This window comes from Callospermophilus lateralis, chromosome 1 (assembly GCF_048772815.1).
Source record: "Callospermophilus lateralis isolate mCalLat2 chromosome 1, mCalLat2.hap1, whole genome shotgun sequence".
NCBI lineage: Eukaryota > Metazoa > Chordata > Mammalia > Rodentia > Sciuridae > Callospermophilus > Callospermophilus lateralis.
Window position 1 is genome coordinate 138,424,511 of NC_135305.1, and position 71,565 is coordinate 138,496,075.

The following is a 71,565-nucleotide window of genomic DNA, read 5'->3' on the forward strand; positions in this document are numbered from 1 at the left end:
AATCAAACACACCACTGCAAGGTAGTCACTGAGTTACTTTAAAAAAAAAATGTGTACATCAAAAATTCCCCAAATGACAATCTATCCCATACAGCCAGCTGTCCAATATGCAGGAATCCCTGAAACTCCTGGAAGAGGAGCCAGGATTGGCAACTGCCCTCTACAGGATTAACTTCTACTTACAGGTGAAGCGTGTGGGAAAACCTTGAGTTCCCTTTGTTCTCCAGTGTATCTTGTACAAAATAATACATTTTTAAACATTATTTACAGAATTTGCACAAATAGAAAATGGTTATAAATTACAACCAGTCTTGGCAAGATAACAGTTCCCCTTCCCAAAAACAAGGGCCAGAGGTGTGACAATTGCTCCATATTTACATCTGCATTAAAAAAGTCTGGGTTCCTACAGACCTAGAGGAAGTGTATAAAAACTGATCAAACACCACCAATTCATTTATGTTGAGCCATACAGGAAATTGACCAGTCAGTCAGTTCATGGCTGGCTCCCTGAAGAAACACTTTGAAGTAAAAGAAACCCTTAGCGGCAAGCCAAGCATGTCCTGTGGTCAGCCCACTAGAGTCTGTGGGGTTTTGGTGGAGAGGGTGGGAAGGAAGCAGATGGCAATGGAATGGAGGGGGAACAGGACAACCTGGTTGAAACTGCTTCCCTTCAATATTTCTTTTTAAACACTCAGGTTAACACTGTCCAATGTCTTTGAAAAGAACCTGCTGTCTCATCCTTTTTCCTCGGAGAAGAACATCTTCTCGATAGGACCTACAGAATGGGGAGAAAGAGGATGATGTTTATTACTCTGATGTTAACTCTTTGCCTTCAGTGCCAATCCCAATTTCAACAGTGCAAAAAAAGACTCAAGTGATGGCTCTGGGAGCCAGGGTCAAAGGCTTGAGTAGTAGCTGTCCACCCACTACGTGAGACCTCGCTCCACCAGTGACCGGTTTATCAGCACCACTCCATCTCCATCTACAGCTGAATCAAGGGAAGGCCAGTTGGACTGTAACTTGTTACCTGTGCCAGAAGCGCTGTGTTTCCTGTCATCTCACTCATAGCTGCATCTGCTTCAGGCAAAAAGTGGTCATCATCTGACAGAGGCATCACACTATCCAGAAGGACTTCTGCTCCCTGGAACGGCAAGTTCACAAAGTCAGACCAGATCTGCCGGAGCACATCTACTTTCACCCTCTTGTATCCACCGTAGTCCACATAGCGAATCTCCACCTCGTTGGTCTCCTCGCAGGAGGCAACCACTTGGGCACGCCACCAGGCCCCGTCTGCACCAGGGGCAGCACAGATAACGGTGATTTCCACAGAGGTGGGCAAGGTGGGGATTCCAGGCTGAGAGTAGCAGAGGTACATCTGCTGGTCCAGGCTGCGCAGTACATGGAAGGTGAGGTGCGTGTGCTGCTGCACAAACAGGTGCCCGGCATTGACCTGGTTGACCACAATTACCTCCATAGTGATGCCATCAGGCAGCATGAGCCAGGGCGTCATTGGTAGAGAAGGCAGTGCCAGTGAAGGCAGTGGAGGAGCATAAATATTGCTGAAGTTCAGTTCCTTGGACTTTTTTCCAATCAGGTTTGTCTACATGATGCTGAGAGCCTTCTATGTGGCAGATCTGGATGTTCTGGGTGTAAGGCAGCGTTGAGATATAGATCTTGGCACCAGATATTTGCTTCAGGAAACTCACATACCACCCCTGCTTGTCGATTAGCCCACCAACTAAGTGCTTTGGCACTTCAATCTCCCAGATGATGAGGTCAACCTTTTTAGGGTTGGAGCCTGCCTGGGCATTCTGGAAACTGTCGATCTTCTTGAGGCCACAACAGCTATCCACAGAATCCATGTTGTTCCCGTGGGAACCTCCCGAATGATCTGCTTCTGCATCCACAGTCCCTCCGTCCTCAGTCCCCAAGTCTGACAACTCCCCTTTCAGCACCCCATTACTGAAGGGCACAGTATTGTCCGGCAGCGGCAGGGTGATGGCCTTGTCCCTGGGGCTTGAGTTGGTCTCTGTGCAAGAGTCTTCAAGCCCTGAAGTGCTGACGGAATCCGAGCACTGCCCGGAGGAGGCCACGGAAGGAACACTCTGGCTGTCTGACACACAGGTAGCACAGGTGGCATCTTCCGCCAGGATGCTTGCCTTGTCCACTGACTCTGAGGGGACTCGCTGGAGGTGGGCAGGAAGCCAGGGAGATGTGATGTGTGGAGTTCTTTGGCTTACTGTCCTTGGTGGGCCTGGACAGTGGGCTGCTCAGGCAGCTCACATGGGTCTTTGGTGAAGGCAGGTTTTCTGCTGGTGGGCCTGGCCAAGGGAAGGGCAGAGTCCACTGCACCAGCGGCTGTCCCCACTGCGGCTGGAGCAGCCTGTGCAGTGTCTTGCCCCAGGACAGTTTTCTGGCTGGCTCGGGCACTGCTCTCCACCTGCCCTACAGTCGGACTGTCTGAGGCCTGATATAATTGATCTGCCATCTTGTCCCCCGTGCTGGCCAGCACCTCTTTGGTTGCTTCCAAGATCACCTGGGAGATTATCTGGAAGGCAGCCTGTTCAATCCTCTCATTCTTATCCAAGCTCTCCTTTTTGCCTTGTTCTGCCTCCATGTCTCTGTCCCAGGTACTGTCATCTTGGATCTCAGATGCCTGCATCTCCTCATCCTTTGCCAGCTCTGCGTGAGCCAACTTGCCAGAGCTACTTAACAATTTTCCAACTACGGACTCTTCTCTCAGAGGGGAGAAGGGGCCACTGCTTCCTTTCTCTCCTCCGCCTCCCGAGGGGGCCAGGCTGAGGGTCTTGCTCTTCTCCAATTCTGAGACACGCTCCTGGGACAACAAGCCTTCTTCAAGTACATTTTCCCCCAACATTGAGTCACCGGTCCCCTCGGTTCCACGCATCTCTCTTGCCTTCTCCCCAGGGCTATGCTTCTCTGCAGCACACACAGACTGGCTGGGCCAGCCCCTCCCTGGTGATTTACTGAACACCACCTCTTGCTTACACACCTCTATGGCTTCATGGGGGAACACCACATCCTTAGGAGATGGGAGGGGACACTCAAGAGGAACAGATCTGGCTTTGTCACCCATCAGGGCGAGTTCCACCTTTGTACTGTCATCTTTGCGTGTTCCTGGTTGAGATCTTGTGTCCGTGGGGTTAGGGAGGCAGCCTGAGGACTCTGATCTGTGACAGGTTGGGTGTGTGCGCAGCAAGGCTGGGGGCTCCACAGAAGGCTTGCTTGCAGTGGACTGTTCCTTTTCTAGTGTCTGTGTGACATTGCGGGGTGTGGACGCAACTTCAGGACAGGCTTCTTATATGGGGAGCGATTTCTTGATGTCAGGGCTGGCCCTCAGCACCACAGCACCAGTATCCACCTTTTTATCATTGCTGCTGACCTGCTCTTTTTTAGGAGAGAAAAACCACCACCAGCCGAGGAGCACCAACATTCCAGGCAATGCCAAGGGAAAGAGTGAACGGAAATGGATTGCCATCCTGGAGGCCTGAAGTAGTTATGCCAATTTCTCTGCAACTGTTGGGGCCTGGCCCCAGGGCCCAGCCCTGTAGCTTTGTGCTCGGGCTGCTCCCCCACATGCTCGCCCAGGCCAGTGAAACACAGAGACATTTATAAATTTTTTTAAAAAAGAAAATTCAGCTATCATAAAATCCTGATCAGATCTAATAGAATTTGGGTGATCTATGGACCAGACTTTGGGTAGCACTGCCCTGTAACCCCAGTCCTTTGCATCAGAGCAGCTTTCCTCTCGTTTCCTGCAAAAGCACTTTTGCCCTCTCTCCAGCATCTTTTCCACCCTCATATAAGCAGGGTGCTTGCTCTCCCTACAGTTGAAATCTTGTTGTACTTTCCTCTCCACCTCCCACTCCATGCCTCTTTTCCCCCCTTTAAGCCAGAACTCCTCTGATGAGTTTTCCATGTTTTCTTGCCTGATATCTGTCCTCCCATTCTCCAAGTAGACTTTGTCCCACAGCGGTGCCAAGGTTGTCCCTATCAAGTTCACAGCAACTTCCATGTTGCTCAACTTTTTTGGCAGCTTTTGCCGGTGGTGATGACTCTTCCTTCTTCACAAGCTCTCTCCCGACTTAAGGGCAGCACCCTCCTGGTTTTCCTCCTGTCTCACTAGGAGCTCCTGGATCTCCATTGCTGGTCCATCATCTCTCCTACACCTGAAGGCTGGAGGACCCAGGGTTCAGTCTTCTAGTGCTTTCCCTTTTCTCTATCAGTGTTCACTCCTTGGAAAATGTTTCTTGTGCTTTCACTGCCATCCAAGCTAATGACTCCCAACTTTCTTTCTCCTGCCAACATCTGTGCTTTGAACTCCAGGCTCCTGAATCCAGCTGTGCTTGACATCTCTCCACTTGGATATCCGAATCCATGATCTTATCATCAGTACAGTAAATTCCTGTTGTCTCCCCAAATTTTCTCCTCCTGAATTTTCTCATCCCAACAAATGATAATTCCTTTTTTTTTTTTTTTTTTTTACAGCTACTCAATCTAAAAATCTTGGAGTCATTCTTGACTTTTTCCTCATATTTGATTCATTCACAAATTCTGTTGTTTCCACCTTACCAGTATATCCACACTCTGTCCCTTCTTTACATCTCTTTTCTGACTGGCATGGGTTGTTGTCATAGCTCCTACCTAGTCCCTCTGGTTCTCCTTGCCCACCTTCAGTTTGTTTTGCACATAGCATCTGGATGATTCTATTAGAGTGAGACTGAAGTGGCACCCTCTTTCTCCACAGAAAACTCTTACTTGGGATTCTAAAGAAATCTTCACCATGGTTGATTTTAGGACTGTCAGCAAAAGAGTCTGCAAAAGAGTTCAATGTAGATAAACTTCCTATTTTCATGTCGCTCTGTTTTACTTGGCCACTGGCCGAGAAGATACCAACACTCCAGCTGCTGGACACCCCCTTACTAGTTTTTCACAAATATATCCAATACAGTAGTTTGTAGAAATGTGAAAAATAAGGCCTCTGGCCTTGAGCTGTAAATGTAAATGTCTACATTTTTAAGATATGTTACCAACTGGGCTCCATGGTAAATGTAAATGAGCTGTAAATATAGATGTCTATATTTTTAAGATATGTTACCAACTGGGCACCATGGTAACAGCTGGCAGGAAGAGGAAAGAGGGAAGAAGAAGCTCTCTCTCCTTAGGTGTTGTCCTTGAAGGGTTAACTTGCCCAAAACAGTGAAAAAAAAAAAGGCTGCTTTTATGTGAACTTCTGCAGACTGTGAACTTCTGAGCCTTTTCCCTAACATGCTGGATATGAAACTCTGAAACTACTTGAATTCGGGGTTCAGGGGATTGATTGATTACAGCAAAAGCTGTGCCCTCTGAATCTGTTGCAGCCAAATAAAACTGTTTCCTGCTATCTTCAGTGCCTTGCCTCATCTGTTCCTGCAACAAGACCATATCCTTTCCTTTGCTGTGAATCCACTATGGGCTCCCATTCCATTTCTTACCATAGAAATGAGGTTCTGTACCTCTGGTCCCCTGCAAGTTCCATCCTCATCCCTACTCTACTCACTCACTCTGCTGCAGTCATGATAGCCTCATAGTTGTATCTGGAACTCACCAGACACACATCTACATACCAGGAATGCTGTCCTCCTAAATATTCATGTGACTTGCTTCCCCCACCCCACCCTCCTTTTAAAAATCACTCTCCTACAGCTGTTTCTGGAAATGGTCTCTAAAATTTTAGTCTCTCTTGTGTGCTCTTTTTTTTTTTTTTTAAGAATTTAACTTTTATTTTATTTGTTTGTTTTTATGTGGTGTCAAAGATCAAACCCAGTGCCTCACACATGCTAGACAAGTGCTCTACACCAGCCCTCCTCTCCATACTATCAATCTCACATCCCTATTTTCCCTCGCCCCACCATTTCTCTTTTCGTTGTCTTCATTAATTATCTATTCCTGCATATGAAATCACTCCAAGATTTAGGAACTTCAAAGAGCAAACATTTATCATCTCATATCATTGTGGTAAGTTAGGAATTTCTGAGCAGCTTGGTCCTGTGCTTTTGGATTGGGCCTCTTATGGGTTGCAGTGACATTTTCAAACTGTCATCCAGGTCTGCATACATCTGGGACTGGGGCTAGAGGATCTGCTTTCAAGATCATTTCATTGGCTATTGGCAGGAGGTCTCAATTCCTCACCACAGGGGTTCTCTACAGATCTGCTTGAGTTTTCTTACAACATGGTGGCTGGCTTCCCTAGTGTGAGTGATTCAAGAAAAAGCAAGGTGAAAGCCACAACAGTTTCTATGATCTGACCTCAGTCACCGCTATTCCTGCAGCTGGTTACATCTGTTAGCCTTTTCACTGAGGAGGAGACAACAGGGGCACAAATAACAGAAAGCCAGAATCATTGGGATTGGCTAACACACTGTCTAATCCGTGTGTGTGTGTGTGTGTGTGTGTGTGTGTGTGTGTGTTACTAGGGACTGAACCCAGGATTTGCACATGCAAGGCAAATTTCTAACTTACCACAAAACTAAGCTATACTCCCAGCATCTTTTAAATTTCATTTTGAGACAGTCTCACAACGTTGCCCAAACTAACTGGAATTTATAAGTCTTCTGCTTTTACTTCCTTTGTGTCTGGTGTTACAGGCACTCCAACTCTAGTGCCCAATTCTAACCTACGCTTTTACTTATCTTTTGCATTGTCTGCCTCCTTGACTAGAATGATTCTTTGTAAGCCCTATGAAGGAGAGATCTCCTTTGGCTTATTTACTGCTGCATTTCCAGCTCCTAAAACAGTGCCAGACACAGAGTAGGGGCTCAATATATGTTTGTTAAATGAGTCTCAGAAAGTCAATCTGACATCATTGTAGAGATTGGTTGGGGACAGGAGGCCTGGGTTAGTGGCAGGTGAGCCAAGAAGAAAGTCAAAGTGGTGGTTCAGACAAAAAAAAAAAAGATTTGAACTTGAACTCTGGCAGTGGGGAGGGTGGGGAGGGTGGGGAGGGGACGAATAAGAGGGATAGGGTGATAAATCTGTAGCCCTCGGTATCAGGGCATGGAGTTGAAACAACAAGCGTGATCTTGGAATCTCCAATTTTTTGGTTTGGCAGTGTGACAGATGGAGGTACCATGGTAGAGATGGGGACACAGAGTGACTGAAAGGGGAAAATATATAGTCAGATGTTGGTGTAGGTGACATCAGAGGGAGAAATCCAGGGCACCTTTGGTTTGGAGGGTACCAGAGAGAGCTTGGAAATTGTCAGCATCTCAGGGCAGGGTAGTGGCCACAAGAAGCTGCAGTCATAACCTCTGGTGGGACACTTTCAGGGAAAGTAAAAGTGCGGAGTGGGAATTAGGTTTGAGGAGGAGGTACAGGAGACAGGCCTGCAGGTTGGAAGAGGACCAAGGATCTGGTTTGTAGAAGATAGGAGGAGCTAGGGTTTTTGTTTGATTTTTTTAAAACAACTTTATTGATGAATAGATACAATAAAATTCACATTTTGAGTGTACAGTTGGATATATTTTAGCAAATACATCTCTGTAACTATTATCACTACCAATCAAGACAGAGAATTCTTTTTTTTTTGGTGTGTGTGTGGGGATGTGGTGATGAGGGTTAAACCCAGAGCTTTACACATGCTAGGCAAGTGCTTTACCACTGAGCTACACCCCCAACCCTTTTAAAATTTTTATTTTGATACAGGTTCATATTAAATTGCCCAGGCTGCCCTGGAATTTGTGATTCTCTTGCCTCAGCTTCCCAAGTTTCTGGGATTAAAAGCATGCATCACCACTCCTAGCTTGAATTTGTCTATTCTTGATAGTTGATGTAAATATAATCTTATAATATTTGTTCTTTTGTGCCTGACTTATTTCATGTAGCATTTCAAGGATCTTTTTTGTTGTTGTTGTTGCAACCTATATGATATCTCTATTCTTTTTGATGACAATATTCCATTGTATGTATAAGTCACATTTTGTTAAATGCTTTTACTGTCAGGGATGCAAGGTTGGTTCAATATATGAAAATCAAAAAATGTAATATATCACATCAATAGACTTAAAGACAAGAATCATATGATTATCTCAATAGATGCCGAAAAAGCATTTGAAAAAATACAGCATCTCTTCATGGGTTCAATACACTTGAAAAACTAGGAATAGTAGAATCATATCTCAAGATTGTAAAAGCTATCTATTCTAAGCCCAAGGCCAACATCATTCTAAGCAGAGAAAAATTGAAAGCATTCCCTCTAAAAGCTGGAACAAGACAGGGATGCTCTCTTTCACCATTTCTATTCAACACAGTCCTTGAAACTCTAGTCAGAGCAATCAGACAGATGAGAGAAATTAAAGAGATTATGTATAGAAAAGAAGAATTCAAACTGCTGCGACAAGCGACTAAATCAGTCAGGATCACTCCAGGTGAATTGGGTTGGTGCTAAATAATCACACAGAAGCACAGAAAATACCTTTTTCTTGGGGCTCAGTGATGGTTCCTTGGCCCCAAGGAAGCAAGAGAGGCAGAGAAAAAGAGAGAGAGAGAGCACACCTGAAACCATCCTGTTGAGGGGAGCTGTTCGATAGAACATTCCAACCAAAAAAGGTAAGGGGTAGTATTACAAAAGAACAAGAAAGTAGCCCACTCCCATTGGGTAACGCTCACTCCCATTACTTCACTGCCCTGCTGAGTGGAAATGGGGATCCATCTGCTTCCACATGCAGCAGAAGCCAGTCTCCATGTTTCCATCACTCAAAGCCAGGGGGCGCTCAGCTCCAATGTGACAGCTCCAGGCATCACTCTATCCCTATTTTTTAATGATAAGATTGTATATTTAGAAGATCCAAAAAATTCATTAGAAAACTTCTACAACTAATAAATGAATTTAGCAAAATAGCAGGATATAAAATTAACACCCATAAATCAAATGCACACACACACACACACACACACAATGAATCTATTGAAAGAGAAATGAGGAAAACTACCCCATTCAAAATAGCCTCAAAAAAAGATATAACAAAAGAGGTGAAAGACCTGTACAATGAAAACTACAGAACACTAAAGAAAGAAATTGAAGAAGATCTTAGAAAATGGAAAGATCTACCATGCTCTTGGATTGGCAGAATTAATGTTGTCAAAATGGCCATACTACTACCAAAACTGTTATACAGATTTAATGCAATTCTTATTAAAATTCCAATGACATTCTTCATAGAATTAGAAAAAGAAATCGTGAAATTCATTTGAAAAAATAAGAGACCCAGAATAGCCAAAGTAATCCTTAGCAAGAAAAGTGAGGCAGGAAACAACACAGTATGGAACCTTAAACTATGGTACAGAGCAATAGTAACAAAAACAGCATGATATTGGCACCAAAATAAGCATGTAGATCAATGGTACAAAACAGAAGACACACCCAGCAGCTCAGGAGGCTGAGGTAGAGGATCACAAGTTCAATGCCAGCCTCAGCAAAAGTGAGACACTAAGCAACTCAGTGAGATCTTGTCTCTAAATAAATAAAAAATAGGGCTGGGGATGTGGCTCAGTGGTCAAGGTCCTCTGAGTTCAATCCCTGGTACCCCTCCACCCCAAAAAATTAGAAGACACAAAGACAAACCTACACAAATACAGTTATCTCAAATGAGACAAAGGTGCCAAAAACATACATTGGAGAAAGATAGCTTCTTCAAGAAATGGTGCTGGGAAAACTGGAAATCCATACGCAGCAAAATGAAATTAAACCCTACCTCTCACCATGCACAAAACTCAACTCAAAATGGATCAAGGACTTAGGAATTAGACCAGAGACCCTGCACCTAACAGAAAAAAAAGTAGGCCCAAATCTTCATCATGTATGATTATGCCCCGACTTCCTTAACAAGATTCCTAAAGCACAAGAAGTAAAATTAAGAATCATTAAGTGGGATGGATTTAAACTAAAATTTTCTTCTCAGCAAAAGAAACAATCAATAATGTGAAGAGAGAAGACAGACTGGGAGGAGACCTTTACCACATGCACATCAGATAGAGCAGTAATCTCTAGGACATGTAAAGAACTCAAAAAACTTAACATCAAAAAAAAAAAATCAGCTCAATCAATAAATGGGCTAAGGAACTGAATAGACTCTTCTCAGAAGATATATAAGCAATCAACAAATATATGAAAAAAATGTTCAACATCTCTAGCAATTAGAGAAATGCAAATCAAACTAAGATTTCATCTCACTCCAGTCAGAATGGCAGTTATCAGGAATACAAGCAAGAGGGGCTGGGGCTGGGGCTGGGGCTGGGGCTGGGGCTGGGGCTGGGGCTGGGGCTCAGCAGTAGCACACACTTGCTTGGGATGTGTGAAACACTAGGTTAGATTTTCAGCACTGCATGTAAATAAATAAAATAGAGGTATACCAACAATTAAAAAATATTTTTAAAAAGAATACAAGCAATAATATGAGTGGGTGAGGATGTGGGGAGAAAGGTGGGACTGCAAAGTGATGCAACCACTTTGCAAAACAGTATGGAGACTGCTTACAAAACTTAGAATGGAACAACCATTTGACCCAGCAATCCCACTCCTCAGTTTATACCCCAAATTAACATACTATAGTGACACAGCCATATCAATGTTTATAGCAGCTCACAATAGTTAAACTGTGGAAACAACCTTGATGCCCATCAATAATGAATGGATAAAGAAACTGAGGTATATATATACACAATGGAAGATTGTATGCACAGGGTTTCATTGCTCAGCATTAAAAGAGAATAAAATTATGGCATTTGCAGGTTAATGAATAAAGTTGGAAAATATCATGCTAAGAGAAGTAAGCTAATCCCCCAAAACCAAAGGCCGAATGTTTTCGTTGATTAGGGAATGCATGATGGGGTGGGGCGCGGGATGTGGAAAGAATGGAGGAACTTTGGATTGGACAAAGGGGAGGGTGGAGAGGGGTGCAGATATGTGGCAGGAAAGATGGTGGAATGAGATGAACAACATTACCCTAGGTACATATATGGTTGCATGAATGGTGCAACTCTACATAGTGTATATCAGAGAATTGGAATGTCGCGCTCTACTTGTGTACAATGATTTGAAATGCATTCTGCTGTCATGTATAACTAAGTAGAACAAATAAAATAAATAAATAAATAAATGCTTTTACTGCATTAGTTGTAATAATTGTGTGGTTTTCTTCCTTCATCATCTTAATATAGGGTATTATATATTATATAATATCTATTATATATTAATATATGTATTATATATTAATATAGGGTATTCCTTTCCTTTTGTATGTGGAACCATCCTTGGGAACCAAAAGATAAACGAATTTCACTATTCCTGTTAAATATATATATATATTTAAAGAGAGAGAGAGAGAGAGAATTTTTAATATTTATTTTTTAGTTTTCGGCGGACACCACATCTTTGTTTGTATGTGGTGCTGAGGATGGAACCCAGGTGGCACGCATGCCAGGCAAGCGCACTACCGCTTGAGCCACATCCCCAGCCCCTATATATAGTTGTTGATAGACCTTTCTTTTCTTTTCTATTTATATGCAATGCTGAGAATAGAGCACGGTGCCTAACACGTGCCCGGCCCCAGTCCCAGCCCTCTATTCCTGTTAATTTTAAGTGTCAGAATGGAATGCTCATGAATACTATATCAAAAGAGAGAACTTGGGCTGGGGCTGTAGCTCAGTGGCAAAGCACTTGCCTTGCACATGTGAGGCACTGGGTTCAATCCTCAGCACCACATAATAAACAAATAAAATAAAGGCATGCTGTCCATCTACAATTTTCAAAAAAAATTATAAAAGAAAAAGAGAGTGAGCTCTGTAACATTTCCCTTCTATATATAGCCAGTGTTCAATATTTAAATGTAATATAGCCTGGTTATTGAAATTTATAACCCCACTATTCTCATTATTTGAGAATAAAATCCAGGTACAGCTGTTCTATATCCATCATGGCTCAAGTTCCAGCAGAGAGGGTCTGCCTTGGCCACACCAAAACCAACCAGAAATAAGGGATAATGATCCATCCTTGTCAACACTTACTATTTTAATTTGTGTGTGTGTTGGGGAGGTACTGGGGATAGAACCCAGGGTCTCACATATGGAAGGCAAGTGCTCCACCACTGAGCTAGACTTCCAGCCCTTTTTATAAGTTGCTCAGGCTGGCCTCACACATGCAATACTCCTCAGTCTTCAGAATCGCTGGAATTACAGGCATGCATCACTGTGCCTTGCAATGCTTTAAATTTTTTCCACCTTCTTTAATTTTAATACAATATTTTAAAGCATAAATTTTACTTACGATGAAGCCCAATTTATCAATTTTTAAAAAAATATTTTGTTAGTTGTAGATGGACACAATACCTTTATTTTATTTATTTTTATGTGGTGCTGAGGATTGAGCCCAGTGTCTCACACATGGTAGGCAAATGCTCTATGAAGCACAGCATTGCTGAACATAAGTGGGACGAGGTGGCCTGGTTGAATCCAGTAACATTAAGGGTGACGGCCCAATTAAAGCCAGTGAAAGGGCAATCGCCTTGACCCATAAACTGAGAGCGGGTGGTGCCATCCTGTTGCCATGTTGCTTGGATGTAGAAGCGTCATCTGTGGGTTAAGATAGAAGCTTGAGAAAGATTAATGATTAGTAACAGGAGAGGGTTGGTGAGAAACTTTGAGTTTGGTGGGCCCCAGCGTGGTGGAAGTATGACTGTATGGGGTCCCTGTCCAGCCAGGTTCCAATAACTGAGGATGCAGCTGTCAAAGTAAGACTGCGTCACTCGGTTGAAGGGAGTCCAATTCAGTTCCTGGTTGTATTGGGACAGAGAATGGCATAGGAAGACACCGGTCTGCATGTTCCCCTAGGAGTTTGTATAGAAGTGTGAGATAGGGTAGGTAGGACACAAGGGGAGAAGTAACTGGAAAGCTTTGGTTGATTAAGAAAGGGCGCCCATGGAGCAGCTCAAAGGGGGCTAAGGCCTGAGGGGGCTCTAGGGGTTGCCCGAATTCAGGTGAGGGCCAATGGCAAAAGATTGGGCCAGGGAAGTCTGAGTTCAATAGCAAGTTTGGTGAGATGGTCCTTGAGAATGCCAAAGTCCTGTCAACCTTACCCGAGGATTGGGGTCTGTGGGGGATGTGGAACCTCCAAGTGTTGTTAAGGCCTTTGGATACTAGTTGAACAATCTGAGAAATGAAGGCTGGACCGTTGTCTGACTGGATGAAGGCAGGAAGTCCGAACCTGGGAATAATCTGCTCAATGAGGATGGAGGCGACGGTGTCAGCAGTTTCCCTAGAGGTAGGGAAGGCTTCTATCCAACTGTGAGAGAGTGCTATCCCCAAGTCACAAGTAGTTAAATCCTGTGTTAAGGCCTGACCAAAGAGGTAGGGACTGTCCCTGAAGCCTTGGGGTAGGACTGTCCATGTCAGCTGTTGAGACCTAGAGGAGGTAGGGTCTTCCCATGTGAAGGCAAAGAGGTTATAAGAGTCAGGATGCAGAGGCACTGCGAAGAAGGCAGCTTTAAGATCCAGGATAGTAAAGTGAGAAAGAAGAGTGTGAGGGTTGGGAACCACCTGTAGATGGGAATAACTGCCTCATTAATTAGGCGGAGGTCCTAGACTAAGTGATAGGCTCCTGAGGGTTTGCGTACCAGCAATATGGGAGTGTTGCGGGGGTAGGGGGGAGTCTTGGGGACGCGAAGGAAATTTAGTTTGGTGTTTCAGTTGGGTACGAACTGGCTTGTGGTGGGAGGATATGACCGGCGTGGAGATGTCCTAGATCTGGGGATCAATTAGATCAGGGGGCAATGGCACAGTAGGTTCTGTCAGGTCATTAGAGGGGTAAGAATTAGAGGAAGAAGGAGATGGGTGGTAGTAGTCTTGGGGTATATTTGGAGGGTGGCTCCTAGTAATTGGAGAACATCTCTGCCTAGGAGAGGAACTGGACAAGGTGGAATAATCAGAACAGTGGGTGAATGGGTGTCCCTCCAGGGCACAGGCCAGCTTAGCAGTTCAGTTTGGGGAGGAGGGTTTGTCATCAATCCCTATAACTGAGACCTGGGAATGAAACAGAGGCCTAGAGTGGACAGGCAAGACAGAATAGGAAGCCCCCGTGTCTACAAGGAAGTTTATGGACTTACCCACTACCTGGAGCGTTACCCTGGGCTCAGCGAGGGTGATGGAGGTCTTCGAGTCTTCTGCGAACCCCAATAGTTCAAGAGAAGGGATCACCTGATTGGTCATACCCCTGTGTAGAGGCACCGAGGAAAGGCCAGCCATGGGGCAATCAATCTTCCAATGTCCTGTCTGCTTACAGGTGGGGCATGACCTGGGAGGAGGCCATGGGTTTGGGCATTGGCAAGCTCAATGACCTTCACATCCACATTTGAGGCAAGCCTCTGGTGGAGAGAAATGCTGATTCACCTCTAAAACTTTTACTGGAGACATAGGCCTCAGGGTCGCTGCCAAGGCCTGGGTTTGGGGTGTTACCTTTTTCTGCAATGAAGCCTGCTTTAAAGGCCATTTTCACCAGATTTCATAGGGATCTGAGGGTCCTCCTCAGCTCATTTGAGCTTTTTCTAATATCATGAGCCAATTGAGTGATGAAATGGGTTGCTAACAACCCTGTAGCCCTGGTGGGAGACTTGAGATCCAGCTTAGTGTATTTGGTTAGGGCCTCTGTAAGGCGGTTGAGAAATAAGGCTGGATTTTCATCTGGATTCTGGGAAAGATCTTGAAGTGAAAATGGGATGTATATTCGAATGATCCCTTCAGCAGCAGCTATTTCTTTGAGAAGACAAAGGAGCTTTGGGTTAGCTGGTGGGAGGGCCTGGTGGGACTGGGTGTCTGGAACTGACAGGAGAAGAGAGGTGTGAGTGGGGGGAGGGGAAAGGGCTTATCAGTAGAAGAGGTGAGCAGAGCGGTGGGAGGAGGCTCAGAGGGATCCGGAGATCCCACCCACTGCAGTGAGGTGGACCTACTGCCCAACCGATTGGCAGAGGGAGGCATGCATGAGGCGCCAGCAAGGGAGGCAGGGAGGGTGCGCGTGTGTCTGGTGGCCAGGCAGACTGGAAGCACACAGACAGGGTTGCAGGCAGCGGCTGCAGAGGTGGCAGCAGGGAGGGGGAGGGAAGCAGCGGCAGGGAGGGAGAGGGGTACCGCTGGGAGGGAGAGCAGATGCGAAGAGCTGGGGGAAGGACGGGTGCAGAGAGCAGAGGGCAAGACAGGAGCGAATCTCAAAAAGCCTGAAAGTTTTTTCCCATTTCCCTGTCCGGTGAGCTTTAAATCACATTTGCTTCCAAAGATAATCTTTATGAACTTGTAATTTTAAATAAAGATCTTAATACACCCATCTCAGTTTCTTAATTTAGTCAATAAATACTTTAACTTGAATACTGTGTATGAGGGGAAAAAATGATCTGCCGTCAATGAACACATAATAGCAAGCCAAGAAAGACAAAGAAAAAACATTTTTGACAAAATACTTAAAAATGTTTTTTGGATACTTCCTCTCATCAGAAAGGAAGAGAAGAACCAGCAGAGATAGATATTATCCTATAACTTTTTCTTATAAGGGACTTAATGTGAAAAGCCACGCAAACTAAGCAGCATAAAAAAATATAGCGACTTTAAAAGAATATTAATGCAAACTTAGTTATTCATACTTGTTAACTTTTTAATTCTTTAAATATCCTACAATTGTTTTGAAAATATAACTATCCTGTCCTACCAGTCCTCTCCCCAGTCATGGAGAAATTTTTATCTACTTTATCACATCAGCTTCTTCTTCTTTTTTTTTTTTTTGATCTTGACATATCATACATTTGATTCAAATAGGGTATGAATTTTCATTTTTCCACTTGTACAGATTGCAGGATCACATTGATTATACAGCCATGTATATACATACAGCAATACTAGTGTCAGTTGTATTCTACTGCTCTCCCTATCCCCCCTCCCCTCCCCTCCCATCACCTCTCTCTACCCAATCTACTGTGACACATTGCTCTCTCTCTCTTTTTTCCCTTCCCCCTCACACCATCATATATGTATTTTGTGTAACAATGAGGGTCTCTTTCCATCTTCCGTGCAATTCCCCTTCTCCCTCCCATTCCCTCCCACCTCTCTTCCTTGTTTAGTGGTAATCTTCTTCTCATGCTCTTCCTCCCTACTCTGTTTTGAGTCACCTCCCTTATATCAGAGAAGACATTCGGCATTTGTTTTTTAGGGATTGTCTAACTTCGCTTAGCATAATCTGCTCTAATGTCATCCATTTCCCTGAAAATGCCATGATCTTGTTATTTTTTAGTGCTGCGTAATATTTCATTGTGTATAAATGCAACATTTTTTTAATCCATTCATCTATTGAAGGGCATCTAGGTGGTTCCACAGTCTAGCTATTGTGAATTGTGCTGCTATGAACATTGATGTAGCTATGTCCCTGTAGTATGCTCTTTTTAGGTCTTTTGGGTATAGTCTGAGAAGGGAAATAGCTGGGTCAAATGGTAGTTCCATTTCCAGCTTTCCAAGGTGTAGAGAATCAGATGTGACTGTGTTACTATTACTGTCCTTGATGGAGTCTGCCTGCAAACGGGATATTCTGTCAAGGTATAGATAGGTAACAGCGGACATGCTTGAAAACGAAGTGTCTGCTGTCCTTGGGAGGGCCTACTTGCAAACGAGAGGCTCCTTCAAGGTTTAGATAAGGTAACAGCGGACATGCTTGAAAACGAGGTGTCTGCTGTCCTTGGGAGGACTTGCCTGCAAACGGGATGTTCTGCCAAGTGGGCTAGGAGGGCGCTGAGAAAAATTTTATTATCTGTTCTTAACAAAGAGCACAGCTCAACATACTCCGGGCCGAGAATAGATTAGCCATGAGAAGCGGGTCACTTCTGATTAGAAAGTAAAACTTCTGTATGCTATGTTTAATTAGCTGAAAGACCTGATTTATTGATGTTGGAAGGCTGCCTTTTTTGTTCACAATACTATAAAAAGATTGCTTGTACACAATAAAGGACTTTCTTTCTTTTTTGCTGCTGCTTCGCTTGCTCTGCTTCTTCTTTCTTTTCCCATGCTGACCTGCATGTGAATTACTGCAACACAAGGAATCTCCATACTGCCCTCCAAATTGGCTGCACCAATTTACAGTCCCACCAGCAATGTACAAGTGTACCTTTTCCCCACATCCTTGCCAGCACTTGTTGTTGTTTGACTTCATAATGGCTGCCATTCTTACTGGAGTGAGATGGTATCTTAGAGTGGTTTTAATTTGCATTTCTCTGCTAGAGATGGTGAGCATTTTTAAATTAAAGGCATTCCCTCTAAAATCTGGAACAAGACAGGGATGCTCTCTTCACCACTTCTATTCAACATAGTTCTTGAAACACTGGCCAGAGCAATTAGACAGACTATAGAAATTAAAGGCCTAAAAATAGGAAAAGAAGAACTTAAATCCACTATTTGTGGATGACATGATCCTATACCTAGCAGACCCAAAAGTTTCTACCAAGAAACTTCTAGAACTAGTAAATGAATTCAGCAAAGTGGAAGGATATAAAATCAACACCCATAAATCAAAGGCATTCCTGTATATCAGTGACAAACCCTCTGAAATGGAAATGAGGACAACCACCTCATTCAAAATATCCTCAAAAAAAAAAAAAAAAACAAAACAAAACTTGGGAATCAACCTAACAAAAGAGGTGAAAGACCTTTACAACGAAAACTACAGAACCCTAAAAAGAGAAATAGAAGAAGACCTTAGAAGATGGAAAGATATACCTTGTTCATGGATAGGCAGAATTAATATCATTAAAATGGCCATATTACCAAAAGTTCTCTATAGGTTTAATGCAATGCCAATCAAAATCCTAATGGCATTCCTTGCAGAAATAGAAAAAGCAATCATGAAATTTATCTGGAGAAATAAAAGACCCAGAATAGCTAAAGCAATTCTAAGCAGGAAGAGTGAAACAGGTGGTATAACGATACCAGATTTTAAACTATACTACAGAGCAAAAGTAACAAAAATAGCATGGTACTGGTACCAAAACAGGCGGGTAGACCAATGGTACAGAATAGAGGGCACAGAGACCAATCCACAAAATCACAACTACCTTATATTAGACAAAGGTGCTAAAAGCATGCAATGGAGAAAGGATAGTATCTTCAACAAACAGTGCAGGGAAAACTGGAAATCCATATGCAACAAAATGAAATTGAATCCCTTTCTCTCACCATGCACAAAAGTTAACTCAAAATGGATCAAGGAGCTAGGAATCAAACCAGAAACTCTGCATCTAATAGAAGAAAAAGTGGCCCTAATCTCCATTTTGGGGTCAGGCTCCAAATTCCTTAATAGGACACCTATAGCACAAGAGTTAAAATCAAGAATCAACAATTGGGACGTATTCAAACTAAAAAGTTTTTTTTCTCAGCAAGAGAAATAATAAGTGAGGTAAATAGGGAGCCCACATCCTGGGAACAAAATTTTACCCCTCACACTTCAGATAGAGCGCTAATCTCCAGAGTATACAAGGAACTCAAAAAGTTAAACGACAAAAAAACAAATAACCCAATTAACAAATGGGCCAAGGATCTGAACAGACACTTCTCAGAGGAGGATATACAATCAATCAACAATTGACAGGCATTTCTGCCAGCACTTGATTGATGTTCCTTTCCAGCGCGGGCTGCTTTGTTCTAAGTCACCACTAAGTCACCACCAAGTCGCCACCACCGACCTAACATTTATGTTCTTAGATCTGTGTTCTATAATTTTCTTTCCTTGAAATGTCCTTTGCTGTATTGGCATCAGAGTTAGTCAAGCCTCAGGAAATGAGCTAGGCAGTGCTCCCTCATCTTTTATTTTTAAATTTAATTAACTTATAAAACAATCTCTGTTTTTTTACCTAGTTTGTCTAGTTCATTCACTTTAATGTAATTATTGAAATTATTGGCTCCAAGTCTACATTTTTCTTTTACTTTTATCTATTTGTTCTCTGTCCCATATCTTTTTTTTTTCCATTTTGCTTCACCTTTCATACTATATTTGGGATAAATCAGTGGTCTTTATTACTCACTTTTCCCCCACATTTGCTGGGTTTTTTATTCTAATTTGTTATACATGATGGCAGAATGAAATTTATTTCATATTATATAGAAAGAGTACAATTTTTCAAGACACTGATTGTACACAAAGTATTTTGTCTAACTCATTCCACCATCATTCCTACCCCTTTTCCCTCTCCTTTTCCCTCCCTCCCTTTTGCCCTATCTAAAGTTCCTCCAAAAAAATTTTTTTAAATAAATAAATAATAAAGTTCCTCCATTCCTCCCACTCTTCCCAGCCAATCGCCATTATGAGTCAAGATCCTCATATCAAAGAAAACATTCAGCTTTTGTTTTGGGGGGATTGGCTTACTTCACTTACCATTAAGTTCTCCAACTTCATCCATTTATCTGCAAATGCCATGATTTTATTCTCTTTTAATGCTAAGTAATTTTCCATTGTGTGTATATATCAAAGTTTCCCTGTCCATTCATCTACTGAAGGGCATCTAGGTTGGTTCCATAATTTGCCTATTGTGAATTGTGCTGCTACAAACATTGATATGGCTGTGTCCCTGTAGTACACTGTTTTTATGTCTTTTGGATATAAACCAAGGAGTGGGAGAGCTAGGTCAAATGATGGTTCCATTCCAAGTTTTCCAAGGAATATTTGAACTGATTTCCAGATTGGCTGCACCAATTTGCAGTCCCACCAGCAAAGTATGAGTGTGCCTTTTTCCCTACATCCTTGCCAAAACTTATTGTTGTTTGTATTCTTTTTTTTTTTTTTAAGAGAGAGTGAGAGAGGGAGAGAGAGGGAGAATTTTAATATTTTTTGTTCTTTAGTTTTCGGCGGACACAACATCTTTGTTTATATGTGGCGCTGAGGATCGAACCTGGGCCGCACACATTCCAGGCGAGCACGCTACCACTTGAGCCACATCCCCAGCCCAGTTGTTGTTTGTATTCTTGATAGCTGCCATTCTGACTGTAGTGAGATGAAATCTTAGAGTAGTTTTGGTTTGCATTTCTCTAATTGCTAGAGAAGCTGAACATTTTTTCATGTTTGTTGATTGATTGTATATCCCAAGTGTCTGTTCAGTTCCTTGGCCCATTTATTGATTAGGTTTTTTTTTTTTTTTGGTGTTAAGATTTTTGAATGTTTTATATATCCTAGAGATTAGTGCTCTATCTGATGTGCTTGTGGTAAAGATTTGCTCCCATTCTGTAGGCTCTCTATTCACCTCACTGATTGTTTCTTTTGCTGAGAAGAAGCTTTTTAGTTTGAATCCATCCCACTTATTGATTCTTGGTTTTAATTCTTGCACTACTGGAGTTTTATTAAGAAAGTTGGGGCCTAATCCAACATGATTGGGCCTACTTTTTCTTCCATTAGGTGTAAGGTCTCTGGTTTAATTCCTAGGTTCTTGATCCACTTTGAGTTGAGTTTTGTGCATGGGGAGAGATAGAGATTTAATTTCATTTTGTTACATATGAATTTCCAGTTTTCCCAGCACCATTTGAAGAGGCTATCTTTTCTCCAATGTACATTTTTGGCACCCTTGTCTAATATAAGATAACTGAACTTATATAGGTTAGATTCTGGGTCCCCTATTCTGTACCATTGGTCTACAGTCTATTTGGTGCCAATGCCATGCTGTTTTTGTTACTATTGCTCTGTAGTATAGTTTTAGGTCTGGAATAGCCATATCACCTGCTTCACTCTTCTTGCTAAAGATTGCTTTGACTATTCTGAGTCTCTTATTTTTCCAGATGAATTTCATGATTGCTTTTTCTATTTCTATAAGGAATGTCATTGGGATTTTGATTTGATTTCACTGTAATATGCATTTTTAATTTATCACAGTAAAACTTAAATTAGTAATACACTATTTTACATAAAGAGAAGTTACATTACAGTATAATTCCACTTATTTTAATTCCACCTATTATGAACTCTACTTTATATTTTTGCCCTAGGGGCTAGGGTGTGGCTCAGTGATAGAACACTTGCTAAGCATGTACAAAACTCTGGGTTCAGTGCCAGTACAGAAAAAAAGAATATATATATTTTTTAATATTTATTTTTTAGGTGTAGATGGACACAACACAATGCCTTTATTTTTTTATATGGTGCTGAGGATCAAACCCAGTGCCTCACGCATGCAAGGCAAGTGTTCAACCACTAAGCTACAACCCCAACCCCAAGAATATATTTTTGCCCTAAGCAGTTCATAAATCTTTAAAAGAAGTTTATAAAAGTAGTATTTTATGTGCACAGAAATTTACTCATCAATCATCATCTATATTGTTAATTGGGATCATTTACTTTAGCCTAAAGAATTCCCCACACACCTTCAAATAAATTTCTTTTTATTTTCTGAAAATGTGTGTGTTTGCCTTTTATGTATAAATAATTTCATTGGATATAAAATTCTCAGTTGACATCTTTCTCTTCACACTTTTAGATTATATTCTGTTATGTTCTTGTTGCCATTGTTTCTGATGAGAGGTTAGCCAAGATTTTTTCTATTGTTACCATGAATGAAATGTGTTTTTGTTGTTGATGCTTTTTATATTTTGTTTTCAAATAAGTATGACCCTGTTCTTTTTATCCTTTCTGGAGTTCACTGAGTTTCTTGGATCTCAGAGTTGATGTGTTTCTTCAATTTTGAAAACAAGATGTGGACAATCTCTCTTCAAATGATCATCCTGTTCCATTCTTTTCTGTTTCTAGAACTTCGATGACATATATGGTAGACCAGTGATGCTCAAAATATTCTTTTGGGAACTTCGGGATTTTTTAAGACATCTTTAGAATATCTATAGGATTTTTTTATAAGAATACTCTTGTAAGTGTCTGATGGAGTTTTCCAATATCTACATAATATATGATATTAGTGCAGAGTGAATGGTAAAACCAATATGAGAATCCAACTATCTTCTATTACATTAAAGAGATTTTGAAAACTTGAAAAATAGTATTTCTCACTAATTTTTAAAAATATAAGGATTTTGTGTAAAGGTGATATATATATTACCATGTTATGGGTTGTAGGCTCCCCTCAAATTTAATATGTTGAAGTCCAAACATCAGCCTGTTAGAGTGTGATCTTACTTGGTAATAGGATCTTTACAGAAGATGCTAGAGGTCTTAGTAGGTCAAAATAATGTTATTAGGGTAGACTCTAATCCAATTTGACTGATATCCTTATAAAAAGAAAAAATTTGGAGACAGACACACATGCACATGAAGAAAGTGGTGTGAAAATGTAGGCAGAGATTGATATGATGCTTCTAAAGCCAAGAGCCAGGAAAGATTGCTTAATCACCACATCTATGAGAGGGTCATGGAACAGACTCTTCCTCATAACCCTTGAAAGAAACCAACCCTGCTCTTACCTGCTGTGTTAAACTATGTGATATTGTTCCACAAATCTGCAATTTTTAAATTTCTTTCATTTTAAATTTCTTTCATTTTTCTCACTTCTACTGACCTGTTTACATCAACAATTTTTTTTCAAGTTGGTTCTTTATATGTATCAATTTTTCTTCTGAGATTCCCCTTGTACTCTCCTGTTTATCTTTTCTTATTCATAATAGTAGTGTCAAACACTTTGTTAATTTTATCATTTGAGTAATCTGTGAATTTGCTCAGTTTTTTAATCTTGTATGAGTCATAATTCTCTGCCTTTTGCATGTTCTATTGGTCACTATAAATGATGCTTTGAAAAGATTCTGAACTCTGTTATCTTCCTCTAAAGAGTCTTGAATAATATTCACGTAGATGGTTAAATTGCTCACCTCAATCCTGTGGAAGCATCATTATAGGCTTTTAAAAATAAGTCTATTTTAGTTTTTCCTTTAGTCCTGAGGTATGGCCCTCTGTCTTGGGCTATAATCTTTACCCCTTAGGAATGAACATTGATGGTTCCAATGGAAAGTGTATTTAAGAAGTCCATTGGTGAGATATGAATGTCAAGTTCTATTTAAATCTCTACTCTTCTTTTTTCAAGGTCCAATCAATGCTTTCCCTTGGGTTCCTTAGAGTCTTATACAATTAGGAGCCACACAGGATTTTAGTAGCTTCTGGATTTTCCCTCTCAATTTAGAACAACTCTGGAAGCTCTAAACTGATCTCTGCATCTTCAACCTATTCAGATTATTACTTTTTGCTTGAAATATATTCCCTGTGCAAATTTGTAATAATTCTTTCTCATCCTCTGCCCCCTCCCCTTCTTCCTTTCCAACCCCATCCTCCTTCTTTTTCACTGGGGATTGAACCCAAGTGGGGGGCTTTATTACTGAGCTACACCCAGTCCTTTTTATTGTTTTGAGACAGGGTCTCTCTACGTTTCAGATGGTCTACATAAGTTGCTAAGATTGCCCTCAAACCATGCCCAGCTCAAGCCTGGAAATTTACTGGCAAAAATTAATTTACTTGCTGACACAAGTTAATTTGCAATTATTGAAAGAAGTATTGAGAAGATTTTTATAGGTTGAGAATCCATATATTTAATGTAATAAGACAAGACTTCATTTGTGGGAGGCCATCCTTGCACGTGATTGAGTTACCTTCCAGGCCGGGAGAAAGGCGCCCTTTGTGTTAAGAGCTTCCCAGACCCTTCTTGGGTCGAGTGCTTGTCCGTATGAAGGCATGCCTGACCACAGCCCCTGAAGACCCAATCGTCTCACCTGACCTTGGGACACTGCCTCCTTAATCTTCTTTGAATGGGATTTTCCACAGAATTTTTTGTTCCCCAATAAAAGTCCACTCCCTGGCATGTTCTCTCTCTCTCACTAGCCTCCTCAGTAAACCTCGATACTTTAATGGGTAGCTAGAGGCTGGAGGTATGAGAAGCCGGAAGCCGTCCTGGAACTGGTTTAAAGGTAATTAGAGTCTGTCTCTTTAATTTAACTCCCTTAGGATATCCCACATATAAAGTTTGTACTGGCCATGGGCTAAAATCATTAATGTATTTTGGTCTTTAAAATCTTCCATTTATAGATCAGGCATATGCCTGTAATCCCAGCACAAGTTTGAGGCCAGACTTAGTGAGACCCTGTCTCAAAATAAAAAGTAGAAAGGAACCAGGCCGTAGTTCAGTGGTAGAGCACTTGTGGGTTCAATCCCTAGTACTAAAAAATAAAATAAAATAAAATAAGTACATAAATAAATAAAATAAAATCTTAAATCTAGAAAAATGTTTTAAGTTTAGAATGGCATAAGGCCCATATTTCTGTGGAGCTTCACATAGCTCTGCTAGTCAAGCCTCTAACTTTTACATGGATGGGGAACTCTTGAGTCAGAATGTGACTTGGGATCTCTCTTTATCTTTCTGAGAGTTTTAGGCTGAACTTAAATATCAAATCTTGATTTAAGTGCCTTGCCCATCCTCACCTATATTGGACATAAACGTTGTCACACAGAACAAATGCAGGCAATCAGTCATAGAAGATACTATGAACCATTCACAATCACATATAGATGAACATACGGAGAGGCATTTGCAGAAATATACACCTATACCTACCATACACATGAACAGATGTGGAAAGCAGTGACAGAAAATGGGAGAGCAGTGTCTAAAATTGGGGTCTCTGATTACTTCATGGCTGTAGCATGTTCAGTGCCTGGGAAAGTTTCTGTGCAAAGGCACATGATGTGACAATGCCCTCTATGAGGAGGCTCTGTGCTAAAGTCTTATCAGCCTCAACCTTAATCTCAGGCACACAGCTCCTGGGAATAGAGGAACTTTCTTGCTAGACAACCACAATGTTTCACCAGTTCCATTACTCCTGAAACTTCCAACCTAACAGTAACTTTAATCAATGGACTTTCTTGAGAGCTACACAAATATCCTAACACTGCACATTGCAACTGTAGAATAAAACTGCGGAATAAGCTGCATAATGTTGCTAACTCTGTAACTTTCATGAATACAAAGAATATTGTTTACACAGTCTTTAATCTGATAATGAGACATATATAAAGATTGCTGGTGTAATTCTTTAGACCTGCTTCTCCATCAGAGAGCAGCTCTCCATCTGACCTCAGCTGTTATCTTCAAAATCTGCATCCCTGAGTCTTCATTTTTCTTATCCTCTTTCGCCTCTTGATGGAATCTACTAGATTGGCTGTGCTAGTCTCGGGAAACACATATGTAAGAAGACTCTGGCTAAACCATTAAATCAACATCTATATGCCAATATATAGAGAAGAATCACATTAGACTCATAAGCAAGCACACAGGTGCACACATTACCCTCCCATGTGCAGAGGGTGCCACACACATCCCAGAATTGTGAAACAAGCCACAGGCAGCCTCACAGACTCACCTATGCATAAGCACATGTGTGTACTATTTCTCAGAAGCACACTTAGATGGTGAGACAGATAAAAAAAAATGTGAGGTAAAAGCAATATAGAGTCATAAATGAACTTAATGGTTATACATAAATATATAAACACATTGACCTGTAAGATCCAGAGACACAAACATACAATTTCACATTATGTGGCCAACAGCCATATGCCAACACACACAAATCAGACTTGTGAGACTCAGTCCCATACATATGTAGGTTCACATATATCAAAAACCCCACAGTACCAGCCAACACACAGAGTCACAATCAGACTTGTGATGAACAAATGCCCAGTTTTACTCTCCTGTCCTGGGGTTGAACACAGTGTTATTGGACACTGTTATGCACTCAACAGGAGAGGTCTGGGTACAATTATGCCAAAATGGGCACTGGACAGAGTGCTTAAGCTGGGGTCAAGGTGGGAGTCTGAAGGGTTTTGAGTTTGTACATCTCCAATCCCAACCCAGACCAATTCTCACTAGAAATATGGTAATAATCTGGAGTTATTCAGCCTCTCCCTGGCTGTGTGGCTCAGGACAAGTTACCCCACCCACTCTTCAACAGTTTCTTCTCGCTTAAAGTGGGTAATAACAGCTAACAAAGGTATTGAGCATTCTGCCAGAATTCAGTTCTTGGAAGTGTAACCAGGAAGGAAAGACTCTTCTGATTATGGAGCACCATTAAAACTCAGGAGAGAGGGCTGGGATTGTGGCTCAGTGGTAGAGCACTTGCCTAGTATGTGTGAGGCATTGGGTTCGATCATCAGCACCACATAAAAATAAATCAAGAAAATAAATGTCTATCAAGAACTAAAATAATAATAATAATAATAAAAGAACAACAGCAGCAAAAACAAACAAACAAACAAAAAAAACCCAGGAGAGAACCAGGGTCCATGGTGCATACCTCTAATCCCAGCAACTCCAGAGGCTGAGGCAAGAGGATTGCAAGTTCAAAGCCAGCCTCAGCAAATTAGCCAGGCCCTAAGCAACTTAGTGAGACTTTGTCTTTAAAAAATTAAAAAGGGCTGGGGATGTGGCTCAGCAATTAAGTGCCCCTGGGTTCAATCCCCATTACCAAAAACAAAAATCAAACAATAACAAAAACCCCAACAACTCAGAAGTCAGGCTGAGGAAGAAAAGTAAGATTAATTCAAAGCTGGCTCTGAAGAAGAGAAAGGAGACATTTTTCCTCAGATCTCTTTCTTTAGAAACTTAGGAGACAAAAAAGCTTTTGTGTAAGAGAGGCACAGTGGGACAAAAGGCAGGAAATATACATATGTAGATTTAGCTTGGCTGTGTTAATCAGAAACATGTCCCAGTCTCAAGTTTCCCAGTGCCCACCCTGTCCAGGGGGCAGCCTCTCAGCCTCCATTTGGAAGTTAAAACAATTCGGAGCTTTGAATTTAATTTCAAAGGCGGGGGTGGGAGTGGGGGGAGGTCTGCTTCAGAAATATGTCTTGCTTATGGCTGTTACTATTATTAACCTTATCCTTGGGTCCCCACCCAGATTCTCCTTCAACTGCACCAGAGGGTAGACTGTGCTTAGTGCCATCTGGCCTAATAACAGGTCTGAGAGGTCTCAGATTCTCCCAAATCTGAGGGCAGGCCTCAGGGGTCTGGCTGCAGGAGAAACACCGGGGACAGGGCCCTGGGAAATCCCTCGAGAGCTGACCCACCACCTTCAGTATCCGTAGGGTCAGAGACCTGGGCCTTTCTTACAGATGGATGTGGGCAGTAGTCCAATGGAGTCGTGAAAGAAATCACAATTCCCGTCTTCTCGGGCACCAACCACTATCTACTCCCGCAATTAGATATTTACGCATCCGCGCTCTACGGCCCCCCTTAGAGCTGTTCAGCGCCTTCCACTGCCAGCGCTCTACAAGTACTGAACGCTCGGGGGTCGCCCCATAAATTCATTTCCCATAAACCTGTGCTACAACACCCGTCCGGCTGGGTCTCCTAGGGAGCTCGGATACCCGGAGCCCTCTGGGAAATGGAGTCACCGCCTGTGCGCCGCAAAGTCTCTTGGGAGATGTAGTTCGCATCCGTTCTGCGCAGGCGCAATTTCCCGCGGTGGTCTCTGGGCTGCTCTTTGTGGCCGTCTCTGTCCTTTTGTAGGAGGCCGGTCTGCTCTTTCGCCCGTCCATGCGACAGTTCATCGGTCTCTCCGTCCGTCTCCAGGTTCATCTGTCGACCGTGTTCCGTGACCCTGGCTCTTGGCGGCCAAGCCCGAGGCCTGGGTCTGGTCCCCGAGCGAGTCCCGAACGCGAGTTCTCCTGGAGGAGTGTGTGACGGGGTGACAGGGCGTGCGTGTGATGGAGCCTGAGTGTGAGCCCAGCTTAGGTGTGGGTGTGTCTATGGGCTGGTGTGCTGGAGCGCGAGCCCAGCGTGGGGTGCAGTGTGTTTGCTGAGCTTGTCTGAGCCGGAGTTCATCCCGGGCGCGGAATGTTGCCGCTGTGAGCACGTTTGAGCCCCAGCGAGGCTTTCCTGCAGGGCCGCTGTCCCTGAGCCCTGGGACCTTCCACTCTGGACCTAACCTGGGATCCGGGAGGCTGCAGAACTGCCCAATCCCCGGGGAATGCTGCGGAGGGCCGCTATGGAGACTCTGGCCCTGAAACCAGAGGAGACAGGTACAGCTTTGCTCTTTTAGTCTGTGGGTTTATGGATTTTTCACTTGAGGAAACCGACACTCAGAGAGGTCAGGCTATTTTCCGAGAAGTCCCAGCAAATCAGTCCCCCTGCTTCTTCATCGTGGGCTACCATTTGTTCCCACTCTCCAGCATGCTGATGGAAGGAAAAGAATGCCAGTGTTTTCCTCCTTAATTAAAGTATCTGGGATGCTGAGAGGAATAATTAACCCAGAAGCTGTATTAATTAAATTGTGCCAGATATTGGGGCTTGCTCCCCACAAGACCTAGCTAGGTGGTTCCTGCCTTCTCTGATTCCTGCCTGTGCCAGGGCTGTATGAACTTTAGCTCAGCCATGAGGATGGTGGCTGAACAGAACAGCCCCCTTTGACTCATTTCTTCAACCCCAGCTCTTTCCACTCAGGACCCTGCTCTTTCCCCCAAAGAAAATCCAGAGGATAAATCAGATTGGAGTCTCCTAGCAGCCAGATCTGAGGTGAGTAGTGTCTTTTCTTTCTTATTTATGAAAAGGGTTGGCACATTATTTTTCTTTCCCTGCATCTTCCGTCAGCCATGGACCTCCCCTACTCCCCACAAGGGACCTACTGTCCAGTCTTCAGGAAGCTCTAGGTAGTGAGAATAGGTCCATTTGAAGAAACTCCAGATGACTCCCCAGGGGTACACATGATGAAGTCTCATAAATGTTCCTTCCAGCTGAATTCAGTCCAATGAGTGGGAATACCCAGGAACTGTGCTGGGAGCTCTGAGTAGTGGTTTTAATGAAGCCCTGAACAAGTAGATGACAGCCCACATGAAATCACTTTGATCTCTTCACATATGAGTTAGGGCTTTTTCCAAGACTAGGGAATGGTTGGGGGAGTTTGCTGTGAAGGAATCAGACATGGACAGGTGGAAGCACTGGGGTAAGAGTGGTGATAGCAGGCTCATCCCTGTGTGATTTTCTGTGCACCAGGCCCCTGGCATGAGGCTTTCAGGGAAAAATCTGGAGGTTTAGAGAATCCATGGGCTCAATTATGAATTGATCTTGAGGCTACTTCTGTAGCCAAGTAGGGCCCAGATCCTTCCTTTTACAGCTTTTGGACTTTTCACCTCATTTTCTTCTACCACCAAAACCACTCCTATCCCTGTGTTGGAATTTACAGGGGTGCATGGGTCAGTGAAAAGTCTGCAGGATTGATGGTCCTTTGATATTTTTTTAGAATTTTGTGATTCTGTTAATCTTCCACTTTAAAAGAGGTAAGATCTGCTGATATAAAGATAGAACACTGATTTTACAGAAAACTATAAAACAAGCTGGGCCAGGCGTGGTAGCACATGCCTATAACCCCAATGACTTAGAAGACTAAAGCAAGAGGATTGCAAGTTTGAGGCCAACCTTGGCAACTTAGGAAGACCCTATCTCAAAAAAGGACTAAGAGGCTGGGGTTGTGGCTTAGTAGTAGAGCACTTGCCTAGCACATGTGAGGCCCTAGGTTTGATCCTCAGCACCACATAAAAATAAATAAATAAAATAGAGATATTGTGCCCAACTACAACTAAAAAATAAATAAATAATAAAAAAAATAAAAGGACTGAGATGTAGCCCAATGGTAGAGGGCCCCTAGGTTCAATCCCCAGTACTACAAAATAAATAAATATTGTGAGAAAAGTCTAGAGTCTGGGAAGTGTTAGAATGCTACTAGTTCTGAGATACTCAAGAGACATGACAGTCAAGTGCAGTGCAAGATCCTTGATTGGGAATAAATTTTTTTAAAAAATTGATAAAAGTTTGAAAAATGGACTGTATCTTAGAAATGATCTTTGCTCTGAAATCTACTTTAATGTTAATATAACTGCCTTAGTTTTCTTTGAATTAGAGTTTGCAGGTTTTTAACTACCCTTTCATTTTCAACCTTTTTGTCTTTGTATTTAAAATGGGTTTCTCTACCTGGCATATAGTTAGGTCTTACTCTTCCCCTTCCCTCAGTCCAGGGATTGAACATGCTAGGCAAATGCTTTACCACTGAACTACCTCTCTAAGCCAGGTGTCATGTTTTTTTATCCAATTTGACAATCTCCACCTCTTAGTTACTGTAAGTAATTTTTAGACCATTTACATTTAATATAATAATTAGTATGGTTAGATTTCTATCTGCCGTTATACTATTTACTTTTTATATATTATATCTGTTTTGCCTCTCTATTTTTCCCCTTCTTTGGAGGTAAACCAATACTATTTTAGTATTATTATAGTATTGGTTTTCTTAGATTTCTTAAATATTTCTGTGATTCATCATGGGAGGCAGTGAAAACACCAGGCATCAGTTTGATCCTTTCAAGGATCAAAGCACATGCATAAGGCCCTGGACTCAATACCTAGCACTGTAAGCACACACACAATAAAACCACTGCTATCCAGATATGGTAGCACATGCCTGTAATACCAGCTTCTCAGGAGGTTGAAGCAGGAGGATCACAAATTCAAGGCCAAAGTTTGAGATTCTTAATCATGGAAAGCATAGCTCTCATTCAGGATATTTTAGAGCAGCCATGTGCAGATTTCAGGGTATGTTGTGTTATAAGAGCACCACAGTGTCTATTCAACCTAACTATCCTAGTTCAGAATGCAGAGTAGGAGGTGCATGCCAATTCTGAGCTCCCCACATACTCTAGGGTTTTAGCCCATCCATGGTCAGTATCTGTAACATAACTTTCCATGATTAGCAGAAGGTCAGCTTAGGTTAACACTGTAATTATGAGGTCCTTAGTCAATCTGTGATTTTCTTGGAATCATGAACACAAAATCTTTCTTCCTGGATGAGTGAGAAAATATGTCATTTCAGGAATCAGTGACTTTCAAGGACGTGGCTGTGGACTTTACTCAGGAGGAATGGGGTCAGTTGGACTCCCCTCAGAGGGCCCTATACAGGGATGTGATGTTGGAGAACTACCAGAACCTTCTTGCCCTTGGTAAGATGGCTCCCTTGGCATATGCTCTTGGTCTTCTTCCATGTGGTAGATATTACCAAGAATCTCTTCAGCACCAGTGCTGGTACTGGACATAGCATGACTTGGAAAACTGGCCTCTGCCTCAGGACACCTGGTCACAGGTTAAGCCACTCCAGAAGTCCCCAGAGTGTGGTATGGTAGCCAATGGCATCCTTGCTTAGAATTGGGACTGACCCTGGGGCAAGGAGCCTGGAGGAGATGGAGAACTGCTTAGGGGAGAAAGGATAGGACTTTTAACCCATCAGCCCTGGAGCATTCATCAGGTGAGAACGGAGGATGTAATGTGGGGTCCTCAGAGTCATGCACTGCCACTTTTGTCCCCTGAGGCCCCTCACCACTTTGGGGCCTAGAGAACTTAATGTTTCTTGGAGATAGTATACCCTTTGCAGTGCCTTGTCCTGATTCATGAATCGTTTTGTGAGGTTGGCTCAGTTTGAGAGCCATAGTACGTCTAGCCCTGACAATTTCTTCTGTATAAGCAGGGCCTCCGGTTTGCAAGCCAGATGTCATTTCCCATCTGGAACGAGGTGAGGAGCCATTGCAAGTGCACAGCAAAGTCACTGGAAGGACTTATTCAGGTGAGCAGATAACAAAGGTAGAAGAGAGCTGGTCCTTCCCCATGCCTTTTCTAGAGCCTCCCACCACCTTCCTCCCTCCATTTTTTTCTTCCACAAGTACTGGCACTGACTGTGTGCCAGGAAACTCCTCTTAGCTCTGTCTTTGTAAAGCCTTCCATTGATCACCTAGGTATGGGTGTCTGCTGAGGTTTCGCCCTTTCCTCCATGTCCCCTCCTCTACTTCCAATCAATATCAAAGAGAACCTTAATTTTAGCTTCTAAAATATATTTCTGCTTCCTGTTCATCCTCAGAGCCACAATGCTAGTCTGAAATTGCCATTATTCCTTCTGTTAATCACATGATTTCCTGCTGACCAACTTCTGCTACAACCTCTTTACACAGCACCAGGTCCATCATTATAATGCATCTTTATGCTAGGCATGGTGGCATACACCTGTAGTCCCAGTGACTCAAGAGGCTAAGGCAGGAGGATCCAAGTTTGAGGCCAGCCTCAGCAAATTAGTGATGCCCCCAGTAATTTAGTGAGACTCTGTTTTAGTCAGCTTTATCGCTGCTGCAACTAAAAGACCCAACCAGCACAACTGTAGAGGAGAAAAAGGTGTATTTGGGGGTTCATGGTTTCAGAAGTCTAAGTCCATGAACAGCCAACTCCAATCCTCTGGGCTTAAGGTGAGGCAGAACATCATGGCAGAGGGAAGCAGCTTACGTGGTGATCAGGAAGCAGAGAGAGACTCCACATGCCAGATACAAATATATATCCAGAGCCATGCCCCAATTCTCCCCTCCTCCAGCCACATCTACCACTTCAGTTACCACTCAGTTAATCCCTATTAGGGGATTAAATCACTGATTGGATTAATATCTTACAACCCAATCATTTCTCCTCTGAACCTTCTTGCATTGTCTCACATGTGAGCTTTTGGGGGACACCTCATTTCCAAACCGTAACGGACCCTGTCTCAAAATAAAAAATAAAAATGGCTTGAATGTATCTCAGTGGTAAAGCATTCCTGGGTTCAATCCCCAGAACCAAAAATAAGAAGATGCACTGGGTATATCATATTGTCCTCTGTGTGGAAAGTCTTCCTTGCCCAGAATCCTATGTGTCAGGTATCTCATCATCCAGCACCTGTCCTTGTTGCCAGAGCCACCTCTTGGCCTTCCCTCCTCCTCTTTCATTCTCTTTTTCCTCTTAGATGCACTGTTACCTTGATGATAGGTTCTTCTCCTTTTCCTTTACCTGGCTGCCTACTGTCCATCCTTACGGAGCCAGTTCTGCCTGCCCAGCTCCTCTGAACAGTTTGGGGGCCCCACACTGCACTACAATGCAGCTGTACCCACTGTGATACACTATTCTACTTGAAGCTATTGGGGAAGATAGAAATAAAATCTTGTGCCAGTCCAGAACACTTCTCTATAGATATAGAAGGGGAAAAAAACTTCATTATTGAATGAGTGTTTAATCCAGTGCAGTGCTTCTCACACATATCAGTTGTCTTTGTCTTAGGAAAACTGTTGACTTTTTATATCTTGTTGACAAGCAGGAAATTACCTCCCACAGAGACAGGGAGACAGGATGCCACCCTCTTCCTCCATGTTCAGATTTCACAGTGACTCCAAGAAAGATGTGTTCCAGCATATAGAGCTGGCAAGAGACTTACTGTACTTCTAAAAAGATGTATATGCATCTTAGAGCTAGACAAAGTATTTACATTCCCAAGTTTCTAAAGGAAATGCTAAAGAGAGGTGGGGAAGAGGGAATCCTTTTTCCCTTTTGGCATCAGGAAAATTTTAATTATTTTCAGACTCCTAAGTACACCCACCTCCTGACCTGACACATAATAGTCAATTAGTGGACTTTTCAATGATTGAATCATATCCTGATTCTTAGACTCCCTGAGCTTTGCCTCTTTCTCAGCCCCCTGGTACTCATTTGAAGCTACCCTTTTTGGGATTCTCTTGGCTTCTCACTTGGCCGGTTCTTCATGCTCTCTAGCAGTTTTTCCCATTTCCTCCTCCTCTTCCCTTTTTTTGTGTCTTGTTCAAGTAGTTCATTCTGGAGGCTCTCTTTTGTCCCTCAGATTTCAGGCCCTCAAGCTCTTTGATTCTTTTGGTTTCTACTTCCTTTCCTGGGCTTTTCTGCATCTCCAGGTCAGCTCTTCAGTCTACTCACAGAAAATTCCATTTTCAATCTCTGACAGAGTGGGAACCTATGTCAGAGATGAAGGAGGAATCTTCTCAACAGCAGAACTTTTTCCAAAAAAACCCATCCCTGAAGCCCATCGTGGAGCAGTTGAAAAGGACCAGCCTTCACAGCACCAGCCCAAGTGGGGCATGGGCCTGGGTAGCCCAGGAAGATACTCTTTGTAGAAATGAGGCTGCCCTGTGGAAGCGAGTGCCTACCAACCATGGGGACATCTCCACAGAGGAGAGCTACTGGGGGCATAATGAATCCAAGGAGGGTTTTCCCCTTGGGTGCACCCGCTTCACCCAGCAAAATGCCCCTACAGAAGAACACTCTCCTGCCAGGTGCACCAAGGACATTCATTTTGCTGAAGGTATAGCTAAAGACCATCGGAGGACATGCACAGGGAAAAAGTCTTTCAGGTCAAGTGAGTGTGGGAAAAACCCACCAGCAAACAGACCACAGGGGGCTCGAGCTGGTCTTTTCATGTGCAACGAGTGTGGGAAAACCTTCCCACAGAGTGCATCTCTCACACTACACCAGCGCTGGCACAGCCGTGAGAAGGCTTACAAATGCAATGAGTGTGGCAAGGCCTTCACATGGAGCACCAACCTCATCGAGCACCAGCGGATCCACACAGGTGAGAAACCCTTCTTCTGCAGTGAGTGTGGGAAAGCCTTCAGCTGCCACTCGTCCCTCAATGTACACCACCGCATCCACACAGGAGAGAGGCCTTATAAGTGCAGCACCTGTGAGAAGGCCTTCAGCTGCAGCTCACTGCTTAACATGCACCTGAGAGTGCACACTGGGGAGAAGCCTTACAAGTGTGGTGAGTGTGGCAAGGCCTTCAACCAGCGGACACACCTGACCCGGCACCACCGCATCCACACTGGTGAAAAGCCCTACAAATGTAATGTGTGCGGCAAGGCCTTCACTTGCCACTCGTCCCTCACTGTGCATGAGAAAATCCACAACGGGGATAAGCCGTTCAAATGCAATGAATGTGAGAAGGCCTTCAATAACCGTTCACGCCTCACTCTCCATCAAAGAATCCACACAGGAGAGAAGCCATTCAAGTGCACTGATTGTGGGAAAGGCTTCAGCTGCCACTCATACCTTATTGTGCACCAGAGGATCCACAGTGGGGAGAAGCCCTTCAAATGCAATGAATGTGGGAAAGCCTTCAGTTCCCACTCTTACCTCATTGTACACCAGAGGATACACACTGGAGAAAAGCCCTTTGATTGCAGCAAGTGCTGGAAGGCCTTCAGCTGCCACTCATCCCTCATCGTGCACCAGAGGATCCACACTGGAGAGAAGCCCTATAAATGTCATGAGTGTGGCAAAGCATTCAGCCAGAACCATTGTCTTATTAAACATCAGAAGGTTCATTCTGGAGAGAAATCCTTTAAATGTAATGAATGTGGTGAAATGTTTAACTGGAGCTCACACCTCCTAGAACACCAGAGACTGCATGGTGATGAGAAGCCCTTTGCCATTCAGTTCAACAGACATTTGCTGAGCACCTACTATGTGCCTGGCAGTCTTCTGGGTGCAGAGGACACTGGGGTGGGTGATGTGGACCAAATAAATGCACTGGATGTGGCAAAACTGTTATGTGTGGTGCAGCCTCCACCCGGCAGGAATTTTCCCCTAGGGAGCAAACATGGTGATTAAGGTGAGGTGCTCTTGGTCACAGAAGCCACTTCTTGAGTTACCTAATAAGGAAGGTACTGTCACTTCTTCAGGGCTCCTAGAGCCAGATTGTTTGTTCCTCCAGATATAAAAACCTTACCCATCACCCCCGAGCAGATTCATAAGCCAGGAAGGGATACACTTTCCAAGAAGAAACATGAGGCCATTCGAGGATGTGCCATCATCCTGTTTTCCTTGGTGGGTCTGGAGGTCATTCACAAGGGAGATCTTTCCTGCCAATAAGAAGACATGTCAACTTGGAGTCCTTGGATTGGCTCCTGACATAATTTCCATCAGGAATTTCCTCTGTAACCTGTTATGTTCATATTAATCATAATAAAACAGAAGAATTACAAACACTATTACTTCCATGTGAACATTATTGTGTTTTAGGAAGGGAAAATAACCTTGGATGGTAGGGATTTGGAAAAAGAAAAATTTTCTGGACTTATGGGAGTAGCTGTACTGTGGAGTTATCTGTTAGGGACAGCTCAGTGTCCATTTAGTAGGTGATGTATTTCTCAGTTCTTTTCAAAAGAAAGATTTCAGTCAGGAGACATAGAAAAAGCATAAAGGGTTTATTTAGGGAAATGAAAGTATGCTTACATTTCTGGGCTATCCTAAGAGAAGAATGGTGTGGGGTTTTCCACCTGGTTATTATTTTATACTTGGTCTGGAAACCTCCCCCATGTGTTGTATACTTGGGGTGGTTATCCTGGTTTCTCTATCCCATAGCTTAACGCCTTGGTACTCTGCTGCTCCAAAGTTGGAGAGTCCCTTAGGTTAGTTACACCCATTTCTCTTTAGTTTTAAGAAGACAATATCTGAGGAGGTGGTTTATAGGTAGGGTTTTTTGTCACCTAGGTGGAGTAGTTTTTTGTCACTCAAAATGAGTAAGCCCTATTTTCCTTCCCCCAGTGTTGGAGTCCAACTCTAGCAGGGGGGTCTCAGGAGACTAAACGATGGTGAGGAGTTGCGAAAGGGGGTGGAGAAACAGCACAGACACAAAAGTGAAGATGCTGAATTCCAATCTTGTGAAGTTAATCATATATACTTTTCATTTTGGCAGGCTCACAGTACTTTGTCGTTACAAAACAGGAATCTTGATTATTCAAAGAAACAAAATATTACATAGCTACAATTAGATAAGAAGAATGTATCTTGGCTTATGCATAAGCAAGCATTTTTACTTTCAGTTCACGTTTTGCTTTGAGCTGTTTCTGCTTAGTTAGCTTTTAATAATAGTTAGAAATGTCCCAGAATTTTGACCTATACCTTGACTATTCTTTCTTGACTTACTGACTAGAACTGGTGCTGTGGTTTTGGCAAGTGGTTAACTTGAAAAGAGAGGATACTAATTTTAATCAAACAAGAGTAAGAGCACAAACCACTGTGCACAGGAACAAGAACAAGTTGCCCAGTACTAAGCACTAATCTGTCTTCTTAATATTAATTTTTCTTCTCTAGATTTTAATTTAATTTCTCAAAAACTTCCTTGACTGTTTTTCCTACAGGGGGTTTCTCATTAAACATTAACAATTTACGTTCCACAGCTGAATCATTGCATTTAGAGCAAACAGATTTATTCTTTAGAAGTAGTTGCATTAATTGGGAAAGTCATGTTTTTTCCTTCATACTTAAGGGTCATATGAGAAGTCACAACTATACTTATTAAAGGAATACAAAAACAAACCAGCCCATTCTCAGAAGCATACTGTGCTCCTCCAGAGGATGGACTCCTTGTGCTATCCACCTCAGTAGGGCCTTGCCATTGCCTGAGTTGGGGAGGGGTGGAGCACCCCAACCCCCTGCTCATGTCTAACATCCCTACAGCATTCTCTACACAGCCCCATATCACTGTAGCCAGTTCCTGACATGTCAACATCATGCCTAGGCATTTAGTCCCCAGTGGAAAATTAGGAGCATCCAGGCAGGTGCCCAGTGTGTCCAAGGAAGATAGTACATGGGGATAGATTTAGGTAGAAACTTGCCTTCACTGTGGTGAAGTGCTGGGTGGGCCAGGCATTCAGGCTGTGGAAGCTGCCCTGCAGGATCTCTTCGTGCAAAATTAACTTGAGTTAGAGGAGAAGCCCCTCTGTAGGGCCCAAGGAGGCCATTGGCTCCATGGCTGACTCACATGGGGCTATTGTACAATCCTGGGTAATAGAAGCCCTTCCCTAGCTCAGTGGTATAGTGACCCTGGCTTCAATCTCCAGAACCATACAAAATAAATTAATTAATTTCTAAAAATTTAAAAAGAAATAAGTCCTGGAGCTGGGGATACTCAATGGTAGAGTTCAGTGGTGAAGTATGTCTGGGTTCAACCCCCAGTACTGCAAAAACAGTGGACTGGGAATGTAGCTCAGTGGCAGAGAGCACTTGCCTGGGTTCCTTCTCTAACACAAGAAAAAAAAAATTAATATAGGAAAAAGGCCTATGAGTCAAAGTACTGAGGAAATCAAGCACAAATTTCCAGGTATCTCTACCCAGTGGAGTTACAGGGAGATGTGCTTAATTCCCTCAGTAATAATATGAGAAAACACATGCAAAGTGCTGCCAACTAGAGAATCCCACCCCAGCTTAGGTTCCTGGGGTCCCTAGGGAGTATTGGTCATATAGGCATGCAGAGTGGAAACCTAGGGACTATCTTCTTATCAGGTTATAACAGTAAAACCAAAGTTTAAGATGAAACTCAGTTGTCTGCTCCTGCTGACACGTGGGGTCTGTGTAAGCTGTATCCTCTGCAGCCAAGAAAACCCATTGTAGTGTTAGCAGCTAAACAGAATGGGATACCTACCAGTGTCAGCTCCAAGGATTGCAGCCAGCCAAGCTGGATTTTTCTCCACTACTAACAAGTAGCATTTTTCATTTCTTAATGATTGGCCATTGGTGTTCTGCCAATTTCTGAGTTTTTGTCTCAGAAATTTGAAAAATGAAACAATGTGCAACAGAAAGCAAGAGAGAAAGGAGTAGGATCATGTTAAAAGATGAAAAGAGAACTCTCACAAGGTAACTGATTACAGGTTGCCACTTAATTGTACTACTCTGGGAGGTTATATAGCTACTGGGTAGGGACACTGACCAATATCTATGCTACTCAGGGCTTAGAAAAGTACCAATGCTAATGATCAAAATATATGCTAATCAGTTCTTGGAAAAGTACCTACACAATTGGTGAAAATCCATGCTAAACAGGTATTGGGAATGCTATTGGTTTGGCCATGACCTTCCAATTAGCTGTACTCTTAACCCCTTGAGTTTGAACTTGTAGCCTTTATCCAGATTCACTTTCACTTCCATTTTTACCAATGCTCCAGAACAAAATTTTGACTGGAATGTTTGGAATATTTCTAAATATTAACCTCATGGAATGGCCTTTACATTAAAAAAAAAAAAAAAACTTTAATTGGGTTCCCATTACCTATCCTATCTCCCCGCCCCCGCCTCCCCCCCCCCCGCCTCCCCCCCCACCTCCCCCCCCCCACCTCCGGCTCTGAAGAAGTATCCTTAACTTCACTTGGGGGAAAGGAGCAATGACAGCTTAGGCTACTTAAGGCTGAAAAGGGGTATTGAAAAGTGATGACAGTCAAGACCCTTCCACAGAAGCCTCTTTAAGGGGCCCCAGTAGAAGTGGGGCATCTTGTACATCAGGGCAGTCAAGTCATGGTGGCAGTTGGCAGATGACTAAATGAGGCATATAAAGGGCAGGGATTGTGTTAAAACAACATTAAACAGGAGTACAAAGCATTATTTTCTGTAAACAATGTGCACAAAAGCAATTAGTCCATGAAAACAGTGACTCATTAGTCCTTTGGGTGGGGTCTAACATGCTATTGATTTATAAGTGAAGGTCATTTAAGACTTCGGAAACATTAGCAGAGTTATTAGAAACATATACATAATATTTAGTTTCTATAATGTCTTAGGTATCCTCTTGAGCTATATCTTTTTTATTAGTGTTACTTGCTTGGTAGAGGGATCCCCTTTAGCTGAGTCATGTAGGAATTTCTTAGACAAGTTGGTTAGGGCTTCCATGTCACCTTACATCTTTTAGAGGGATAAATATTGGGGATAAATAATCATACCAGTGAAAAAGAGATTGAGTTTACTTATGTAAGAGGTTGGGAAGATGTATAGGTCTTGAATTGACTTAGAACAAACTTTTAACTATAGCAGAGTCTTTTGTGATAGTTATCAGGCACTCATGTGTAAGAACCTTCCCTATATAACCTCCCAGTTTTTGCTTACTTTTGAGAAAACATTATAAGTTATATTAAAATAGGCATTGGAGGAGAGAAGGTGGTAGAATAGAGAAAGAACACACACTTTCACAGCAGTTCCTCAACACCAGACTTACAAAGCAGGAATAATATTCCTCAGCAAAGTGGGTAACAAAGGGAATTCGCTGAAACTTAATCCTGGGCTGTAAAAGAAACTATGAAAACACAGAAGTGCAGAAAGAATATAAGAAATAATACATTAGAGAGGCACCAGCCTGACTAGCAGCCACAGCTGTGACCACTCTAGGGAGAGGGGAGCATAGGCAGAGAGTTTTAAAAATTGCAGGCGTGGGCTTGGGAGAAATTGTGGATTGATTTTAATGAACACGGAGTGGGGAAAGAGGGGTTCATGAAACCAACCAAAAATTGCTCAGATCCTGGAGTGGATCTGAGATCCCTGGCCCAGAAAACAACCAGACCCATCTTGGAAACTATCTGTAAGTGCCACGTGGCAGCCATCAGAGACAAATTGGGATCACATAAAGGAATCTGCCAGCAGTCTCATTCTACAACCTGCAGAGTGCACAATGAAAATTATACTTGACTCAGAGACCCTAATGCCAAGGGAAGAAAGATCCCTTTGTTCCTGGTGCCCCATAAGAGCTATTGAGAAGACACCTACAACAGCCACCCAGGAGCTTCAGCATTATATAAATGTAATAATTCACATTCATAGCAGAGAAGGTAAAACCTGTGGAGACTCAGTCCCTATGCCTTAGAAGTGGATTTTACTGGAGGCCCCAGAGATCCAGATGTCCAGCAGAGATGGCAGTTCCCCAGAAATAGGAGGAATGGGTCAAATCACAAATACCCACCATCAGAGTTCCAAAAATCACCCAAGACTAAACCCCAAATACTGGAACCTCATATTTATAACTCTGCATCACCCCCACTACAAGATTACACAACTCACCGGAGCTCCTCAGTGTATCCCATCCTGTCCTGGAAGACTGGAAATTGAGAACTACTACACCTAGGTGACAGCTAGGTAGGAACAAAAAGATATCAGACTTAACAATCCCCAGCCCTTGACCCAAGGATTACAGAGCCAAAAATAAATATAAATAATGAAAATCCATTCCTGCCAAGTTTTGACCACCACAGTAGAAACAAGTCTTTATTTCTCATCAAGATTTTTTTCCTGGGGGGCTGGGGATATAGCTCAGTTGGTAGAGTGCTTGCCTTGCATGCACAAGGCCCTGGGTTCTATCCCCAGCACTGCCAAAAAAAAAAAAAAAAAAAAAAAAAAAAAAAAAAACAAGATTTTTTTCCCTCTTTTAAAATTTGTTCTTATTTTTTCTCTCCTCCTCATTCCCATTGTAAAAATGTCTCCTTCTCCTCGTCCTCCTCCTCCTCCGGCTTCTCCTTCTGTTTTTTGTTTTTTTTTTTTAACGAGGGACTGAACCTAAGGGCATCTAAACTACTGAGCCACATTCCTAGTCCTTTTTATTTTTTATTTTGAGACAGTATTTCACTAAGTTGCTTAGGACCTCACTACTTTTCTGAGGCTAAGGCTGGTCTCAAACTCTTAATCCTCCTGCCTCAGCCTCCCGAGTCGCTGGAATTACAGGCATGTGCCACCATTCCCAGATTATAATCTAGTCTTGATTTGATTTAGGTGGAGTATAATGATATGAGAGTTTGAGCTGTTTTTATTTTACATGTGCAGGTTTTTTCATATGTTGGCTACTGTCCCTCCTATCTCCCCTTCTTCATTCCCTTCCCCCACTAACAGCCAAATTTTCCTGTTCCTTCATCCTCTTTCTTTTATTCATTACTTTCTATTAATTTTTTATTCCTTATTTATAGTCAACATCTGCTACCTATCTCCTGCCTCTTCTCTGATCACTTTTTAATTATTTCAAACTTTCTTTTGCCTTCCTACTCTATTTTCTCTTACTTAAAAAACAGTAATCCCATACAGATTAAAAAACAGTAACCCCACTAAATAAAAGAACTATGTAGTTTATGTAATTCCTATCCCCGTCATGTTGTTATTATTAACGCAGGGTATGACATAATAAATACCTGCTGTCAAACGCCTGATCTAGTTCAGTTTTTTATTGTTGGTACTGATGCTAAATGCTACCCCTGCCATTTCTATAGGTTGAAATTAGTATTTTAAATGTCAAAATGGGCACCAGACATTTCTCTTAAGGTTATGCATCTGTTGTTGACATTAGTGTTATCCCTGGCTCCCCCTTCCTCTAAGAGGGACTGGAAAGTGATTGGGACACTTCAAGGTCAGATAGTAGAATCCTGCTGTAAGAAATAGTCACAACTGGGGCTGGGGCTGTAGCTCATTGGTAGAGCGCCCGCCTCGCACTTGTGAGGCACTGGGTTCAATCCTCAGCACCACATAAAATTAAATAAAGATATTGTGTCCAACTACAACTAAAAAAATATTTAAAAGAAAAGAAATAGTCACAACTCAGTAAAGCAGCAGTAAATCTCACCCCACATACAATCTAATTCCTTAATATTATTTTAACTGAACTTTAATATTACTTTAACTCATAAAATTGGAGAGACAAAAAACACAAACCAACAACCAGGCCCCAAGGAGGAACAACCAGAAAGGGACCTCAGATCCCATTCCTTAACATCTACTCATATATCAAAAACAGAAGCTGGTGCATGCCTATAATCCCAGCAGCTCAGGAGGCTGAGGCAGGAGGATCACAAGTCCAAAGCAAGCCTCAGCAACTTAGTGAGGCCCTAAGCAATTTATTGAGATCCTGTCTCAAATTTAAAAAAATAAGTAAATAAACAAAATAGGCTGGGTTGAGTAGTTGAGTACCCCAATACAAAAATAAAAAATAAAAATAAAAAAACAAATAAGAAAGAAGTCTCAGAACAAAAAATTAATTATTATATGCAAAAGGACATGCAAATAAAAGAGAAAGGGGAATCCGTCTCAATTGATGCGCAAGTCCTCTAAAAACATGAGGAAATAGGCAAATAAATTCCCCTCAAAATTTACAATCCCCTAACAAAGGATCCCACAGATATGGAAGGCAACAAATTTCCAGAGAAAGATTATAAAAAACTGATTTTTAAAATGTTCAATGGGGCTGGGGATGTGGCTCACATGGTAGCGCGCTCGCCTGGCATGCGTGCGGCCTGGGTTCAATCCTCAGCACCACATACAAACAAGGATGTTGTGTCCGCCGAGAACTAAAAAATAAATATTGGAAAATTCTCTCTCTCTCTCTCTCTCCCACTCTCTCTTTAAAAAAAAAAATGTTCAATGAATTAAAGTTCTAAGGAATGGATTAAGGGAACAAATACAAGAGATGAAAGCCTATTTCAATAAAGAAATAGAAATATTAAAAAGAAAGCAATCAACTCTCATAATTAAAAGACACAATGAATCAAATTAAATTTTTATTTGAGCCAGATGTGGTGGCACATCTCTGTAATCCCAGTAACTTGGGAGGCTGAGGCAGGAGGATCGAAAGTTCAAGGCCAGCCTTAGCAATTTAGCGAGTTACTAAGCAACTTAACAAGACCCTGTCTCAAAACAAAAAAAAAATAAAAATAAAAAGGACTGAGAATATAGCTCAGTGATAAAGGCCTAAGTTAAATCCCCAGTACCAAAAAAATAATTTCATTTGAAAACATCACCAACAGATTAGATTCCATAGAAAATAGAACTTCATCCCTTGAAGACAGAACCTTCAAAAATATAAATAAGATTGATAAATGCTTAGCCAAACTGCCCAAAAGAAAAAGAGAAAAGACCCAAATCAACAAAATTAGAAATGAAAAAGGAGATATTACCACAGATATTTCTGAAATCCAGAGGGTCATTAGAAATTATTTTGAAAATTTGTACTCCAATAAACTACAAAATCTAGAAGACAATGACAAAATGATATACACATATGACCTAGACAAATTGAACCTAAAGAGACTAGCATCAAGTAATGAAATTTAAACAGCAATTCAAAGCTTACCAACAAAGAAAAACTCAGGACCAGATGGATTCTTAGCTGAGTAATATCAGACCTTTAAGGAAGAACTAACACCAGGCTTTCTCAAATTATTCCATGAAATTTAAAGTGAAGGAACACTCCAAATACATTCAATGAAGCTAATATAACACTGATATCCAAACCAGACAAACATGCATCAAGGAAAGAAAACAACAGATTAATATCCCTAATGAACATAGATGCAAAAATTCTTAATAAAACATAAATAAAACACATTCAAAAATATATCAAGAATATAATACACCATGGGGGCTGGGGTTGTGGCTCAGTGGCAGAGTGCTTGCCTAGCATGTGTGAGGCATTGGGTTCAATCCCCAGCACCACATAAAAATAAACAAATAAAATAAATGTATTTTAAAAAGTAAAAAAAAAATAAAAATATAATACACCATGATCAAGTGGGCTTCATCCCAGGTATGCAAGATTGGTTTAACATACACAAATGGTGGAACACACCTGTAATCCCAGCAACTCAGGCAACTGGGGCAGGAGAGTCACAAATTTAAAGCCAGCTTCAGAACTTAGCAAGGCCCTGAGCAACTTGGTAATACCCTGTCTCAAAATAAAAAAAAATAAATAAAGCAATCATGAAATTCATATGGAAAAATAAAAGACCCAGAATAGCAAAAGCAATTCTAAGCAGGAAGTGTGAATTAGGAGGTGTAGCGATACCAGATTTCAAACTGTACTACAAAGCAATAGTAACAAAAACAGCATGGTACTGGTACCAAAACAGGCGGGTGGACCAATGGTACAGAATAAAGGACACAGAAACCAATCCACAAAACTACAACTATCTTATATTCGATAAAGGGGCTAAAAGCATGCAATGGAGGAAGGATAGCATCTTCAACAAATGGTGCTGGGAAAACTGGAAATCCATATGCAACAAAATGAAACTGAATCCCCTCCTCTCGCCATGCACAAAAGTTAACTCAAAATGGATCAAGGACCTTGATATCAAATCAGAGACTATGCGTCTGATAGATGAAAAGGTTGGCTCCGATCTACATATTGTGGGGTCGGGCTCCAAATTCCTTAATAGGACACCCATAGCACAAGAGTTAATAACAAGAATCAACAAATGGGACTTACTTAAACTAAAAAGTTTTTTCTCAGCAAGAGAAACAATAAGAGAGGTAAATAGGGAGCCTACATCATGGGAACAAATTTTTACTACTCACACTTCAGATAGAGCCCTAATATCCAGAGTATACAAAGAACTCAAAAAATTAAACAATAAGAAAACAAATAACCCAATCAACAAATGGGCCAAAGACCTGAACAGACACTTCTCTGAGGAGGACATACAATCAATCAACAAGTACATGAAAAAATGCTCACCATCTCTAGCAGTCAGAGAAATGCAAATCAAAACCACCCTAAGATACCATCTCACTCCAGTAAGATTGGCAGCCATTATGAAGTCGAACAATAACAAGTGCTGGCGAGGATGTGGGGAAAAGGGTACTCTTGTACATTGCTGGTGGGACTGCAAAATGGTGAGGCCAATATGGAAAGCAGTATGGAGATTCCTGGGAAAAATGGGAATGGAACCACCATTTGACCCAGCTATTGCCCTTCTCGGACTATTTCCTGAAGACCTCAAAAGAGCATACTACAGGGATACTGCCACATCGATGTTCATAGCAGCACAATTCATAATAGCTAGACTGTGGAACCAACCCCGATGCCCCTCAGTAGATGAATGGATAAAAAAAATGTGGCATTTATACACAATGGAGTACTACGCAGCACTAAGAAATGACAAAATCATGGAATTTGCAGGGAAATGGATGGCATTAGAGCAGATTATGCTAAGTGAAGCTAGCCAATCCCTAAAAAACAAATGCCAAATGTCTTCTTTGATATAATGAGAGCAACCAAGAACAGAGCAGGGAGGAAGAGCAGGAGGAAAAGATTAACATTAAGCAGAGTCATGAAGTGGGAGGGAAAGGGAGAGTAAAGGGAAATTGCATGGAAATGGAAGGAGACCCTCATTGTTATACAAAATTACATATAAGAGTTTGTGAGGGGAATGGGAAAAAAATAAGGAGAGAAATGAATTACAGTAGATGGGGTAGAGAGAGAAGATGGGAGGGGAGGGGAGGGGGGATAGTAGAGGATAGGAAAGGTAGCAGAATACAACAGTTACTATTATGGTATTATGTAAAAATGTGGATGTGTAACCGATGTGATTCTGCAATCTTTGTAATGTTTTGAATAACCAATAAAAAATAAAAAAATAAAAAAAAAAATCCAAAAAAAAAAGAAATTCACAACAGTAAAAAAAATAAAAATAAAAAAATAAAAATGTTTGAAGATGTGACTCAGTGGTTAAGTGCCCCTGGATTCTATCCCTGTACATAAATAAATAAATAAACAAACAAACAAATAGATAGATAAATGTAATTCATCACTTAAAGAATTAAGAGCAAGAATCACATGATTATTCCAATAGATACAGAAAGAACCTTTGATAAAACCTAGCACCCATTCATATTTAAAATACTAGAGGGGCTGGGGATGTGGCTCAAGTGGTAGCATGTTAGCATGCGTGAGGCACTGGGTTCGATTCTCAGTACCATATTAAAAAAACAAAAATAAAGATATTGTGTTCACCTAAAACTAAAAAAATAAATATTAAAAAAATAAAATACTAGAGAAGCTAGAGATAGAAATAAGTTAATTCAACATTATAAACACTATCTATGACAATCCCAAAGCCAACATCATACTGAATGGAAAACGATTGAAAGCATTTCCTTTAAAATCAGGAACAAACGAGCATCTCTATTCATCACTTTTATTCAATATGGTTCGTGAGACACTAACCAGAGCAATCATGCAAGAGAAGGAAATTAAAGGGATACAAATAGGAAAAGAAGAAGTCAAACTATCTGTTTGCTGATGATATGATACCATATCCACAAGACCTCCCCCCATCAAAAAAAAAAAAACTCCACCAAAAGACTTTTAGAACTGATAAATGAATTCAGCAAAGTAGTAGAATATAAGAGAAACACCTACAAATCAATAGCTTTCCTATATTCCAAGAATAATTCTGCTGAGGAAAACAATTAGAAAAACCATCCCATTCACAATAACCCAAAAACATACTTGGGAATTAATCTAATCAAGGAGGTGAAAGATCTCTACAATGAAAATTAAAGAACACAGAAGAAAGAAATTGAAGAAAACATTAGAAGATGAGAAGACTTCCCATGTTCTTGAATAGGCAGAATTAATATCATCAAAATTAATATTGTCAAAATTGTCAAAGCAATATACAGATTCAATGCATTTCCCATCAAAATACCAATGAAATTCTTCATAAAACTAAGAAAAACAATCTTTAAATTCATTTGGAAGAATAAGAGACCCAGAATAGCCAAAGCAATACTGAGCAAAAAGAGAAATGCAGGGGGCATCACAATGCCTGATCTGAAATTGTACTACAGAGCTACAGTAGTAAAAATGGCATGATGTGAAAATAGGCGTGAAGACACAGAGACAACTCCTTATATTTTCAGCCATCTAATAGTTGACAAAGTTGCCAAAAATATTTGCTGGGGAAAAGACAGCCTTTTAAACAAGTGGTTCTAGGAAAACTGGATAGCCACATGTAGAAGAATGATCTCTATCTAGATCTCTTATCTCTCTAGATTTCTCTCTAGATCTCTCTCACCCCGCACAAAAGTCAAATCAAAATGAATTAAAAACTTGGGAATTAGACCAGAAAACTTGCAACTGCTAGCTAAAACTCTATCAATTAGGTGCAGGCACTGATTTCCTCAACAAGATGCCTAAAACTCAAGAAATAAAACCAAGAATCAATTAGTGGGATGTCATTAAACTACAAAGCTTCTGTACAGCAAAGGAAAGAAGAATGAGAAGAGAGAGCCTACAGGGTGGGAGAAAATCTTTGTCAGCTGCTTCTACAGGATGTTTAGATCTCTCTAGGGTCTCTGGTAAAATCTATTCTTAGGACATCAGGACAAAAATCTCCACAGGTTTCAGCTTCACCACTACAAATATGTAGTACCAGGTATCTGCCTTGAGTGCAGATGTTCCTGTGTAGTCCCTGTAGTACCAGCAATAATGGGAACTTTCTCCCTTGGGATTTAGAGCTTGAATAGTTCAGGTAAAATATTCTTTCTTTCCAGGTTCTTGTCTCACAAATTCAAAGAATGAAATCCACAGATGAGGGCTAGGGTGATGGCTCAGAGGTAGAGTGCTCTCCTAGCATGTGTGAGGCACTGGGTTTGATCCTCAGCACCACATAAAGTAAAATAAAGACATTGTGTCCACCTATAATTAAACAATAAATATTTTTTTAAAAAAGAAAAAATAAGAAGATGACAAAAGAAGGCAAGTGTGAAAGGAGTAGGATCTAAGTGAGGAGGAAAAAAAAGGGATCAAACGCCTACAAGGCAAGTGGTGACCTGATAGCAGCAGGCTGCCAGTTGAATGTACCAGTCTAGGAACTTATATAGCTACTGGGTAGGGACATTGATTAATATCTATGCTAATCAGGTCTTGGAAGAGTACCAGTGCTATTGGTCAAAAATCTATGTGAACTGGAGACTATCATACTAAGTGAAAAAAACCAATACCAAAACCAAAGGCCAAATGTTCTCTCTGATATGCAGATATTAACACACAATAAGGGGAGTAGGGAAGAGAAAAATAGAAGTTCACTGGATTAGACAAAGGGGAAGGGAAGGGAAGGGATGGGGGGTGGGACTAGGAAAGACAGTAGAATTAATTGGACATAACTTTCCTATATTCATATATGAATGCCAGATCAGTGTAACTCCACATCATGTTCAACCACAAGAATTGGAAGTTACCCTCTATGTATGTATTATATGTCAAAATACATTCTACTGTCATGTTTAACTAAAAAAGAACAAATTTTTAAAAATTTAAAAATCATTGCAAAACAGATATTGGAAAAGTACCAATTCTATTGGTTTGATCTGTGAACTTCTAATTGTCTGTGCCCTTTTAAACCTTGAGTTTGAACTTTCTTGTAACCTTCATTTTGGTCTACCCCCATTTCAATTTTTACCACTGCTCTAGGACAAAGGTTTGGCCAGAATGTTTGGAATGTTTCTACATGGAGTAGTCTTTACATTAAAAATAAATAAATAATAAATTTAAAAAAAAACTTTATGCCAGGCACACACCTCTAATCCCATTTGTTCAGGAGGCTGAGACAGGAGGATCTTGAGTTCAAAGCCGGCCTCAGCAACTTAGTGAGGCCCTAAGCAATTTAGTTAGACCCTATCTTTAAATTAAAAAATACGAAATAGGGTTGGGGATGTGGCTCAGTAGTGATGCACTCCTGAGTTCAATCACCAGTACAGAAAAAAGCTTTTTTTTTTTTTTTTTGGTGCTAGATATTGAATTCAAGGGCAGTTAACCACTGAGCCACATCCCCAGCGCTATTTGGTATTTTATTTAGAGACAGGGTCTCACTGAGTTGCTTAGCTCCTCACTGTTGCTGAGGCCAGCTTTGAACTCGTGATCCTTCTACCTTAGTCCCCTGAACCGCTAGCATTACAGGCTTGCAGGACCTGACAAGACCCTTCTTATTCAAGAGGACTATCTTGAATAGTTGGGATTAGTATTTTGAAAGGAAAGCCATGAAACATGCAGAATCATTCTCCTAAAGAGCAGGCCTCCTTGAATGTCTCTGTAGCTGCTGCTGCCCATACCTGTCTGAACAAACATCCTTGTCTTCAGGGTAATAGAAAAAAATATCCCTGGTGACCAGAGGTACATGATTATGAAAAGTGACCCTGAACTAGTATGTGAAGAGGTTGGAAATTACCACGCCATGATAACATCAAATAAAATGCTGAACAAATTATAAATCAACAGTTCTTAGGCTGGAGTTGTAACTCAGTGGTACAGCACTTGCCTGGCATGTGTGAAGCACTGGGTTCAAGGACTGCATTAAAAATAAATAAATAGGGGCTGGGGATATGGCTCAAGCGGTCTAGGTTCGATCCTCAGCACCACATATAAACAAAAACGTTGTGTCCGCCAAAAACTGAAAAATAAATAAATAAATACATAGATAGATAAAATAAAGGTATTGTGTCTATATACAACTAAAAATTATTTTTAAAAACATAATTCCTAGGGCTGGGATTGTGGCTCAGTAGTAGAGCACTTGCCTAGCATCTGTGAGGCACTGGGGCTGGATTCTCAGCACCATGTACAAATATATAAATAAAGGTCCATTGACAATAAAATATTTTTTAAAATACATAATTCCTCTTAGATCCACTGGAAAATTCAAGTCACTGGGCAAACACCTGCCCCAGAGAAACAGAGAAGAGGATACAGAGAAACACAAAGTAAACCATAAGCAGAAACCTCTGTGAGAACTGGTACCAGGGTAAGATAATCTAAACTGTAAAGTTTTAGTTGTTGGAGCCTCAGTGTAGACAAATTAAGAGCCAAAAACTCCAGTCGGCTATAATGCTACACACCTATAATCCCATCGACATGGGAGACTGAAGTAGAATGATCTGATCACAAGTGTGGGGCCAGACTAGGCAATTTAGTAAGACCCTGTCTCAAAATAAAATTTTAAAAAGGGCTAAAGCTGTAGCCCAGTGATAGAGTATTTGCCTGACATACATGAAGCTCTGGGTTCAATCTCTGGTACTGAGAAGGAAAAAAAAAAAATCCCTCCAGAGGATCTAGTTTTAGAGGAAGCCAATTCTTTGTGAATTTTTACCTCCAGGAGCTCTACCAGGTTTTCACTGAGTATCAAAGAAAAAAAAACACCCTTTGTTCTTCCAGCAGAAGAAGGAGAAAAGGACTCACTTTGAAATCCACTAGAAGCAGTTTGTTCTTCATACTAACTCCCTCCAGAGAAACTATTTTATCAGGCCTAAAGTAATGAGGTTTTAATAAAGCCCAATCCCCTTTCGCCTTCTTGTCCCACCTAAAACTGAGACACACTTGTGAAGGTCACCACCCAGCAGTACAGGCTCCCTAAAAAACAGAGACAACTCTAGTGCACTTCTTGAATACCTTACCACCTCATCACTAAACAATGTCTGACTTTCAATAAAAAAATGTATAAGACATACAAAAAGGAAAAAATAAAATAGTTTAAAATGGGATTGTTAGCACAGACAGATAATTTACCCAAAAAGAGTTGAAAAATTCTTTTCACACAAAAACCCTGTATAAAGATGTTTATAGCAGCTTTACTAATAATTACTAAAACTTGGAAGGAACCAAGTCTCCTTCAGTAGGTAAATGGATAAAATTACTGTAATATATCCAGACCATGGAATATTATTCAATGCTAAAATAAATGAGCTACCAAGCCATGAAAAGACACAGAGGAAACTTAAATGTATAATACCAAGTGAAAGAAGCCAATCTGAAAAGGCTACATGTTGTATGATGCCAACTCTATAACTTTCTAGAAAAGGCAAACTCATGGAGACAGTAAAAAGATCAGTGGTGGCTCCAGGTTGGAGGAAGGAAGAATGAACAGGTGGAATACAGTGAATATTTAGGACATAAAATTACTCTATAGAGTGTGCAACTCCATGCTGGGTATGGAGCACACTCCTGAGTGTCCCTGGGTTCAATCACTAGTGGAGAAGGAAGAGGAAGGGAGGGAGGGACATCAGGAGTAAACCTTAATATAAACAGTGGACTCCAGGTGATAATGATATGTCAAAGTGATTTCATTTATGTAACAAACTGTACTGTTCTTGTGTGGAGATGTTGGTAGTTGGAAAAGCTATGCATGCAGTGGTAGGCTGCTATAGTTTGGACTTTGAATGTCTCCCAAAGGCCCATGTGTTGAAGGCTTGATTCCCAGCCTGCAGTGATATTGGGAGGTGGTGAAATCTGTGGTGGGGTTTAATGGAAGGAAGTTAGATTATGAATGAAGATTTGCCCTTAAGGAGAATAGTGGAACCCCAGTCTCTTCTTCTCTTTCTCTCTCTGCTTCCTGGCCATCATGAAGGGATTCCTATCATGATGTATTTGGCCACCACAGACCCAAAGTGACAGGGCCAAGACACCAGGAACTGAAACCTCTGAACTTGTGAACCAAAATAAACCTCTTTTTTTTTTCTAGCTAGGTTAATTGTCTACAGTTATGGAAATCTGACTCACACAGAGAGGGCAGCATATGGGAAATCTCTGTACTTTCTGCTCAATTTTACTGTGAACCTAAAACTGCTTTAAAATATAAAATCTAGTTCTTAAAAGGGGGGATCTGAATGTTTAACCCTGGGTCTTCCTAAAGAGTCACAGGATGTCATAGCACAATTGCATAACTGTAGAGCGGCAGCAATGTATGTCCTCTTAAGTGCTGTTACAGATCAACATGCTAAAGATGGTGGTACCCTAAAGTCTACAAGGTGGCTTTGATATGGGAAGTGTTATGGTTTGGATCTCAAATGTCTCCCAAAGGCCCATTTGCTAAAGACTTGTCACCAGCCTGTGGTGCTATCAGGTAGTGGTAGGACCTTTAGGTGGTGGAAGGAAGTTAGGTCATTGGTGGTGTGCCCTTGGAGGGGATATTGTTACCCTCTTTTCTCTCTCTTCCCCTGTTCTCCTTTCTCTTTTTGTTTTCTGGCCACTACAATGTGAACAGTCTTCCTCTACTACATGCTCCCTGCCATGTACCATACCACCACAGCCCAAAGAAACGGGGCCAAGCAATCTTTGAAAACTTGAGTCAAAATAAACCTTTCCTTCTTAGGTTAATTCCCTCAGGTATTTTGTCACTACAACAGAAAACTGACTATCACAGGGTACCCTAATAATGACGATATTGATTTTGGGACTCCTTGGAGGAGGCTACACACACAATAAAACCCAGATCTACAAAGGGAGGAAAGAGAAAATGAAACAAGTCTATGATTTGTGTAGATCAGAATTTCAAAATGTATTAAACAATAATTTAGACCATGAGAAAAACACTGACTGGCTTTTGCACTACATTACACTGTCTCTAAACTAGCTTCAAACACTAACATGCTAATTGGCTAGCATATCTCAGGTCCCTAGAGTATAAATATATTATAGAAAATCCCCTAGACTCCTGGAAACAGGCATATGCTGTCTATCCACCACAACATTCACAGTCACAACCTTCAGACTTTCTCTTGCTGCCTTGGGTATCCATAGTTTCAAAAATGGCTCACCCTATTGCTGCAGAAATTAAAATGTGGACCTCACAAAATGGATACTTTAGAGGAGGATGCCAATTATTAAAGCAGTCTGGCATGATCTGTGGATATATTTTTTGGATGAGCACTATAAGGACTAGAAACCCTCATGGGCAATGAGCAGGCACTTGTGTGTGTATTTGTGTGTTTCAGTAAAACTTTATTCATGAAAATATGCAGCAAGCCAAAAAGCTAGCTCTGGCTTGGGGTATGTAGTTGGCAGACTCCTACTGTGGATCCATCCATGGCTAAATTTGGGAAAGTACACTAGAAGAAATGGAATGAGGACCAAACCCAAAGATGCTCTAGAAAAAAGACTCTTGACACAGACACATTTATTTCTTGGATACCATACTGATGATATAAGCTTGCAGCACCCTTTGACTAATCCAGTGATTAGTCTTTTCTTTTTTTTCATTTAAAAAAATATTCTTCTTTGTCAACAGACCTTTATCTTATTTATTTATATGTGGTGCTGAGAGTCGAACCCAGTGCCTCACATGTGCTAGGCAAGTGCTCTACCTCTTAGCTACAACCCCAGCCTTCATTCATATTTTTTAGACAGGATCTCACTATGTTCCCCAGGCTGGTCTTAAACTTGCCATCCTCCTGTTTCTCCTGCTTCAGCAGCCACATAGCTGGGACCAGTGATTGCTCTCAAAGAAGCCCTAGGTTGGACTGGGTGTGTAGCTCAGTGATAGAGTACCCTCACCAGACACCTAAAAGCAACAGGTACCTAACCATGGACTGGAAACTCTAAAACCATAAGCCAAAATAAATATTCTCTCTTTTTTTTTGTGTGTGGGGTGTACCAGGGATTGAACTCAGAGGCACTCAACCATTGAGCCACATTAATAGCCCTATTTTGTATTTTATTTAGAGACAGGGTCTCACTGAGTTGCTTAGAGCCTCACCATTGCTGAGGCTGGCTTTGAACTCTTGATCCTCCTGACTCAGCCTCTCAAGCCACTGGGATTACAGGTATGTGCCACTGCTTTTCTCTTGATAAGGTGATTATCTCAGGTATTTGTTATAGTGACAGAAAGCTAACACAAAACTTTGTGGCAATACTACCAGCCCCCAGCCCTGACACTGTCAACTCTATTATCTGGGCTTTCTCAATGACCAAGTTTCCAGTAAGACCCTAAGGAATTCCAGTCTCCTCTAAAATAATTTATTCAGATCAACCCAAATACTCAAGGTGTGGGATCCCTGTTCTATCCACCGAACTCCCACCATATACAACATGGAAAACAACATGCCCCAGACCCCAGCCACGACTTAAGACAATTGTCTTATAAACATGTGGTCCATTGGTTCCCCCATTCACTAAACAACTTGGTTTTTTTTTTTTTTTTTTTTTTTTGCCTTAATTGACCCTTTTTCTCCAGGCTCCACTTCATTTAAGGGAGGAACTCCCTGTGTTCCTGAGCATAACATTGAAGACAAATAAGTCTGCTGAGCCTGGTTGTCGTCACGACTTTGTTGAATACTCCCGTGATTATGGCTCCCTCTCCTGTTGGGCTTCTCAGTATTTGGATGGATGCTCTAATAGGAATAAAAGGAAAGCTTTACCCCACACTGCTGACCTTCCCAAATGGGATCCTGAGGACCTCATAAGCCACTAAAATTGTTAATAAGGTGCAATATAAATTAAAACAGAAAATTCAAGAATTTAGACCATTACAAAAGATGAGTTAAGAGGAGTGATTTTCTCCAGTGTATCTTCAATTTAACTCTCCAATTTTTTCTCTTATTTAACCTAAAAGAACAAATGTCATTTCATGGTTGATTGCTGCAACCTTCACCCAGTGGTTCATCAAGGTCCCAGCCCTAACATACCAAAACTATGAAGGCCATTCAGTCTTCCACAAGCCAATATTTTGAGGTGATTGTTTGCTTACAATATTCTAATAATGCCTATTTCAACAACCTCTGCTTACATTCATTTTAAGTGTACAGCTCAGTTGCATTAAGTATATTCACCTTTTTTTAAAAAAAGTATATTCACCTTTGTCTATTTCTAGAACTTTTTTCATCAACCCAAACTGAAACTCTGTTCTCATTAAACACTAATTCCCATCCCCCAGGTCCTGGAAACCACAATTTCACTTTCTATCTCTATAAGTTAGGTTACTCTAAGTACCTCATATCAGTGGAATTATAGCATTTGTCCTCATACATCTGGCTTATTTCACTTAACATACTGTCATCTAGGTTCAATGCATACGCATATGTCAGAATTTCCTTCTTTGTCCTGTCCTACCTCATGCTTCTCTAAAAGGACAAAATGCATGGTGACCTGGTTGCCCTGGTTGCTACACCCGTGCCAGCAGAATCTGGATGGGATCCTGTACACACACACACACACACACACACACACACACATATACACGTACTGCAGATCAAACTCGTGGTCTTGTGTATGCTAGGCAAGCTCTACGACTGAGCTGCAGCAGCAACAAATTGGTCCAATATTGATTGGTAAGTGTTCATTGCCTTGGGTTTAGCACCCTCTTTATGCTTATACTGCCCTCAACCTTCTGGCTTTTCCTACCTGGCTATGTCTGCTTTGCAAAATAACCTGGGCCTTGGACCCCATATCCCTTGGGCAAACCCCAACTGGGCAATACAGAGAGGTTGTATTTCAGCAGGGCTTTTATGGGGTTTGACTCAAGATGTTGCCACATACAACCTCTAGATGGCACCATGAGTCCATTTCTACCTTATCAGCAGACTGCTCAGCGTTCAATGAGGTCCTACTGACCCTTCTAAAATCACAAGGGAGTCCTACTACACAGGGGGCTGTAGTTTAAATGGAATGTCTATTGTTGAGTCTCTAGAATGAATGTCTGTGCACACACCTCAGTTCTCAAAATATACATCAGACCATTAATTTTTAAAAATGCTGATCTATTTCCTGTGGGGATGTATGAAACAGGACCTTTTAAGATCATTGCCTCCCCTGTGCAATACCAAAACAACGGTTTCTTCCATTATCCTCTGAACCCTCATGATCACTATCCAACTACAGTTAAAGATTTCTGTGACTTCCTGACCACTGGATAACTCAAGGTTTGTTGTTCAATCCAATATCATTACAAACCCAGGGAGATCTAGGACCTCAACCTGATCATGTTGTGTTTTGTTGGTTTATTTGAGATGCTGGAGATAGAACCCAGGATTCTTGACTAACTTCTTGGCAAACAACCACATGAGTGATCTGCACATCTGGACTCATCCTGAGGATGACCTCTTTCAAAGATGATCCTTGTCCATCATCCATGCAGCAACTAGGCTCATCCCAGGTGGAATCACACATGATTCTATATCCCACATACCTTTGTCAAAGATTTCCCCATACCTCTACTCTCCCCACTTGTCCGTCTCCTCCTCATGCTCCATGTTGGCTTAATCTCCGAGTATTCATTTACTTGTTTTGGATTTCTCTCTTTCTCTTGCCCTTTCCCCACCAATCTTTCTCTCTGCTCCCCAGATCTCTACTCTCCTAATCCCAGCCTTGGCACACCACTGCCTCCTCAGGAGACTTCACCAATCATTTGCATGTAAGCCTATTTGAAGGAACAGATTGTATTTTACAACAAACTAATTGTTGCATGTTCCTTGCCTATATATAAAATAGCCAATCCAACAAATTCAAATGAAACCTTAAGATAGCTCAACTTGATCCATCTATTTTGTTGGCCACATCTCCAAACCACCTTCCTAGTGGCTTCAAACCCTTAGTTGATTTAAACTCAAAATAGGCAAACAGGAAAAAAAAAAAATCGTAAACTACACATTCTCCCATCTCTCACACAACAGAGACAAGACCTTTATAAACCAACAGTCCATTTAAAGAGATCACCAAGTAGTTAAGAAACCAAAAAAACCCAGCCCCAGAAATCAAACAAGTACTCAAAAAGAATACAAAACAAATTCTCACTGTGCTACCCATGAACAAGAATCAAGAGCACAAGGCCAGGAGTGGCACCCACTTAGGGTCCCTGAGTTTCCAGGCCAAAGTGGCACCCAGAGGTCTCCCAGAGTCGTCAAGTCCTGGATGAAGTAAATGGGAGGTTGGAAAGTAAGTCCAATCCAGATCACATCAGGGCCCTGAAACTGCAGGGAAATGTACAAGACACATAAGGAGATGACTTTATTCAGGGTGAATCCTGGAAGAGATGTGGGGCACAGTGGTCCTTCAGGGTTCACCCTTTCTCATAATGTCAAAGAATGGGGGTTTCTCAACCATAGATACTATCAGTCTGCCTCAGTGCTTAGTGCTTCTGGGTTTGGAGGATTGTTTGTAAGTTTCCACTGTGTGTGTGTCTGTCTCCATGTATCTGTGTGTTTTGTAGTGTGTGTATATATTAGGTATATTATGTATGTGTGTCTGTCCATCTGTCTGTCTTGATGTTTCTGTAGATATGACACAGTGTGATATGCTGCACAGCGGGTATCTATCTCCTATCCATCTACTTATTTCGTTGGGTCCATGGTTTCAGTGCATCCTGTTGCATGTGTTACTCTTTGGTACTGTGTGTGTGTCTCTCTCTCTCTCTGTATTCCTATGGGACAGGTAGTGTCTATGTGTGTTACAAGATGCATATACTTCAATGTATTGGTGGTGGTGGTGGTAGTGGTGGTAGTGGTGGTGGTAGTGGTGGTGATGGTGGGAGCCTCTTGGTGTCTCTGTGTCAGATGTGGTGGTGGTGTGGTATGTGTGTGTGTACGTGTTTTACAGATGTGCTTCTGTGAGTGTGGTGGAGTACAGTATGTGTGTGGATGCTTTGTCTGGTAATGTGCCCATATGTTGCAGAGAGTGTGTTTGGTGACTGTGTTGTGATGTGCTTTCTCATATTTCTATGTCTGGTGGAGGATGTGTGTTTGCAGGATAAGTATTTGCCTCTTTTTTCAGTGTGTCATGGATTGTGTGTATGTCTGTGTGCATTTTTCAGAGAATGTCTCTGTGTCTCAGTGTATCAGATTATGCATGTATCTGTCATACATATCTGCTTCTGATTTTCTTTGTGTCTGGTGAAAGTGTGTGTGTGTGTGTATGTGTGTGTGTGTGTGTGTGTGTGTGTGTGTGTGTGACAGTATCTGTCTCTATGTTCCTATGTCTGATGGATGTTTTTGTACCACAGTGTGTGTGTTTTTTCTATTTCAGTGAGTTGTGTATGTGTTTTGCAGGCTGACAGTTCTCTATATTACTGTAGGCGGACTGGACATGTTGCATTGTGTCTCTCTGGGTGCATGTGTGCAGTGTTGAAATGCTTCTATGAGTTGTGAATTGTGTATCTCTGTTAGAGAGTGGGTGTCCATTTCTGTCTAGTGGAGAATTGTGTGTCTAGGTACTTCTGTGTGTCAGGGAGTGTTGTGCACTGGCAAGTGCTTGTCTCTATTTTGGGGGAGTCCAACTGTGTGGGGGGTACTTGTTGCCTGGTGTATCTGTCCCTGTTCTGGGTTCTGGTGCCTTGTGTAGCATGTGTGTGACTTTCAGGTTGAGTGCTTGAGTTGATATTTCTGTGTGTCCAGTGGTAAATGTGCATTTTTCAGGACAAGCAGCTGCTGGTTTGGCTGTGTGCATGTGCACAGCCTGGACCCTTTGTGTAATGTGTGCCGTGTCCCTGCTGGAAACCAGACTGGGCCTAGGCCCTTTTCCAGTCCCCACATTCCTTTGTGCTCTGTGCTACAAAAAAATATTTGCATTTTCCACGACTCATAATTTTTCTTCCTCAATCGCTACCAGATGTGGGTCCTGTGGTCCCCATCCCCATGGCAACGGAGGTTCCAGCAGCCACAGTTCTCTTTTGTGGCGCCTGCCCTGGGAGCTGGCACTCCTGCAAGCCCCAAGGGGGTGGGGAGGAGCCTATTGCAGTGAGGGCTGAAGACAGTTGAGGGGAACTTCCTGGGGGGCAAGTAGCAGGGGCTGCCCACTGGAAGGGGAGAGGTCCCTGCTCTGTGAGGTGCCTACAGAAGGGCTCCTATATATTGGTCCTCAGATGCTTGGAGGCTCCTAGGGCAAGCAGAAGAGAGAGACTCCAGAAAAGTCTAATCACTGAGACACCCTGGTTTCCCCAGATCATGCTAGTTCAGGCTAGAGGGGAGAGAGAGCTTGAGATAGGGGTTGGGAGGTCAGGGAGCGGCAGGGTGCTCAGCATTATGGTTCTGGTTGAGGGCACAGCATAGGCAAGAGTGTGAGCTAAACTACTGCCCTGCCCCCCTCTCACAGTCACTGTCCTGTCCTTGCTGGGCCCCACTGGGCATTTGTCCTCTCTAGTCAACTTTGAGCCTGTGTTCTCAACCCCAGCAGCCAGCATGACCTGGTGCCTGAATGGGTCAGAGGCCAGCTAGCTTCATGCCACAGCTGGGCTGGTGTCCAGCTGGACTGAAGGAAGCATTGTGGCCCAGAGACAGGGAGCCTGCACTCCACGTGCGGCCTGACCAGGTCAGACACAAGAACGGTGTGCCCATCAGCTGCTCTGGATACACGCTGGTGGCAGGAGGCCATCTCTGTTCAGGTGGCTGAGCCCCTATATGGGTGACCAGAGTTGACTTCAATGTGGTATCTGGCCAAAGGGCAAGAGTACTGCCAGAGAAAGATCCCTGCCAGCGTTGGATGAAGCCTCCTGTGGGCTGCAGGGTGGGTTCAGGGAGTTGGTTGGAGGATCTTGGCAGAATAAGAAGCCTCTGAGCTGGGCATCAAAAAATGGGGGAGAGGGGGGCTGGGGATGTGGCTCAAGCGGTAGCACGCTCGCCTAGCATGCGTGCGGCCCGGGTTCGATCCTCAACACCACATACAAACAAAGATGTTGTATCCACCGAGAACTAAAAAATAAAATAAATACTTAAAAAAAAAATGGGGGAGAACAGGAAGAGGCCTGCTAGACAGAGGCAGGGAGATGAGAGGAATCCAGAAAGACATAACTTTTGAAACTTAGGGAACACAGTAGGAACTATGGAAAAGTCAGGGTCTGTGACTCAGGAAGGCCACCTAGAAGGCTTGCGTGGAGCAGTGAAGGTGTTGGGGGACAAATTGCTCCAGATGGAAGGCCAGGCCAGCAGGCAGAGGTCAGGAGCTCTGGGCCAGACAGCCGCCCCTCCAGCTCCCCACCACCTCTCAGGGTGGGTGGGGCAAGCGGGTGAGTTGTTTCCGGCTGAGGACAAGGAGCCCATTGAGGCGGACAGCAGGGCTCTATACAGCAGCAGACTGTCGTTTGTGCCAGAGGAGGCCCTGCTGGAGGCTGCATTAGCAGCCCACTAGCCCCTTGGCCCCAGCCTCTGGAGCACCCCAAGCATCTCTGACCTTCAAGTTTAATAGCATAGGCCCGTAGAAAAGGCACGGATCAGAGGCAAGCCCTGTGATCTGACCAGTCAAGACACATACCCCATCTGTCTCTGGAGACACCTTGGCTCCAAGGCTTAGCTTAGGTGGAGCGGGTCCAGCCAGTGTGAGTGCAGGCTAAAAGGGGTCACATTCAATTTCTTTAGGGAAATATCTCTTTTGCTCGCGGGGATTGAACCCAGAGGTGCTTTACCACTTAGCTACATCCCTTCCTTTTTATTTTTTAAGACAGGGCCTCACTAAGCCTGGAACTTGAATCCTCCTGCCTCAGCCTCCAGAGTCACTAGGATTAAAGGCCTGGGCCACCGTGTCAACCAGAGGGAGAACTTTGTCAAAGACCCGCAGACAGGAAGTAAAGCACAGGAGATGGTGGGGAAAGGCACTTTATTAAGAAAGCTTTGGCCAAGCCCCTGCCAGAAGGAACCCATCCTGGGGTTCCCAGGGCAGGGTGGGAGTAGCCCTGCCGGGGGCCTATAAATACATCTCCTCAGGCTATTGGAATCACCCCTGGGGTTCCCACAGCATGTAGGGTAGTGAAAGGCCATCAAAACCAGCTCGACAGCTCAGGGGCCAGGGTTGGGAGGCAGGAGCTGGGGGTGAACAGGAGAGCCCAACACCCTGAGGAGCAGACCAGCCCTCCCCGAAAAGTTTGGGTCAACCAGATACCCAGCAGGGGGTCGTGGAAGTGCCCTCAAGCTACCCACAAGTAAGGGAACCTTCAGCCAAAGGCTCCAGGCCCTGGCCAATGAGAAGCAGCGGAGGCAGAAGTTAATTCTGTCTTCAGCCATTTAGAAGGTATCCCCAGTTAAGTGCACTCTTGGCCAGTAAGAGGAGGTCTCCAGGCGGAATCCTCCTGGCTTTGGCCAATGAGACGCAGGTAGGTCGGAGAGCTCAATAACCGGCCAATGACGAAGGAATTGTCTTCTATGGGCTTGTAAGGTCTCCACCAATAGAATGGGGAACTTCGTGCGTAAGCGCTCTTCGATCGATGGGCGGCTGCTGGAGCCTGAACCAATCAGGCATAGCCTCCTGCTGTGAGGCTAGGGGGCGTGGCCAATGGGAGGCCTCCGTGCACAAGCTGGGCTGAAGAAACCGAGGGTTGGGCGGGGGACGCGGAAGGCTGGGTGGCAAGCTATGCGGCTAAACCCGGGAAGCTGCGGGTGTTGTGGGGCCGCTCCTACTACAGGGTGGGAGCTCCCACCCTGCTCAGCTCGCCCGCCGCCTCCCGGCTCTTCTTGCGTGGCGGTTTTTGGATAGGGGTCTTCTTCCGAGGGGTCTCGGGCGCCAGCGCTCCGGCCACCGCCTTCTCTGGCCCAGTTACCTCCGGCACAAGGGATCCTCGGGCCGGCGAGGCGGGCAGCACAGAGCGCTTGGCCTTCTGCGGCGGCGCCGGCTTCTCCCGGGGACTCTGTGCGCCTAGGGCCCCCTCGACGCGGCCCAAGCTGCGAGTCTTGCCACGCAGCTCTGCCGCCAGCATAGATGCGGCCTCGGGCGCGCTGCGTGGGGGACCAACGGCGTCCGTAGGCTCCAAGAGGCCGGGGCCGCGGCCCCGCGCTCGGGCCTGGGGCGGCGAGGGAGTGACTAGGGCTGAAGCCTCCTCGGCCAGCCCGGGGGGCCTTGGCGTCGGGTCGCGGGCCCGTGGGCTGCCGGGCTCTTCAGGCCGCGCCGACGTGTCGCTGGGTGTCCGTTTTCTTTTGCTGGGGCTAGGCGCAGTCTCGGGGCCCTGAGGTGGCGGCGAGGGCGCTCGGGCCGCGGCGGCTGCGCCATGCTTGCGGTGGATCCAGGACACCTTGGGCTTGGTGGCGGGGTCAGGTGGCGGCGGCTTTCTGCGCTCGGGCGATGGCGACAGGGACAAGCCCCCAGCCTCGGCCCGGGCCCGGGCCGGCCGGGCCTCGCGCCGGGCTACGCGAGCGTATAGCGCCCCGCCCGGCCCTTCCACGCTGGAAGCTGACCGCTCGCTGTCGGAAGATGCAGGGAGGGGAGTTGCTTCCTCTGCTGATGCGGGAGTGCTCAAGGGTGCAGGGGAAGGTGCCAGAGCCTCGGCAGGAGCAATGGGGGCCTCTGAGTCTCGGCTGTCAGCTGCAACCTCTGACAAGAGAAGAGCAGGCCTGTCATGCCTCCAGAAGTAGCTCCAGCTGGTCCAATCTCCAGGGCATAAACCTTTCCCTTCACCTCGCCTGGGACCCTGCCTACACCGGGCTGTAGTGGTGTTGCCCTGGCATCCAGGTGTGCCCTGCACATTCATAGCACCAACCACAAACAGTTCAGAACCCTAGGATGTGTGGCTGACTACTGGAGAGTGAAGGGCATGTTTGGGGGGATTTACCCTAACTCTGGTTGGTTGTTGCCCCCCTTCCTCACCATACCCCCACACTGGGAGCCACCATCATCAAATCTGGCCCCCCAATATCTCTAAGGGATTCCATTATCCTTCTTGAAGAAGTAAGGCTTTTGAGGCTCAGAGGTTAGTCACCCACCCAAGTCACCCAGGGGAATGGTCAAGGCAGAAGGGAGGCCAGCATCCCAACCATTCAGGCTCCTTCCTGTTGTCTGGGAGCCCTAGGCCCAAATCCTATGAATCCTCTCTTCTGTCTCCTCTGCCTCTCCCAACCCAGGTCCAGAAATTTCCTCTGCCTGGTCCATCCTCCCCCCAACCCTGGGAGGTGAACTTGCCCCACAACTTATAATAGGAGAGCCCACTGTCTCCACACCCCTTCAGCCAGCACTGAATGGCAGAGTCCACCTTTTCAGTTTCAGCTTTGTCACCAACTCCCAGTTAAATAGTGTCACTATGCATTTGCTCCCTATACTGCATGCCCCACACCCCCATTTCACTGGGCTGGAGGGACGCCCAGGCAAGACCATACTCACCCTCATGGGGTACACAGTACACAGGGCCTTCATCTGTGGTATCAAATGAGGAGAAGGAGGCCCTGGAAGACCATGATGGTGAGGGCTGCTCCAGTCCTGAGGGAGGTTCCAGGAAGCTGCAGTTGAGGGTGTTGTCCAGGTCGTGATGGGCCACTGGGGAAGGAGTGAGGCAGAGCTGCCAGGGGCTCTCCTTTCGCCCAGCCTCATTAGCCAAATGTGAAAGGAGTGATCAAAACCAGCCCTGCTCTAAGACTGTGGGTGGGACAAGATTCAACAGGTAAAATGACACTGGACCAGCATAGCAGCGAACCCAGCAAAGACAGACAAGAAGGAACACTATGTAAGAGATGCAAAGCAAGTGTGTATAGCCAGGAAGCTGAAAAGTTTGCCATGAAGTGTTGGGCAAGGTCAGAAAGAGATAGCTAGAGAGACCACTTTGCTGGGACAGGCCACCAGGACTTCCAAGTCATGCTTTGAACCCTACCTCATGGGACCCAGGTAGCCTTGGAGTGCTTTTGAGACCAGTGGCAAGACCACCTTTTGGCTCAGCCCATCTCAGCAACCTGTACCCCACCAGGCCTGGCCTCCAGGGATACAAGACCCTACAATGGGGAATCCCAGAGACTGGCTGGCTGGTATCCATTCCACACCTGTGTCCACTGATACTATGCTGCTTCATGGACCAAAGGGTTTTCTCATATGTCTCCTTTTATCTATCAAGAATCTGATCCTCTCCCACAAATTTTTAGAAAAGAGAATTGTGTCAGCACAGGCAGATGAGCAGCAGCATGACGGGAAGCTTCCAGAGCCCTTGGGGCATTGAGGAGAGGGACCAGCCTTCTCTTTCCAGGAAGAGTGAAGGGCATTGCTGAGGATCCAAGCAGGAAGGTGGATCTTCTCCTTGGGGCAGAACACTCCCACGCCCACAGGCCCATATATCCCCCTGCAGTTCCACATAGGGACACAGTAACAGTCCAACAGACTGAGGGGCCGGACGGGCTGAGATGTCATCCATATAACCCTGATGCAATTACTCACAGGACCCAAGCCTTCCACACACGCCCCCACATCTACTCCTGCCTTCCTCACCCAAAGCAATATTCTCTTTCCTTCCCTCTGGTCGCACCTCCCTCCTCACCCCCACGCACATCAAAACTCAAAAAAAGTTTTGCACTGAGCCCTGAATGCCTTCGACCAATCCTCCCCCCCCCCCCCCCCCGTAGTTTCCTTTGCGAGAAAGTGTTTCTCCCAGCGACCTTGCGCCTTTATTCTTACCTACGACTTTGGGCAGTTTCTGCCTGCGGAGTGGGATCCGGGGCAGCTTCATGCTAATACGGCTGAAGCGCCCACAAAGGCGTTGAGGCGCCTTCTTCCTTCCAAGCGAGAGCTCCCTGCGGGAGAGGGGCCTGAGCTAAGGGATCTGGAGGGGCGGGTAGATCTCCGCGGGAGCCGAAAGGCTGACTGGGCGTGGGGGCGTGGTGATGATCCCGGGGCGGGACTGAGCTGGGGAAGAGCTCGGGTCTAGGCCCAGGTGATCGGACAGCGCTACAGAGGGTACGCCGGAAACACAGGGAGAGCGGGAGGGGACTCTGACCTTACCTGCGGGAGGGTTCCTTGCCGCGGCACGCGCAGCAGCAGCCTAGCAGAGAGAGCAGCAGGCCGAGGAGAAGGGCGAGCAGCGCTCCTGCGCCCATTACACCCTTGCGCTGGTTGGTCTCTATGGGGGACACTGGGTCAACGCGAATGCCCTCAGCTCCCCACGTTCTCTAACCCGACGTTTATCACCTACTCACCCAGGCGGCAGGCACCGGTAACCGGGTCACACGAGTCCTCGTGGCAGCTGCAAGCTTGGGCGCAGTCCACGCCGTGGAGCCCAGGCGGGCACGTCACATTACAGCTGCGGGGTCGTGGGATCAGGGCAGGCCACAGCAACCCTCCCTGATGCCTCTCCCTCCCTCTTCCAGGCCACCAAGATCAGAATCCAGTCCCACAGCCAGGATGTCTAGCTCAATTCTCTACAGTTTGAAGCCTACCCCACCTGTGGACAGGCACACATTGGGTGATCAATATTTTGGAACTGAACGTGTGCACCATCTGCTGAGGGGGTCTGGAGGATTCTTGCTCACTGGACCTTTTCCTGGGGCTGACTTTTGTGTGTGGGTAGGAGGAGGAGCTCCCTCCAGTAACAGACCCTTGACTGTAAATGGAGGTCCCTACACTGGCTAGGGTCACCTCGGAAACCCACTGACCACAGATTTAATTGGTCGCCAGATCCTGGTCCGAGCGCAAGCTCCACACCTGGGTACAATTCTCCTCAAAGAAGCTGTTAGCACTCCCTAGCTGGAGTGAGGGGCCAAGACTGAGGTGACAGCCCAGTCTAGAGCTGAAAGACCAGCCCGGATCTCAAGTCTTCCACACCTGTTAGGTCTGGCTGGAGGGCCCCGTGTTGGCTACATAATCCTTTAACCCTCTCCAGGGCCCAGGGCACTCACTGGGGCCCGTGGACACCAGGACTGCAAAGACAGCGCCCCGACTGAAAGTCACAGTGACCGCTTCCGCAATCGGCGCACACGAAAGCACAATCCTCTCCATAAGTGCCATTGCTGCACTTGGTCTCGCACCTTGGAAAGAGGGCAGGAGGCAACAGTGGAAATGGAGTCAAATCTACACATAGCTTACAGAACACTCTGCAGAGATCCTTGAGATGGGGGGAGTTAGGACGGAGCGCTGCGTGTCTGGGCCCACGCAGGCACTGGCTGCTCACCGGTCGCCTATCCAGCCTGCATTGCAGCGCGTACACTTGCCGGTGACATGGTTGCAGGCATGGCCATCGCGGCAGGGAGGGCAGCGATGGCCGCAGCCCTCGCCATAGAAGCCCGTGGCACAAGGCTGGTCGCATTTGGTTCCATTCCAGCCGGGCTCGCACGTCAGGCAGCGGCCCTCGGCGACGGTACATGGCTGCTGGCCCTTGCATTGGCCGCACCTAGGGAAGGGTCAGGAAACCAGGCGGAGCCAGGACCCGCCTAACCCCCGCCTCCATTAAGTGGCTCGCCCTTCTCCCTCTCCCTTCCCCTGCTCTGGCCCCGCGCTTACCGGCGGCGACAGCCCAGGCCATAGAAGCCGGCGGGGCACGGCTCGCGACAGTACTTGCCGCGGTAGCCCGGGTCGCAGGCGCACGTGCCGTCCACAGGGTGGCAGCGGCCGCGGAAGCACTGGCAATAACGATCGCAACGCGCGCCGAACGTGCGTTCCCGGCACTGGCAGCGGCCGCTCTGCTGCTCGCAGGGCGACGAGTTACAGGCGCACTGATTGTTGCAGCTGCGGCCCCACCAGCCTGCATGGCACAGGCAGGCTCCTGTCTGTGGGTCGCAGCGCGATGTGGCACTGCAGTAGCACGCACTAGCGCACTGAGAGCCCCACCAGCCGGGTTCACACCGGCATGCGCCGCTCCGCGGGTGGCACGTGCCATGCTGGCACTGACACGCATGCTCGCAGCGCGCACCCCAGCGCCGCGCGTGACACGTACACTGGCCGGTCACGTCTTCACACTGCCCATGCGGGTGGCAGCTACATCGCTCCTTGCAGTCTGGGCCCCAAAACTGGCGCGGACACTCTGCAGGAATGAGGGGGTAGGAGGCTCGAGTGTCTGGGTGCCCACCCCCAAATCCCTGCCTTAGGCGACCCATCCCCTAGACTGATCCAATCTAGGATCAGACCTGGCTCCACCCCCAACTCTACTCCTGGCTTATCCCCCCCACCCCAGCTCTCCAGCTTCATCTCCTGTACCCAACCCCGCCCGCGCTCACTAGTGTCGCAGTTGGCACCGAAGTAGCCATGGCGGCAGCGGCACTCGCCCGGTCGCACGCACACCTCGTTCTCTGAGCACGTGGAATTGCCTTTACAAACCGCTGCGGACAAGAGGGGCTGAGCTGCCACAACTGTTCTCTCCACTTCTGTCCCCCCACCCTCCTACCCAGACCACTGGGATGTCCCACTCACCGATCCCACATTCATCCCCCTGCTGCCTCCAGCCAGCGCAGCACGTGGGCACCTGAGAGCTGAGAGTAAAAGGACTACTGAATCTGAGGCTCCATCATCTGCATCCCTTCCCTAATCTCCACCCCTTCAAGGATTCCCCAGCAGCCTCCCCTGCTTCCCTGGATCCTGCCCTAGGGAAGTGGTTATTTGTTGGAAGTATGGGAGATGGCAGTGGATAAGACACAAATTCCAGCCTTTGGTAGGAAGTAAAGGGTATACCACCAACAGCTAACCTCTAAGAACTTCCCAGCCCTCCCACCCACAAGGACTCCCCCATCCCTCCCATCCCCCCTCCAATGCCCTCCTCACCAGCCATTAAGTCTGAGAAAAGAGGCCCTATGAGGTGGGGGCTAGAGCAAACCTTGGGCTTCCAGGACCCCTGCCAAGACAGGGGTCTAGGACATCTCAGGATGGAGGGCCTGGCTGGATCAGTGACAGGATCCAGATGTGATATGACTGGGCCAGCACCAAGATCAGCTGGACCAGTTGGTCACACTTGAATGCCCAGTTAGGGATAAGCACCAAGGTTGGATGCACAGTCTCTGGGTGAAGTGGGTTGTGGACACAGGAGTCCACTTGGCAGGACTCCTAGAGGAAGGCAGGGTGGGGCCTGCCTCTCTACTAGGAGTGGAGCAGAGCACAAAGGGGGTTCTCCATGTTCATAAGAAAAGTAAAACTTCAGAGCTCTTGGATGCTGGCAAGACATGGAGTGGAGGAAGAAAACATCAGTGCATCTACTTATACTTACTGTTTTACTCATGTTTAATTGGATTTACAAAAGTGATTTTTTAAAACTTGGACAGTACCAGAGTTCAAACACAGGGCCTTGCACAGCTAGTGCTCCAGAACTGAGCTACACCCCCAATCCCTAGAAGGTAATTTCTAACTGTAGCATTTCAGGGTGGTACCTAAACCTTGGGGTGGATGGGGTGTGTGAAGACAAAGGTGTGGAGGCCCTGCCCAGGTAAAGCCATGATGACTGGAAAGGATGCTCATGACAGCTGGAGAAGATGCCTAGGGGTGCCCACAGCTGGGGGTCAGAGGAGGCCTAAAAGGAACACCCACTGAGGCTGCTGTTTCCTAGAGTCCCAGCAAACCCAGATTTTTTTTCTCAATTCTATAGCAGAAGATGCCCCCAACCATCCCCAGTTTAAGATAACTGCAACACCATGGATAGGGCTCCAAAGTCCCAAGGGAGTCCCCTTTCACTGAAAGACTGGTTGGGACCTGAGGAACAAGACTCATAAAATCCTGAATGAGGAGAACAGGCCCAGCATATTTTACACACACACACACACACAAAAAAAAAAAAAAAAAAAAAAAAAGGAAACTACAAACAGGAATGCAAAACAGGCCTGGATTTTCCTGTCCCCATTTTCTGCCCTTGGATTTTCCTCCATCATCCAGTTCTGACCCAGGGGCTGCAAAGAACCCATCTACAGGGAGACCCAAGTACACCAGCCATCCTCCTCCAATTTCTGCTTAGTTCTAAACCCTGGTCTCTAGATGGAGATTCTCTCCTGCAAGTAGCCTTATTAGAAAGCCTGCTGGGATGTCTCCAGAAACACTGACCACACCTCTGTCTAGGACAGTCTGGCATTTCTGGTGGCTTTGTGGCTAGGAGCCTGGTTTTAGAGCCACACTCAACAGGAATTGATGCTGGGTCTGCCACTTGCTGTGTGACCTCAGGCAAGGAGCTTCACATCTCTGAGCAGCAGGCTTCTTAGCTATAGTATGAAGCCCTTGGGTTTGGCAGGAGGATTAAGTGGGTCAAGATGTGTGCAATACTTAGCAAATACTAAGAGCTTTGCTTTAGGCTGTGGTTTATGTCCCTGCTCTCTGGGAGTAGGTTCCAGAAAGCCTCTGAGTCTAGTTGGTCATCTCCAGCACAGTAGGCACCCGGGACACACTGCAGCAAAGCCAATACCCACTGGCAGAACAAAGTCCATTTGGATTCATGGAGAACAAGAGTCCTTCCTTCTTGGAAGGGCTAGCAGAGAGGGGCAGGCTGGTTTGGCAAGGCCACATGCTTAAGATTTTAAAGATGAGGTGGAGAGAGACAGTTGGTACAAGGAGCAGTTCCTTTGCTTGCTCTACAGGTGGGCAAGACCTTGGGGAGCCAGGCCCCAGCAGCAAGCATGACAAGCTGCAGGCTGCCCCAATTAGACATCATTATTTCTGCTGTGATACAAACTCACTGTGATTTTGCCCATCTTAAAGCCCATGCATGTACCTGTGCCTGACCCTGTTCTTCCCCAAATCCAGCCAGAGAAGATTTTCTACCTGCCATGGTACTACCTAGAATCTCCTTCCCTCAAGACACCTGTTTTCTGTCCCTATCCTCAGGTCTTTCCTCTCTCTGTTCTGTCACACTAGCTCCTTCAGGTTAATAACAATGCCTTGGCCTCCTCCCTCTTAATGCCAGACTTGTAAATCCAACTGCTCACTGGAAAATATCACCACAGGGAGAACTCTTATCCAAAACGGAACTCCTGATGTCCTCGGGTCACCCTGTTCTTCCAGGTGGAGAGATTTGAGACCTGATAGGCATCCCTGACTCCTCTCTAGTGGAAAATTAGGCCTTCTCTTCCAAACTACATTTAAATTGGGACCAATTTCCATTGGCCTGTCCCAGCCTCTAGAGAGCCATCTTGGTTTCTGTAGTGTCTCCTGACTTCCTAGATGACCCAAGCTTTGGCCTTGCTACCACCCAGTGTATCTGCCACCTGGCAGCCAAACCTTCATCAGATCCCAACCCTTCCCTGTGCAAAGTTCCCTTGGGTTCCCACTGCCCTCAGGGAAGTCCAAGTCCTCAGAACAGTAGCAAACCCCTTGTGGCCTGCCCAGTTCCATTCTCGGTATCTCCTTTACCATCACCATCCTGGGCTCTGCCCAACCCAAAGTCTCCTTACTGTGTTTCCAACTTAACCTCTGAGTTCTGGGTCTTACCCCAGATACCTGCCTCACTACTATCTTCTCAGTAGGTCTCCACAGATCTGTCTAAAGGAAACTACCCCTATTTCAACCCCTCCTCCCCAGCACTGCTAGATGTCTAGACCCACTTGCTTTCTAACTGTATGTCTCCAACACAGGCACAGAGGTGGCACAAGAATACTGGTGACCGCTGTGTACTTGGACCATCACCAGATAGGTGAGATCTTATTGGCTGAACACATACTCCCTCTCCTGGTCCTCTTTGGAGTGTAGCAAAAGAGATGGCCCCAGACCCCAGGAGGGCAGTGTTTAGAGTGACTGCCTTCCTATGAATCCTCCACACACATGATCACAGCAACTCCCCTCAAAAACAAAACAAAACAAAACATGAGGTGGGTCCCATCATCAACCTCATTTTACAGAGGTAGAGACAGGCCTAGAAAGGTTACGGATTTGCTGTCTGCACAGCTGGGGATGGCTGTCACCAGGATCTACACTCAAACCTAGGCTTTTAGTTACAGAACCAGTCAGCCTCCTGGGAAGGTCTCGGGACAAGGAGAGTGGGAGCCAAGCGCCTTCCTGAAGCAGCTCCACAAGACCATCCTTCTACCGGATCCCCATCCCTGGACCGGGCCCCGTGAAGAGGACTGGGGCAGTTAGACAGAGTCAGGAGGCGATCGTGCCCTCCCCCTTTCCACGCACCGTCCCGCCTGCCGCCGCCGCCTCTGCATTCCTGGGGTCGGGGAGGCCCGGGAGGCGGCAGCGGCGGCGTCGATGCGAAGCAGATGGCGGGCCACGGCGGTCCCCGCCCCCGAGGCGGGCCTCGCAGCTGGGAGGGGTCTGCGCGCCTTCTGATTGTAGTTCGGAAACCCCGCGCAGCCCCCTACAGCCCCTTGTCTTTAGTGACTCCTGAGCCCCTGGACTCGGCCTTCACCGGACCTGAGGCTCAGGGTGTCCCCAGGAGACCCCAACCCGAAACCCCATGGCTGCTTCCCCAGCTGCTCGCCAGTGCGGCAGCCCCCAACACCAGCCCAAGCGCCCCCACACGCCCGTTCCTCGCCCCTTTGCAGAGATGACCTTGACCTCGCGTGGCCTTAGGCAAGCCATCCAGGTACCTGGACTCCTGCGCCGTTCCTAGTGTCCTGTCCTCCTCTCTTCACCTTCCGCGAAATTTTTCAGGACCACCGGCGGGGCCTGTCCCTTACCTGTCCCACAAGGGGCCAGCTCCTGTTGATGCCCCAATTCTGCGCTGCCCCTCCACGCACCACTATCGCTACCTGGGAGTCTCCAGGAGTTCCCACATCCTTTAGTCCCCCGCGCCCGTTATTGTCCTTTGTA

At 44.4% G+C, this 71,565-nt stretch overlaps 2 protein-coding genes and 1 pseudogene across 4 annotated transcripts in view; 1 reads left to right on the forward strand and 2 right to left on the reverse strand.

The window, feature by feature from the left end:
- Window positions 1-816: 816 nt before the first annotated feature.
- Window positions 817-3,530, reverse strand: LOC143407807 (A-kinase anchor protein 1, mitochondrial-like; annotated as a pseudogene).
- A 23,973-nt stretch (window positions 3,531-27,503) lies between these two features.
- Window positions 27,504-35,818, forward strand: Znf74 (zinc finger protein 74). 3 transcript variants are annotated; one of them, XM_076867002.1, is made up of 6 exons: window positions 27,504-27,764; window positions 27,930-28,066; window positions 28,474-28,559; window positions 30,907-31,033; window positions 31,555-31,650; window positions 33,853-35,818. In XM_076867002.1, exons 2-6 carry the CDS (start codon window positions 28,015-28,017, stop codon window positions 35,511-35,513), a joined length of 2,022 nt encoding a protein of 673 aa, XP_076723117.1. In that variant the 5' UTR covers window positions 27,504-27,764; window positions 27,930-28,014; the 3' UTR covers window positions 35,514-35,818. The 3 variants fall into 3 exon arrangements, with proteins under 3 accessions (XP_076723117.1, XP_076723121.1, XP_076723124.1); XM_076867006.1 differs by having other exon boundaries at window positions 27,504-27,720; XM_076867009.1 differs by having other exon boundaries at window positions 27,504-27,617.
- Window positions 35,819-60,771: 24,953 nt separating this feature from the next.
- The window catches only part of Scarf2 (scavenger receptor class F member 2), an 11,569-nt gene continuing 775 nt past the window's right edge, over window positions 60,772-71,565 (reverse strand). Inside the window, exons 2-11 of the mRNA XM_076867017.1 lie at window positions 67,255-67,313; window positions 67,062-67,163; window positions 66,349-66,868; window positions 66,020-66,238; window positions 65,748-65,876; window positions 65,049-65,152; window positions 64,855-64,972; window positions 64,531-64,646; window positions 63,256-63,408; window positions 60,772-62,472 (exon numbers count right to left, since the gene is read on the reverse strand). Of these exons, the coding sequence (XP_076723132.1) occupies window positions 61,565-62,472; window positions 63,256-63,408; window positions 64,531-64,646; window positions 64,855-64,972; window positions 65,049-65,152; window positions 65,748-65,876; window positions 66,020-66,238; window positions 66,349-66,868; window positions 67,062-67,163; window positions 67,255-67,313 (2,428 nt within the window). The 3' untranslated portion in view covers window positions 60,772-61,564. The remainder of the gene's footprint in view (window positions 62,473-63,255; window positions 63,409-64,530; window positions 64,647-64,854; window positions 64,973-65,048; window positions 65,153-65,747; window positions 65,877-66,019; window positions 66,239-66,348; window positions 66,869-67,061; window positions 67,164-67,254; window positions 67,314-71,565) is intronic.

Bases quoted from the DNA above. Each gene is read 5' to 3' on its own strand.
- Znf74 (XM_076867002.1), top strand. From the start codon at position 28,015: ATGCTGCGGAGGGCCGCTATGGAGACTCTGGCCCTGAAACCAGAGGAG. The intron at 28,560-30,906 runs GTGAGTAGTGTC...ATGTCATTTCAG, and splicing joins TCCTAGCAGCCAGATCTGAG to GAATCAGTGACTTTCAAGGA. The intron at 31,034-31,554 runs GTAAGATGGCTC...CTGTATAAGCAG, and splicing joins CCAGAACCTTCTTGCCCTTG to GGCCTCCGGTTTGCAAGCCA.